The sequence below is a fragment of the Musca autumnalis genome, unplaced genomic scaffold, assembly GCF_047663935.1.
Source record: "Musca autumnalis isolate F117 unplaced genomic scaffold, ASM4766393v1 scaffold_3, whole genome shotgun sequence".
In the NCBI taxonomy this organism is placed as follows: Eukaryota; Metazoa; Arthropoda; class Insecta; order Diptera; family Muscidae; genus Musca; species Musca autumnalis.
This window is the reverse complement of record NW_027411866.1, coordinates 207,425,250-207,497,338: the sequence shown is the minus strand read 5'-3', so window position 1 is coordinate 207,497,338 and position 72,089 is coordinate 207,425,250. Positions and strand designations below refer to the sequence as shown.

The following is a 72,089-nucleotide window of genomic DNA, read 5'->3' as shown; positions in this document are numbered from 1 at the left end:
TTCACGTCGTGCGCGCACGCCACAGCTATCTGCGACAAACTGAAAAGTAGTAACAAGGTCCTCAAGTTTCTAGCCGGCAGCACTTGGGGTACATATAAAGAAACCATGTTGACCACATATAAAGCGATAGGTCGGTCTGTGGTAAGCTATGCGACGCCAGTCTGGTCACCGAGATTATATGATACAAATTGGAAAAAGATTCAAACCTGCGAGAATGCCGTCCTGAGAACAGCAACAGCGTGCCCCCTCAAATCTTCAGTGGACCATCTACATGAGGAGGCAAAGATTCTTCCAGTAAAGCAACACAATGAGATGCTTTCGTTGCAGTACCTGCTTGGACGTTACCGTGTGAGCCATCCCAATCACCATCTTGTGGGTAGGCCCGACACATACAGGCAGATCAGGAAGGATATCCATGTTCTAGAGGGAGAGGTCCAACGATACAGGAGAGAACCCCTAGATCAACCAGCGTATCAAGCAGGTTTAAATAGTATTCACACGGATGCAGTTGCCAAGGCCTTAAACAATTATAGTGTGAATAAAGTCCTCGAAATACATCCCCCATCTATTGCAGCTGAGCAGCGTCAGCTGCCACGACAAACTAGAGTAGTTTTGGCTCAACTATGCTCGGGATATTACAGTCACCTTAATTCATATTGGGTGGAAATCGACCGCTCCGTGCAAGACATCTGCCTAGTATGTGGCATGGGCCCGCACGACACAACTGGATATAGACCCAGAGCCAGATTGAACAGAAGAACGAACATACAAACATAATAACAAACACTGTTACACCAACAACAACAAATTGGGGTTTTGGCCAGGAAAATCAATTCCTGAACCAAGAGAACCTCTGCAGCCGCTTGTTTCCTAAAACGCTGCTTTCAATTGAACATAATTGCTTATCAAATCCTTCTCGACTCATGCGGCTCATCTTTCCTGACAACGCAAAGAACACGAGCCAACACTTGGCGCTGGCAGCTTGGACGTGGTGTGATGTTTCTCTTCGAACATTTATCACAGTCGAACTAAAATCTTCAAAGGCTTCTGCGATTGCTAGAGCTTTGTCATATTTCAATTTGAGCTCAGTCAACTTTACTTCATTCTAGAGAACCACGGAGAACCTGTTGGATTATGCTTCCTTTAGCTAGTTGATGCTGCAGTTGTTATCCTTTCAAGGCTTATTCAACATCACATTTATACTAAATTTCGACTTTTATGTGGTCCGATCGAATACGTTAGTATTTACCAAAAATACTTATTTGGGATTTTCTGGAATTTGTTTAAACTTGTTTGGACCTTCCGGAGAAAAGAAGACCTTTGTCAATTAATTTAATGGGGATATTTCCAGCCCATAGAAGAACTCAAAATGTCAAATTAAACGTAAATTTATGGTTAAAGCTGTGGTTAGCGTTATATGGGGGCCTTACCAAACCACTTCCATTTATTGAAATTCTTTATCTCTTCGATTTTAACTGTTATTAATATATTTCCTTTCATTTTAGGTTCAGTCTACACTTCAATCGGTCATGTCAATTCCTTTGTCCACTTTTTAATGTACACCTATTATTTGCTGTCTGCGATGGAAACAAAAATTCAATTGGACATTTGGAAGCCACGCCTTACCGAAATTCAGATAATACAATTCCTTTACTATTCCATCAAGTTCGGTCTAGCACTGTGCTATAATACCTGCGGTATGTCCTATGGATGGTTAAGTGCACTTTTTGTGCAAAATCTATTTATGACTATGATGTTTTGTAATTTTTATTATAAGGAGTACATTACTAAGTCGAGAAAAATAAAAAAGAATTGAATGGAACTGAAATTGAAACTGTCTTTTACAAACGAGCTTAAAGTGTTGTTGTTGTAATCTAGATTAAAACGACACGGCATGTGTCGGTAACTATTTGGTCGTTATCAACAAAAATGGAAAATGGAAATTGAAAGAAGAAAAGTTCGAGGACAGCGAAGCCGCTCCACATCCGATATGTCTGAAGAGCCTTTACCGAAGGCGAAACATGCATGTCACATAGTGGTGGGTGTGTGGGTTCGAATCGTCGGCTTTCCTTTTCACTTGCATTATAGATCATGAAGCTCGATTAAAAAATTAAAAAATTGATAGAATTTGAAATGCAAATTTTAGTACAAATGGAAATACTAATACTTGCCAGTTGGATACATGCTATTGATGTAGTTTAGCGACCGTTTTTTGATCGCTAACTTATCGAAAATGGGTAACGTAGCAGACGATTCAAGAGATATCGTGCATACCATTTTAGTGATCATTTTTAAATATTGGGGGGAAGTACCGGTATTAGTGGACCTGTATTGCCCATCTTCGAACTGAATCTAAGTTTGGACAAAATATGACCAATGCATATTTTGGCCCAAATCGGTTGACAGATTCGAGAGTTATCGTGCTGTCCAGCCCCTACATATGGTGCCATAGGAGTTTTTACGCTTTTCAGGCTGTTTTCTCAAGAAGTATGGATTTGCTTATGAACAAATTTTACTGACGTTATTGAGACAGCTAATACAAGTTGCTTCAATAAAAATCAAAGTGATTGGAGAGTAGATCTTAAAATTAATTTATCCGAAATTTTGTGTGGGAGGTACCAGAAGGAGTGGAGAAATATATTGTCCATATTCGATCTTGATGTATATTTGGTAGATATATTAGGTTGTGTAAAGTATGGACCAAATCGGTCACTCTCTTCAAGAGTTATCGTGAGCACAATTTTTCCGAACATTTTTGAACCTTTGTGGTGGAGGTATCGGAAGGAGTTGACAGATATAACCCATCTTCGAACATAAACTACGTTTGGACAAAATATTACGAAGGCCTAATTTTGGACCGAATCGGCAGATCCGTTCCAACCACTACACACGATCATAGGGTTTTTTTTGCAACTTTCAGACTATTTGCTCAGGAAGTATGGACTTGCCCCTGATGAAACTTGTACCGTCGTATGGGGGGAAGTGAATACAAGTTGTTACAATAAAAATCAAGGCGATTCGAGAGCTGGTTCTAAACTGAACTTTTTCGAAATTTTGTGTGGGAGGTACCCGAAGGAGTGGACCGATTGAGTCCATATCGGAACCTCATCTAAGTCTAGTAGAAATTTCTGGATGTGCAAAGTGTGGACTAAATCGATTACTCCCTTCATAAGTTATCGTGCGCACAATTTTCCGAACATTTTTGAACTTTAGTGGGGGAGGTACCCGAAAGAGTTTAGGCAACCCACCTGATCGAGTTATTCTGGCAACCCCCCTGATCGAGTTATTCTGTGGGCAATATTTATTGTTATTGATGGCAGTCCATCCTGGTGATCTAAAAACTCATAAAACGTCTTAGTTTTCAGATATTCCCGTTTGAGACCTATAGGACATTGTTTACATGTAATACGATTTGGACCATATGGTAACCCTCTTAGTAGGGATATAATATAAATAATATTGTTGATACTTGTTAGTAGTTAATCCTTATTAAGAATAAAAGTCATAAAATTTCATGATTTTTAAGTATTTACCAAAAATAGAGTATTTTGAAACCATCATTACATTTTGAAAACATTTGTTTGCCACCTTGTATAAAATGCTAATTATTAGTTTTGGTTATTATTGTTGAACTACGTGGGCAAATTTTTTATTTATCCATTTAATATGGTCTTAAACAATTCGACCAACTATTTTTTGCAACAAATCCGACGTTTGTTCACTAATTAATGCATGACAAATGTTCATTTTCTTAGTTTGAAAAGAATTACTTGCCAAACTGTATGTTTGAAAGAAATCCGTTTCAGACAATTTGGAGTCGATTTAGCAATGTCCGTCCATCTGTCTGTCTGGCTAGCTGATGCGCACGATAACTCTCGAACGGATGAACCGATTCGAACCAAATTTTGGGTATCGTAATATTTTTTCTAAACTCCTTCGGCTACCTCCCCAAAAAAGTTCAAAAATGTTCGGAAAATTTGTGCGCACGATATGCTTCTTCCTCTCTAAACTGCGACCTGTACCGTGATTACAAAAATTGAAATATGGGATGCATTACAGACTTTTGCGATATCTTCGTGGTTTGATACCTACCCTAACCTTTGCATAATTGAAAACATAGGATTTTCTACTTTCATAGCCAGGCTTTGCTTTTAGAAAACTCCGAATTAAAGCTGTGATATTCGTCATTATAATTAAAATCAAAAACATTAAAAGTTGGGTTTTATTTCCGATATCTTCGTAGTTTGACCACCTATGAAAGGTGATATTTTCTACTTTCAGTGTCAAGTTTTGCTTTTGGTATACCCCTTATAGAAGCTGAGATACTTGGTTTGTAAAAAACGTTGTCTTTTTCTCCAAATAATTTTTTTGGCCATTGCCCTCCGGCACCCCCTTCAACACCAAAATTTGGTGAGGATCCGATCAAAATTTGCGACGTGTAGCGTGATTACAAAGTTTAGATGGATAGGCAGACGTATCGACTCAGCTCGTCGAGACATTCATTTTGGTATGTATATATATGTAAGTATGGGACTACGACCATTATTTCGATGCGTTACAAACAGTCTGGCCAAATCCAACTTATAATACCCTCCCCACATGGTGGTGTGGGTATAATGAGAAATATTTTTTATTTCGGCAACATTTTTTCTAATTTTTTCATGATATGTGATGTTAACAAAGACTTAAATTCTTTGGTGTTCTGTAGTGTGTTTTGACTAAGAATATTTCAGTCTTTGACGTCATCCCTCTAAAATTATGATTTCTGGGACAAATTTGAATAAACTGTAACCCTAAAACTTGCTTTACGTTTTTAGAGATTCCTGGCGTTTAGATTTTGAACGATTTTCCAAAATATAACCAAAAAGACCCGGTGAGATATTGAGAACACAGAGTTCAAAATACCGAAAATCGGCAGTTACCGTTCTATGGAGACTACATGAAGACATGAATCTATACCGGCAAGTTTCAGGTGCAAAGTTTTGCACCCCAGCTAACACTAAATACTAAATTTTAGCCATATACATACATATGTACATATCGGTGGGATATAAAGAAACAATCAATCTTCTATTTTTTTTTTTTTTTTTTTTTTTTTTTGGATTTCAAAATTTAATATAGCCTATGCTATATTCAGACGATTCTCCAATGTGTTTGAGTCAAGAAAGCACTAACAAGGAAACGAACAAAAAACCATTTTTCTATTTCTTCTTTCGGTGCAGATTTCTTTCTAGGTGATTGTCAACAATGGTTTATGGTAACATTTTTTTATGGGTAGCGTTTTGTTTTTTGCAAAATTGAAATTGAAAATTCCACATTAAAGAAAAAAAATAGAATTAATTATCAGATACATAAGGTCAAAATTAGAATGTATTAATCTAATTAAATAATCAAATATATTAATGAAGGGTCATTAACGTATGTAAATAACTTCTATAACAATTGAATGAAAATAAAACATTTGTCACAAAGGGAAGTAATAACAATAATCATAATATGCCTGGCAGTGTTCTCAATAATTTGTAATAATTATGCCTGTCTGCGTACTCGATAATTTGTACTAATTATTACAAATATTTTTAAAACTGATAGTTGTATAAAGAAAAAGTTGGTGAATAATGTGTTTCAGCAACATTTAGTAAGTACGAGGAAAAAACCTAATATCAATATATAGGTGAATATGCTGTCTTCCTAACAAAATATATTTGTGGCACTCATCGTATTCTATTTAAAGTTAACAAAGCAGAATATTTATATTTAATTAAGAATCGAGCTATAATTTATCTTAACTCATGAACGGTTTATAAATCGGGGAATCACGCTGAACTTTTTATACCCTCCACTATGAGTTGTATTGATGTAAAGTGAAAAGTTCTAAGCTCTTCTCTCAAGTCTAGACTTATACCTAGAAGAAGTGAAATATGCATATGAAAGAATATCACCTTTTTAATGAAGGTTTAATTCACATGCGACATGGATGTTTTCTACCCATTAAAAATCCGAAAGCCTCTGGAAACACAAAATACCAAATTACAACCAATTCTGCTGTCAAATGGGACTAACACATTTAAAATATCTTAAAGTGACGCGTACTATATATGGGGCGTTATATTGGGGCTATACCAAAACGTAGACCTATATAGGCATGTTTTTTAGCCTCTGGAGACACAAAATACCAAATTACAGCCAAGTCGGTTGTCAAATGGGACAAATATCTTAAAAATTTCTTAAAACGATGACGCGTCACTTGTGTGGGGGCTATACGAAAACGTGAACCTAAACAGCCCGTTTTCATAACAAAAGTACAATAGATTTTACCAAAATTGCATCCACCTACTTCAAACCATTCGGACGCTTGAGTGATAGTTTAATACAAGAAGCGCAAAATGAGTTGATTTTTAGTTTGCCGACATTTTTATCGATTGAGAAAAATTTGTATGCTTATTTTGCCAATGTGCAGTCGAATTTATACCACATAAATACGTTGTCAATTGGCGATAAAACCTCTGTAAAAAGCTATACATAAATTTATCCAAGAGAGATGTTTAGACTATCAAAACAATACCAATGAATGCAGAAATTTTCTTAAAAGTGTGTAATTTTCATGAATGCTACAAGTTCTGAGCGGAACATGAACTTATATTGCGAAAAAGTCCCACAAATCGCTTCTAGTCTAATACACGAATAATAGGGGGCTGAGAGGGTGTGGGGCTTATCTTTCAGATTTTTTTAAGTCATTGCGAATCGGACTATGAGATTTTACAGTTCTTACTGACTGAATTTTGATGGAGATCTAGGGTTTGCCATTAGAAGCAACGTCCTAAAAGTCCCCATAGGTATTATGTGTGCAAAAAAGTTATTCGGGGACAAAGGTCAAATTTAAAGGTTTTCTAGGTTTTCGGATTTATTTTTTGAAAACGGTTAATCTAATCGAAAAGTGACTACAGTAAATATTGTAGACAGAAAAATATCTACAAGCTTGATCTTTTCTCCTAGAAGAAACCATTCTTGAGATATAGTTGTTCTAAAAAACACATAATTTTTATGCACATATAAGGGAAATATGCACATATTCAGACGAACCGGCTAAAATAACCGAAGTAACCGGGTCTGTCCCCCCCAAAAATATATGTTTCCTCGAAGAGCGAATTTATACATATCTTTAAAAAAATTCAACAGAATCAGATCGGGTTTAGTAGAGTTATTCCACGTTAGAATCATTTTATGCATTTAACCCACATGTGTAATTGAAAGCCCAATAGGAACGACCACACCAAAAACTCTCCGATTTTTTTTTTAATTTTTGCTCGAAGGTAGGACTTGTTGCGCTGATCACGGAAAAATATAATTTTCATCTGCGGCGGATCCGGTTCGCCGGTTATTCGACCCGAAAGGGTAGATATAAGAATCTGGTTAGACCCGGTACTACTAAGCCGATTACTGCAAAGTGGATATCGTTTGAAAGCTTATGGAAATACCTAACACATAGTGTGGTTATTTTAACCGTTTCGCCTCATAATGTACTTACGCGGCTAATTTTAATTTGACCTTTAGATCGCGTTATCTCGAAAATGGTAATTCTTTTTTAAAAATAAGTAAGAACGGCGTTAAGTTCCGCCGGGCCGAGCTTGTTATACCCTCCACCATGAGTTGTATGGAAGTAAAATGGAACAATTAGTTTCCTTTTGTTTATGAAGAAGTCTAAATACGAAATTTCAGCAATTTCAAAATACCGAATTTCGGGAGGTACCGTTCTATGGGGACTATATCAAAACTTCGATCTATACCGACAAATTTCTGGGGGAATGTTTTTAGACTTAAAGAAGACTAAATACCAATCTTCCGATATTTCGGTAAGATAAAGTGGCTAAAACCTTCAAAATATCGAAAATCAAGAGGAACGCTTCTATGGGGGTTATACAAAGACGTAGACATGTACTGATAACAAATTTCAGTCATTTCGGGGGTATATTGACGTCACAACCCTCAGAATTACGAAAATCGGAAGGTACAGTTATATGGGGGCTATATCGAAACGTGGACCTATACCGACGAATTGCAGTTGGATGGGTTTTTAACTCCAACGTAGACTAAATACCAAATTGCAGCCATTTCGGTGACTGTTATTTAAGGGCAATATAAAGGCGTGGACCTCTACCTAAAAATGTCAGGTGGAAAGTTTTGTACCCCCAACGAAGACTAAATACCAAATTTCAGTCATTTCCTTAGAATATTGAGGCCACAACCTTCAAAATATCGAAAATTGGAATGGGGATATATGAAGGCGTGGACCTATACCGACAAATTTCATATGGAAAGTTTTGTTTGATTAAATAACAAATTTTAACAATTTCAAAATACCGGAAATACGGAGGTACCGTTCTATGGGGGTTATAATAAAGCGTGGACCTATTCTGACAAATTTCAGCTACAAAGTTTCATACCCCCAACGAAGACTAAATTTCAACAATTTCGGTGGAATATTCATTCCACAAAGTTCAAAATAGCGAAAATCGGGAGGTATTGTTCTATAGGGCTATATGAAAGCGTGGACCTATACCGAAAAAATTTTGCGGGAATATTTTATACCTCCGACCAAGACTAAGTACAAAATTTCAGCCATTTCGGTGTGATAATGAAGCTAAAATCTTCAAAATACCCAAAATCGGGTGGTACCGTTCTATGGGGCTATATGAAGGCGTGGACCTATACCAACAAAGTTTTGGTGGAATATTTTATACCCCAACGAAGACTAAGTACCAAATTTCAGCCGTTTCGGTGTGATAGTAAACCTAAAACCTTCAAAATACCGAAAATCCGGTGGTACGGTTCTAGGGGGCTATATCAAAACGTGGACCGATATAGCCCATTTGCAATACCAACCATCCTAAGAGTAATCGAAACTTCTGTACCAAATTACAAAGCTCTATCTTAAAAAATGCGAGCTGTATCTTAATTTCAACAGATGGACGGACAAACGGACAGGGTTATATCGACTTAGAATTTTACCCTGATCAAGAATATGCATACTTTATAGGATCTCCGATGAATATTTCGATGTGTTACAAGCGGAATGACAAATTTAAATTAAGGAAGGGGTTCCATGCGATGACGTGATTTCATGTCATCTTTTGAGTTGGTTCAAACGAAGTCGTGAATGATCCGATCTTTTCATCAGCATTTGAACACATGCAAAGGAAGCTGTGAAAGATCCGATCTTTTCATCAGCATTTGAACCCATTCTGTTGATCCAAAAGAGATGATTTTTGTGTTTTTATTTAAACACAGTTTTCTAAATATATAAGATTAATTATTTACAATAGGCTTGATGTTGTCAGAGACTCGAAATCACAACCAACGTTGTTAAAACTCTCGTCGTAATGATAATGTCATTGCAAAGGGTTGGTGAAAATGACATGCCAAAACATTGGTGGAAATGACATGCCAAAGCATTGGTGAAAATGACAAGTGAAATCATTTGTGTATATGACATGCTTTGCATCCAAAAATGAATAGCATCCCAGCAAAATGTTCGATGCCAAAGATGCCATTCAATCATTGGTGCAAGTGATCTGGCATGTGATCTTTTTAGCATCTTCATAGATGAATTTTATACGAGCGTGGACCCCATAAGATTCTATTCATTTTTGGATCCAAAGCATGTCATTTACACCAATGCTTTGACATGTCATGTTCACCAATGCTTTGGCATGTCATTTCTACCAATGCTTTGGCATGTCATTTTCGCCAACCCTTTGCAATGACATTATCATTACGACGAGAGTTTAAACAATGTTGGTTGTGATTTCGAGTCTCCGAATTGTAAATAATTAATCTTATATATTTAGAAAAATATGTACAAATAAAAACACAAAATTCATCTCTATTGGATCGATGGAATGGGTTCAAATGCTGATGAAAAGATCGAATCTTTCACGACTTCCTTTGCATGGGTTCAAATGCTGATAAAAAAATCCGATCTTTCACGACTTCCTTTGCATTGGTACAAATGCTAATGAAAAGATCGGATCTTTCACGACTTCGTTTGAACCAATGCAAAAGATGCCATGAAATCACGTCATCGCATGGAACCCCTTCCTTCAAATTTTGCTGGGATCTTTTGGGGTTCACGCTCATATAAAATTCATCGATGAAGATGCAAAAAAATTGCATGCCAGATCACTTTCACCCATGATTGAATGATATCTTTGGCATCGAACATTTTGCTAGGGTACTTAAAAACAATTTTTGTAGACAATTGTTAAATCTACAACTTTTACTTTAGCCGGCTTTTGCTAAGTCTTACCGTTTTTGTGAAAAATCAAATAAACTTAATAATGCCTCCTAAAATGACCTTTGACTCCGAATAACTTTTTTGCACACATGTATCTATGGTGACTTCTAGGACGATGCTTCTAATAGCAAACTCTAGCTCTCCACCAAAATTCAGCTTTGTGGGAATTTTTGCTATTTCCCCCTGTCTATTTTGACTGGGCTTTATTTTATACTACCGCTGTACAAAACTAGTCAAAAATATTCTAAATCGATTGCAGAGTTCAATTGAAACCAGGAAGGAGGGATTAATTATATTAATAAATATTTTGTCTATGTAATTGCTGTACGACATTCGCTTGGCGCTAAAATTCTTAGTATTTTAGCTAAATTAGTTTTCTAACAATGAAAACGGGTTGATTATTTTCTTATTTCGTGTTTTTAATTTGTCGACCGAATGTACTAAACGGCTGCGTAAATACATTCTTCATATCCCTTTTTGTGTCGGAGATATAAATCAATTAAATAAATTTCATTAGCTGTACGACTTTGGCTTGGATCCACTGTACCAATGTAAATGCACAGGGGAGAATTATGTATTAATATTTAAGTATGTAGTACATTTTAAGAATACTTCTTTTAAAGTGTTTATGATTTATTCGCTTTGTTCAAAAGTGGAGTTCACTTTTCGAACTTTAGATTTTTTTTTGCCCATATTCGATTGTCTTCACTTTATGTTAATTACACTGTGCGACAAGAAAAAATGAGAAAGAAAACTGAGTAGATTATGAAAGTAGAGCTAAAAATATGAGGCACGTGTATCGGCCTTTTTAAAGTTTAGATCGGAAAGTAACCCAAGTAGGCTGGGCAAGATTTAAGATATCTTGGAATTCTTGCATTTTAGGTATATAGTGTCTTCGGCAACTTTACAGAGGAGGAATAGTGTCCAATCACAACGACAATCTGCATACAAATTGTAAAATATGGCCCTAAATCCTATATCAAACACAAGGGCTGCTAAGAATGTTATATGTAATGGTAACAGATTTCTTTTATTCAGAGACTCATAGTGAAATTCGATTTGGAACATTTCTTTTTTTTAACAATATCCCCAAAAAATGAGGGATTTTGATCCAGTGTTGAATTATGTAAAATTAACTGTCCAAAATTAATGGTATACCTAGATATATGGTTTATTCTGAAACTCATAGTGAAATTTTGTGTAGAATTTTTCTTCTTTTGACACTTTTCAACTGGAACCAAGTTTCATATTACTTTCATGTGTCAACTCGAAAAAAGAATGAAAACAATTTCATCAAAAAATTGGGAAATATTTAAAGTTTTTTCAGCATAATTAATACTAATATTTTCATGATATATGAAGTCCGACTTTAACCCTAAGATTTGTTTTTCATTTTTAGATCTCCAATGACGATTTTCAAACTATCATAGTTCTCCACTGATCCTTTTAGTGTTTGAAAGTCTTGAAGCCAGTTTGTTCCCCGCAAATAAACAGGCAGTATTTCAAATATAACGCAATTTAATTCACATTTCAGAACATCTTGGTTCTCTCTTTGGAAGAAGCTATGCTTGAAGCCTTTATTTTCCAGATCATTTCTAATGCCATATAATTTTCCTCCAATACCTCTTCCTCTGGTGTTATTTCTAGTTGCAGCTATACAATATATCTTAAAATTTTTAATTTACCTGAGAAATACTCTTCTTTATGTTCTTCAACGTGTGTCTCCGATAGAATAAAAATGTCAAAACTCTGTATATACTCGAAAAATCGGTGGTGAAGATTTTTGCTGTACAAGCCGTGTATATTGTAAGCTATAATGTTTACTGTTTCATTTTCCTTATTTTCAGTTAATTCTATTTCGATGTATTTCTGAGTTGTAATATTATTAGGGTATACTTTGTTATTAGAGTTTTTTTCTTATTTTGAATAGTTTTTTGAATCTAATTGAGAAGTTAGGATATTAAAATCTATATTTAAGTTACGAATACCTTCTCCGAAAATATTGGTTAGGACCTCTATTCCGCAACTGTGGCCGCACATTAACTTGGGAGGAGTCCTTAATGAAAAATTCTTCCATCTACGACAAGTTGTTCTCCTCTTACTCCAATTTTTATATCTTTATTGACCTTCAGCATTTCCCTTTTCAACAGCAACATTACTTTCTTCTTTTGCAAACGTATTCCACTTAAGTCTCGTTCGACGAAGATTGATGTTCCAGGCAGGAGTTTTGTAGATTTAAGAATCTCATTCACAGTTTTGGTATCTCTAAGTTCCACTAGAAGCGTCATTTTATCCTTCATTTCTTTGATTTTTTAACATATTCAATCTCTGGAACATTAGTCATCCTGAGGTCGCACCGAAAGAAGTTATTGACTGCTCCATATATTGACGATGGTAAGCCTCTAATAACTAGTTTTTTGTGTCCTAGTTGATCTTCCAATCTCATCAACCTTTTACGTTCATCTTCCTTCGCCTCCCTTAAAGTTTTCATCTCTGCTTTTAACTCTGCATTTTCATTGGTTAGCCGTTCAACATCGTTTTTAACCGTCTCTATGTTACTTTTGATGTCCATTATGTCAGCCTTTGTTTGTAGATTCTCCAACTTTTCGTCCAGCAACTTCGACATTGACTCATGCATCATCTTCATAAGGTCCAATGTGCTCATACTAACCACCATGTGAACATTATCCGGAGAGGTTTCAACTAATTTGCGTTTTAAATTTTGTTCACTGTGACCCACTGTGCCACTAGTACTCAGTGGCGTATTTGTAGACTGGGATTGCATACTTTTAGGTGTTACTTTAACTCTGGGAAGTTCTTCTTCTTCTTTGAAGGTAATACTGGCTGATAACAAAAATTGGTTTTGTGGCAACTTTATTAAAAACCAATATTTCTGCGACAGAGTAAACACAGCTGATCTGATTCAGCCAAATGGCACAACTCTTTTAACAATTGAGTCAAAAGCTCTGTTCCAGAACTAAAAAGTTTTTACAATTTTTACCACTTTTACACATTTTGCGTTCCCGTACACAAAATTTATATGAAAGTCGTTTACGACTTTTACAACTTTTACGACTTTTACCACTTTATAAAGTACGCGAACAGGCCAAAAACAAACGAAAATCGATTTCCAATGAAATATTATGAAAATTGTTTTAAAGAACGTGATTTTTAGATATTCCTGGCTATTAGATACGATTCACAGATTTGGTGTATTCTGAGACCTATAGTAAAATTGTATGGCAAACAATTTTGTTTGATATTTGAAGGATTTTCGAAAAAAGAACCAAAAGGAGAAAAAAAAACTAGAAATGGGCGGAACTTACCCCGCATACTTTGGTTTCTTCCGATATTTAAAAACGCCGATACACGTGTTACATATTTTTCGCTCTATTTTCATAATCAATTCGGGTTTCCCGTCGTTTTGAAAAAATTTTGTTCCACAGTGTTATATATTTTATTAGATGTGTTTATTATAATTTCATTCATATATAAATGACAGTATGAATACGCGTTGATATGCCCCCATTCATCAACTGCAAATAAATTGTCATTGCAAATATACACGCTAAACTACCACAATTATATTGACTCTCGTTATTAGTGTAGCGAACGTTGTTCGTGCTGTGTCACACTGTACACATAATCCGTGCAAAGGACAGAAGGAGGCTTATTAAACAATTAAAATGCTCTTGCTTAAACTTGTATATCGCGGAACTTTATTCGGTTTGAAAAACTTTAGAATAGGCAAGTACAATTACAATGATTACTCGAATGAAATTAAAAAAAAATATATATATATATGAAAACCTGCTATAACATGGTGTAATCGAATAGTGGAATCATGTGATAAATTGCATTAAAGACTGTTATTAAAATGATGCTTGTCGGAATAAGCTTTATATAATGGTGAAGTAAGAAATACTTTTCGGTTTCACACAACTTTTATGATAACCTGGAAGGCCTGAGTTATGGCGTGATTGAATTTTTGTTAGGTTTTTTGTCATGTATGAAAAGTTCGTCAAGAAAAATTCAATCACGACATAACTCAGAAGTTTGACCTATGTCCTTCTGGGTTTGTAATATTAAATTCATCGACTTTCATCGCCAAGAGAAATTTTTCGCCAGCCTCCTCCTTATTTACGCCTTCTGATATACCCTTAGCATTTATGCTAACAAGGGTATATGTGGTAAAATGGGGCGCCTTCGCCACTGGGGCGGCTAAGCCAGCGCCGATTTTCTCGCCAAATACAAGTGCTAGAAAAAATTCGTTAAAGGCAAAAGTGTGAGTTTAACGAAGATCTATCATCTCCCAAAAGTTTGCAGTTGTGCCATAGGTATGATAGCGGACGCACGCGGTTTTGAGTTTTCAGGGTATTGGGGAAAATAATTATGGTATGTATTTTTTGTGATATCTTCTTTACCTAAAGGTAAATATTAAAAACACATTTTATACCGTTAGAAGACAACTACTGAAGAATATAAACCCCAATAATTCGCATGAAAAAAGCAATAGCAATTGTCAATATATTAATATTATGAAATATGTAAGGGGTGGGGCGCCTACGCCATGGTAGTGGTGTGGTGGGTTGATGTAAGAAATTTGTCATGCTTAATTTAAATTATTTATGCCACAGATACACCACACTATTATATAAAGTTAAAATCAAATATTATCTTAAACGTATCCTGTTTTAGTTATATTATGATTTTTGTACCTAAATTCAAGGAACCGCTAGAATCGGTTACGTTTTGTGCATTTTAAAATTAGTTTTGATTATTCAATAGAAAACATGTTCCTTTTTTGCATAGTGTTGATATTAAAAGGAAGAAGTATGGTAAATTACAGTTTTAGAGTCCGTTGGAGAATGTTCTAAATCGATGGCGAAGCTGCCCCTTGGGTGGGAAGGCTTCGCCACTTTTTAGACATTTTGTAAATTCTCAAAAATAATATTTTAAAAACAAAATTATAACCATTTATATATCAAAACTTAAGGTCAAGATACGCTAATATTTGTACCAAAATAATATTTGAAAAAAAAAACTTTAACGGTGTCGGTCTAAGAATATTTTGAACAAAAACGTGGCGAAGGCGCCCCATGTTACCATACACTTTCATACGGGCAAAATCTGCCTCATCGAAATATTGGTTTTAGATGTATGTTTGGACGAAATTAGTTTCAGACAATTTTGAGTCGATTTAGCCATGTCCGTCCGTCTGCCTGACTGGTGCGCACGATAACTCTCGAACGGATCAACCGATTCGAACCAAATTTTGCACTTCGTAATATTTTGCCCAAACTTAGTTTAAGTTCGAAGATGGCCGTATCAGTCCACCTTCCCTACAAAAATTCGACGTTTTTCTGTAAAATGCTGTGAACGATAACTCTCGAAGGGAGCAATAGATTTGGACCAAACTTTGCAAATGTATTATTCCTTCCATATATATTTCGGGTTCGAATATTGACTATATCGGTCCACTCTTTCGAGTACCTCCCACACATAATTCGGAATAAGTAGCGTTTAAGAGCAGCTCTCGAATCGTCTTGAAATTTTTTTCAGCATGTTGTCCTTGCAGCCCCCTTTACGACAGTAAAATTTATTGCGGCGGCAAGTCCATACTCCTGAAATAACGGCCTAAAAGCTCCAAGAAACCCTGACTGCACCAACTAAAATGACTAGAGTGCAAAATTACTCTCAAACTTGTTCAAATATTCCTTCCAATCTCTGTTTAACGTAAATTAATATTTCGAGTTCTATGAATCAGAAACTTTCTCACTAAAAATTTTGGTATATGTCAATTATTTGGTATAGCCCCACATTGCGGTACCTACAGATTCCACGTCCCCCATACTACTGTGTTTAGTTTTCTTTATATAATAGGTTCACGTCTTCACAACTATATTTCCCGATTTTCGGTATTCTTAACCCACAGCGCCGAGAATTTTTTTGCGAGAAATATTAAAATGTTGTATGAAAATAATATTTTTGAGACCTTTTAAGCATTAAAAAAAAACTTTTTTTCTGTAAAATGTATAGTTTTCCTGCAATCGGGCCTTCTTTTTAAAGACCCGAAAACTTTGGAGGGTAATATAGGTGTATTCTTACATGGCAATCCCTAGGTTTTTGATTGAGAAAATGTTCTTACAACATTCCTAATAAATCCCAGGCTTTATATGAATGTAACATTTACGATTACATTTTTATCGCATATTTAAATTTTTCATCAAAAGTCGGGTGTTAGGTCAATTGCTGGGAAATGCATAGGCCAAGTGAAGCTTTATGAGCATGGAGTGACAGATAACAGACAGTACTATAACAAAATACAAAAAAACCGACAAAAATGTGCGAAAATATCCAAGTTTTACATAAATTTTTGAATTTTAACTGTACCTCCCGATTTTCGATATTTTGTAGGTTGTGGCCTCAATCTCCCATCGAAGTGCCTAAATTTTGGTATTTATTCTTTGTTGGAGGTATGAAAATTTCCGCTTGAAATTTCTCGGTACAGGTTCATGCCTTCACATAGCCCCCATATAACGGTACCTGCCGATTTTCTGTATCATGAAGGTTGTGGCCTCAATCTCCAATCGAAATGGCTGAAATTTTTTTAGTCTTCGTTGGCAGTATAAAATCTTCCTCATAAATTGTTCCGTATAGGTCAGCGTTTTTATTTAACTCCCATAGAAGGGTATCTCCCGATTTTCGGTATTTTTGAGATTGTGACCTCAGTATACCATCTAAATGGCTCAAATTTGGTACTTAGCATACGTTGGTAGTATAAATATTTGTCCCAGAAATTTGTCGGTGCAGAGAAAAAATATTGTTGGAACAATCACATTCTAAGAACAACATAGTGTATTTTAAAATTCTTAAAATATGTATTGTTGGCGCAACAATATATTTTGTGTCATCATGTTCCCTAATAAAAAATATATGGTTGAAACAACAATATATATTTTCAGATTTTTAAAATACACTATTTTGTTCTTAGAATATGATTGTTCCAACAATATCTCTTCTATGTGTATACTTCCCAATTATAGGTATTTTGGAGGTTGTGATCTCAATATCCCATTGAAATGGCTGAAATATGGTATTTATTCTTCGTTGGGGATATACAACTTTCCACTTGAAATTTTTCGGCATAGGTCCATGTACTCTCATATACCCCATAGAACGGTACATCCCGATTTTCCGTATTTTGGAGATTGGGGCCTCAACAGAATACCGAACTTGCTGAAATTTGGTATTTAGTTTTCGTTGGTGGTACACAACTTTCCACGTGATATTTGTCGTATTTATATAGCCCCCATAGAACGTTACCTCCTGATTTTAGATATTTTTAAGGTTGTGGCCTCAATCTCCCATCGAAATGCCTAAAATTTGGTATTTAGGCTTCATTTGTAGTATAAATTTTTGCCCAAGAAATTTATCGGAATATATCCATGTTTTCATTTAGCGCCCATAGAACGGTACCGTCCGATTTTCGACATACTCAAGGTTTTACCCTCATTATTACACCGCAATGGATGAAGTTTATTTTGCCCCTGAAATTTGTCAGTAAAGATCCACGCTTTGATATAGCCCCCATATAATTGCACCGCACGATTTTCGGTATTGTCAATGTTTTAACCTCATCATCACGCGAAAAGGATAAACAAATTGTATTTAGTATTTGTATACCCTATTAGTTTGTAGCGCATCGAAATAATGGTCGTAGACCGATACTTACATATACCAAAATAGAGCTGGCAAACTATCGATATCGGCCCCATTCGATTTTTTCGATATTTCCGTTCCAAACTATCGATAAAATCGATACTATCGTAGATTTGTCACTCATATTAATTTAGAATCCAAACTGCCAACAAACGTGTTTTGTTTACATTTCGTATGTCTTAAAATACCGTTGTAAAATTCAATTTTAAATCGTCGGTACGTTTTTTTAGTTTAATTAAATTTTATTTAAGTTCACGTTAAGTTTTCCGGCCCTCGAAGTGGACTTTGAAGAGATTTGTTCCAGCCCAATTTCAAGAAATCATTTTGAAGAATAATATATTTAACTTTGTATTGTTTCCTGCTAGCAGTGAAAATATCAATTGTCGCAATTTAATTAGTCCAGAACTATTTCTAAGCGATACTAGTACACAATTGACCCCTAAGTCCATATTTACATTAGGCAATTTTCCTTGCAGCAATTGTCAGATTGATGGAGAAAGAGGTGACGTATATGGTAACCCTTTGCCTCTCAACACCATCTCTCACCGACAAACTGAAAATTGCCGCAAGGAAAATTGCCGAATGTAAATATGGACTAAAATGCGAAGGGAACTAATTGAAACCTTTAAAATTAATGGTATGTTCCAGTAATGCAAGAATCTACTAATTTTTACTATTTTTTCGATAACATAAATAAAAATATATTATCGTAGTAGCTTCTTGCATGTTCTGGAACAGAGCATAAATTAAATCCACAATTTTTTAAACAACAGAAGGGAATGGTGGTAAATTAACTGGTATATGACTGAAAACATGGAACTAGTGCAGTACCACCTACGGGTAATGCATAGAGAGTCAATTGGTTTCTTTCCCAGACATCCCCTTGTAAATGTTTACATTTGATTGCACTGTGATGGGTCTAAAGTGTAACTAGTTACTGTAACTCAGAGAATCGACGAGTTTCTGATTTTAATACAAAACAAAAGTTATTGATGCGAATTAAATTCCTCGAAGTCATAAAGTCATTTTGCAGTATACTGCCAGAAATAGCCAAACTCTAACGCAGTAAGTACTATAAAGTTCGAGCTTTGCATGAACCCATCTTCAGGCAAAATGCGGCCAACTCGATGAACTTGTTGGTCACCGTTGCCGTTGTCATCTACTTCCTAGGTTTCCGAGTTTGATCTGCCCGTTATCAAGTTGGCCTACACCTCGAACATTCCTATCATACTGCAGAAATGATGGCCGTTAAATTCCAAGCTAACTTCTTCATCAACCTCCTTGGTGTCTGGGCTGATGTTGGTGGTGGCGGCCATTCTCCTTAAACTTCTAAAAATCTTATGAAATCGTTTTATTCGTTTACACAAAAAGCTTATAGAATCAATCGCATATGTTTTATGAAATTAGGCGTTCATAGACCGAATTCCTCACTGCAGCAATTTCATGATTTTACTCTACTATGGAACTCGATCTAGAAACGCATAATTTCATGAGTTTTTTTCAATGAAATCACTCTAGTGTGGACCGGGACTATGGAAGTTGATCTAAGGAGGCATAATTAGATGAATTATTTTCTATGAAACCTAACAATTTGCTTAAAAATTGTGGCTATTGCTTCTACGGTTCCTATTTAGTGATGCCAAAATTTTCGATAGTATCGATATAAAAAACTATTCATCGATATTAACGTACAAAATTAAGTATCGATATTTCCATCGATGGTTTGCCAGCTCTATACCAAAATGAATGTCTCGACGAGATGAGTCGATCTGGCTATATGTGTACGTCCGTCACCTCTGCCCGTCTGTCCATCTAAACCTTGTAACAAGTGAGCAAAGGCTATAGTCGGGACGGAGCCGACCATGTGATACCCTACACCACTACTCCTGTGCATAAGCTTTTCATTTCTTTTAGGGAATATAAACCGACTACCACCAAAAATAATAGGCCTCTTTGTCTCTGGGACCCCCATAAGCAACCAAAATTTCGTGTTAATTGCAAAAAATTGAAGAATTGGATACATTACCTACTATTGTGGTATCTCCCTTGTTTGGCCACTTTCGCCAACCTGCTTTACACCAATGTAAAGGTAATATTTTCTTCTTCCATTGACAGGCTTTGCCGTTGGAATACCCCTACTAGAAGCCAATATATTCACAAAGAATAAAACTTTGAATTTGTCTCCAAATGAGTTTTTCCCCATTCCGACCACTAAATATTATCCGACTATCACCAAAATCAATAGGCTTCTTCCTATGTGGGACTCGCATCAACTCCCAAAAACTTCGTGACGATCCGATCAAAATTGCGACCTGTAGCGTGATTACAAACAAATCGGGAAATGAGATGCAGTACCGACTATTGCGATATCTCTGTTGTTTGAGTAGCTACGACAACCTCCTTTACATCGTTGTACAGGTGATATTTTCTACTTTCCTTGCCAGGTTTTGCTTTTGATATACCTCTTAAAGAAACAGAGATATTGGCTTTGAAATAAAACGTAGACCTTTTCTCCAAATAAGTTTTTGCCCATTCCGACCCCTGAATACTATCCGACCATCATTAAAATCAGTAGGCTTCTTCCTCTGTGGGACCCCCATTAACCCCTAAAATTTCGTGACGATCCGATCAAAATAGCGACCTGTGGCGTGATTACAAAAAAATCGGAAAATGGGATGGGATGCCATATCTCTGCTATTTGACCACCTATGACAACCTACTTTACATCGTTGTAAAGGTGATATTTTCTACTTTCTTTTCCTGGTTTTGCTTTTGATATACCTCTTAAAAAAAACAGAAATATTGGCTTTGAAATAAAATGTTGACTTTTCTCCAAATAAGTGTTTGCCCGTTCCGACCCCTAAATATTATCCGACCATCACCAAAATTCATCTGTGAGACCCCCATTAACCCTCAAATTTTCGTGACGATCCGATCAAAATTGCGACCTGTAGCGTGATTTCCAAAAAAATAGAAAAATGGGATGTATTACCGACTATTGCGATATCTCTGTTATTTGGTTTACTACGCCGACCTAGTTTGCAACTTTGTAAAGACGGGATCTTCTACTTTCATACTCATCCTACGCTTTTGGAAAATCCCCAACCAAAGTTGTGATATTCGTCAATATAATTAAAATCGCAAAAATGAAAATTGGGGTTTTATTTGCTACTATTGCGATATCTTCGTTGTTTGATCACCTACGAGCACCTACTTTACATCATTAGAAAGGTGATATTTTCTGCTTTCATTGTCAGGTTTTGCTTTTGGTATACCCCATATTAAAGCTGAGATATTGGCTTTGGAAAAAACGTTGTCTTTGCGGGTCCCAGAGGTGAAGAAGTGTATTAAGTTTGGTGCACTTAGGCAAAACTGGTGAACTTTTGTCAGGGAGGTATACGAAAATGTTTTCCAATATAGAACTTCATGTAAGTCAATTTTGGATATTACCTCAGAAAATATGGATTTGCCCCCGACGTGAAAGGTACCGCGAGAACATTATCGGCCTACGTAGGAGCTCATATAACGGTTCCCACCGACCGATGATGCTGTAATTTCGCATAGCGCGTTCTCATATAGAAAATTTAATGTCCCATGTGAAGTATTATACAACGTTTTTATAACCTCCACCATAGTATGCTTCAAACACAAACAGACGGGCATGGTTGTATCAACTTAGAATTGTATGCTGATCAAGCATTTATTTACTTTATGGGGTTACAGATTAATATTTCGATGTGTTACAAACAGAATGACAAATATAATTAATATCCCACCTAAAAAGCTGAAATTAGGTGTTGAGTCTTTGTAGGGGGTATAAAACTTTTCACCTGAAATTTGTTATAACAGGTAAATTCCTTCATATAGCCCCCATATAACGGTACCTCCCGATTTTCGGTATTTTGAAGGTTGTGGCCTCAATCTCCCATCGAAATGCCTGAAATTTGGTATTTATTCTTCGTTGAGGATATAATACTCTCCACCTGAAATTTATCGGTACAGGTCCACGAAATGGCTCAAATTTGGTACATAGTTGTCGTTAAGGGTATACAATTTTCCACCTGAAATTCGTAGTTATAGGCCCACATATTTATAGCGCCAATCGAACTGTACCTGCCGATTTTCACTATTCTAAACTTGACCTTAATATCCCACCGAAATGACTGAAATTTGGTACTTATTCTTCGTTGGGTGTATAAAACTTCCCTCCAGAAAAATCTCGGTACAGGTCAACGTTTTATACAGACTCCATAGAACGGTACTCTCTATGTTCTTTATTTTAACAGTTTTAGCCACGTTATTCAACCGGAATTACTGAAATATGTTAATAAGTCTTCGCTAGGGGTTCAAAACATTATTACAAGTGCAAAACTTCCCTTGCAAAAAGGCAGACAGTATACGAAGACCTTATAGCCCGATAAGACGAAGTCGTAAAACATAATAAATTAAAACTTGAAAGGTCGAGAAAATTTAAATAAAATAAAGTATACGTCTACGTTTTGGTATAGAGGTAAAGGTCCACGCCTTCACATAGCCCCCAGAGAGCGGTACCTCAGATTTTTGCTATTTTGAAGGTTGTGGCCTCAATATCCCACCGAAATGGCTGAAATTTGAAATTATGTCTTCATTGAGGGTACAAAACACTCCACCTGAGATTTTTCGGTAAAGGTCCACGTCTTCATATACCCCTCATAGAACGGCACCTCCCAATTTTCGGTATTTTGAAGGTTGTGACCTCAATATCCTACCGACATGGTGGTAATTTGGTAGTTAGTTTTACATGGGGTATACAATATTTCATAAGAGAATTATCAGTTTAGATTCTCCATATAGCCCTCATAGAAGCGTTTTTAGTACTCTTTGGGATCAAAAAAACTTTCCCCTGGAAGTTTATCAGTATTGGGCCACGTTTTGAAAGAAATGGGTAGAAAATCTCCACGCAGAAAATAATATAGGTTAATATTTTGGTATGTACGCAAGTACCTCCTGATTGACATATTTACAATTTGTGCACGCTTCGCCGAAATATCATGTCAATTTCGACGCTGATTCATTGGTGTCTCACTGGAATTAAATCTTGTTTAAAAGAAAGTGACATACACCAGTTAACATATCCCACTTCTACTAGGAATACGCCTTGACGTGGCGCAGAATTTAGTACTATCATAAACGATAGGAAACTAATCGAATTGCGTTAATGATTGGTTCCGACGCAAACCAAAAAACGCAAATCCAATCACATGCTTCCACTCGTTTTGAATAATCTCTTCACAAAATTCAAAGCAAAAAATATTAGTTTTTAATAACGCAAATCCATTCAGCAGCGCAAATCGAAAAAAAATATTATTTTTGCTTTTAATGGGTAGAAAACATCGATGTCGCATGTGAATTAAACCTTGATTAAAATTGTGATATTCTTTCATATGTATATTTCAATTCTCTTAGGTATAAGTCTAGGTATAAGTACTTTTCACTTTACGTCAATACAACTCGTAGTGGAGGGTATAAAAAGTTCAGCCCGACCGTTCTTAGTTGCTTTTATTCTACACTTTTTCCCCGATTTGTAAACCGTTCCTGAGTTAACATAAATTATAACTCGATTCTTAATTAAATATAGATATTCTGCTTTGTCAACTTTAAATAGAATTCGATGAGTGCCACAAATATATTATGTTAGGGAACAGTACTTCACCTATATATTGATATTTTGATTATTGTTAATACTTTCCTCAGTGACAAATGCTTTATTTTCATTCAATTTTTATAGAAGATATTTACATACGTTAATGAACCTTCATTAATATATTTGATTATTTAATTAGATTAACACATTCTAATTTTTCCTTTACGTATCTGATAATTAATTCTATTGTTTCTTTAATGTGGAATTCTCAAGTTCAATTTTGCATAAATCAAAACGCTACCCATAAAAAATGTTTCCATAAACAATTGTTGACAATCACCTCGAAAGAAATCTGCACTGAAAGAAGAAATAGAAAAATGTTTTTTTAAGCTTGTTCGTTTCCTTGTTAGTGCTTTATTGACTGAAATACCGTTAAACAGATATTTCAGCAAAATCGGATTATATTACAGCACCGTCTGAATGTAGCATAGGCTATAATAAATTTTGAACTCCAAAACAAAAAAAAAACAAGTAAGAGAAGTCTATAGTCGGACGAAGCCGACCATGGGATACCCTATACCACTATCCCTGGACAATCGCTCTCCACGGAACTTCTTTTCAATGATTGTGAAAATTTAATTATCAAATATAAGAGATGTAATGTATAATACTTATGACCAAAACCAAAAAGTTATCTAGCATGACAAAGACATTTTTGTAGCAGGAAATGAAAATGTAGTTCACACAAACTAAAATGTAATGAAACCCACTTATGAAATTTGAAATTTTTACCAATTTCACACAAAAGTTTCAGTCCATTTAACCCGCTAAGTATTATCTGATCTTCACGTTTGTTTGTACGCTTCTTCTTCATCATCAACTCAAAATTTGTTTAAAATTTTGCGGGTTATTATTTTGACCTACAGAGCCGCTACAAAATTGGTTAAAATTTTGTTTTTGGTCCATTTCATCCCCTGAACATTTCACGATCATCACCAAAAACTAATCATTTCTATTACAATTCGCTAAATCGCTTTATCTCGTCGAGATATTAATTTCGACATACCAAATAAGGGGTCTAGAACGAATATTTCGTGGTGTTACATAAACTTTTGGAGAGACAATAAGTAGCATGTGATAAAAATGTGGTTCTCTACACAGAACCCATTATATATTAGGCAGTAGGCCCGTTATCGAACAAACACTTTATTGCAATTTACATCAGAGGAAAGGTCAATTGTTTTTTTTTTCCATATGTAGGCTACTTTGCGAAAAATATATGTCCTCAAGGAACTACAATATCGACAAAAAATAAAATTGTTGTATTTTTCATACAAAAGTAATGGTCCATTTCACCCGCTAAAGAATATCAGATCATCATTCAAAATTGTAGGCATCTTTTTCGACCTATACTCTTACCCGGTGCAAAATTTCGTGACTATTGATGTATAATTGTGACTTCTAGCGAGTTCATTATTACACTACAAACAAATAACGGAATATATTAGGCTGTAACTCTGTTATCTGATCATGCACACCAACATAATTGGCATCAATTGAAAGGTCAAGCGTTCCACTTTCAAGTATATCTCACTTGTCCGGAATATCACTTCCAGGAATTAAGATATAAGCTGTATATTAAAAATTTTCACAATTTTCACACAAAAGTTTTGGTCCATTTAACCCTCTAAATATTATACGATCGCCATCTCAAATTGCAAGCTTCTCCTTTGTGATATACTCTTACCTTATTTAAAATTACGCGTTGATCGGACTATTATTGAGACCTACAGAGCCGCTAGAAAATTGGATAAATATACAATACAAAATTTCGTGACGATCGGTTCATAATTGCGGCCTGGAGCGTGTTTACAATTTATAATGGACAGACGGACGGACGGACGGACTGACGGACGGACACACATCTCAAAATCGCTTTATCTCGTCGAGATATGAAGATTGGTATACCACATTGGGGGTCTCCGACGAATATTTCGCGGTGTTACATGAATTTTTACCAAAACAAACTTATAATACCCTTTTCCACATTGTGGTATAGGGTATAAAAACAGATAATGTCATTGCCGTCACACAATTCACTTAAAATCTTTCGATATGAAAGACATACTACAATACGATGGAAAAACTGTCGATTGTAATATGATGCAATATTGAAAAATTGATTTCCAGTAAAGAAGGGGGGCAAATGAGTCGTCTTTGGTAAAAAAAGCTTCAATTTAAAATTCACAAATGCAAATTTGCAATGGTGTACGTATAAATAGGGGCTCCAAATGACGAAGATTGTCTAGCAACAACAACAGCTATATGCCTGATAATGTTAACCTCACCAGTTAACGAAACGATCGTCGCATAGTGGTTGATGTGTAGGACACCGCTAGATATCATTTTTTTAATATAATCTTCTTAGCTTGATTAATTAAATTAACTTAAAAAACTCACAAATAATGGCATTCGCCCTAAAAACGTATAACGTGTGGTTTTACCAAAGGCTGATGTTAGCTCAGCCGCTGCCAGGGTCGACTCAGGGACCCACAAACCTTCATTCTGGCTCCTGCACATCTCGATTTTTTCACACTCCCGCTTTTCCATCTCTCTCTTTTTCCTGCGGAAAAGACGTTTCTCCTCTCTCCTTTTCTCCCTGTATCTCTCTCGTGCGCTACGCGCTACTACGGATTGTAAAGTAGCCCTATATGCCGCATTTTTCTCTTCGGTGGCAGCACGACACTCCTGATCATACCATGGATCCCTTGGTGGAGATCTCTGGTATCCAAGTATGGATTTTGCGGCTGTTTGCATGGAGTGGACAATGCTTCGCCATTGCGCTGATATGTTATCGGAATGAGGAGTGCTTTGATTAAGCAATTGGGCTAGTTGAGTGGAATATGCTGTGGCTATCTGTTGTGATTGCAGCTTACCGATGTCTAACTTTCGTGTTGTGTCTGTTCGTACTCTGTTTGCTACGTTTAAGCGGGTGCGTACCTTTGCTGCAACAAGGTAGTGGTCCGAATCAATGTTTGCGCCTCGGAACGATCGTACATCCAACACGCTCGATGAATGTCTTCCATCAATCAAAACATGATCAATTTGATTTCTTGTTTTCTGATCTGGAGACAGCCAGGTGCCCTTATGAATATCGAGATGATTAAATCTGGCACTGCTAACTACCATGTTTTTTGCAGCTGCAAAGTCTATAAGCCTCATACCATTGTCAGATGTTTCGCTGTGGAGACTGAATTTCCCGACTGTTGGGCAAAAGATATTCTCCTTTCCAATTTTGGCATTAAAATCGCCTAGAATGATTTTAATGTCATGGACAGGGCAGCGGTCATATGTTTCTTCTAAGCACTCGTAAAATATATTGTTACGAATGTAACTGATAGGTTTAAGTTAATTTAGTTTAATTTCCGTTAATTTAAAAATTTGAATTGTAACGTAAAGTTTTTATTACGCAGTTACTTTATTTAAGCAACAACAACTACCATGTAGAACTCTCTTCATTATTCTGGATGTTACTTTACCTTTCATTAATGTGCTTTTATTTTGTTTTGCCATAGTCATGTAATTATTGTTTAGTTTGTTACTTCTTTTCTTGCATTTATTTGTTGTTGTAATTACGTCATTGATCATCCCCCATGTATGTGAGTCTGGTTGTTCGCTTAGTGCGAATGTGCGTCTGTGTGTTCGTTGTACATATTCGAGGAGTTGCCAGACATTTTCTAGAGGACTCTCGAACAGGGAGACTTTGGGATATAAATACAGGGGAACTGGCAATGACGAGAGGAGTTGTGTTTTAAGCGTTGAACTGAACAGATCGGTTAAAGAATAGCTGCGTGCTAACTAGAGACTTGCTGTGTGCTTAGTAATTAAAGTCGGTTCCGAATAAGTGTAATAAAGTAAATAAAGTATTGTAGAAACGTAATCTAAAACGAACCCTGTTTTATTTGGTACAAATCGTACTGGGAAATAAAACAACGTCTACACGGAGATTAGTTAAATCTAATTCCGTAACAATATCTTTGGGCTGTTCGTCATTTTCTTCAGTGGGAGCATGAGCGCAAATAAAACTGATGTTGAAGAATTTAGCTTTTATTCAAATTGCAGCAAGTCTTTCATTCAGTGGAGTGAAGCTTGATACCAGATGTTTTAGCCTCCGACTAACTACGAATCCGCAACCATACTCATGCTTTACGTCATGGCAGCTATAATACAGTGCGTCACCTTTAGGTGTTGTTGTGACGCCTTTCCCAATCCATCGTATTTCCTGTATGGCAGTAATATCGGCCTTGTACTTTTCAAGTACGTCTGCCAATGCGAAGACTGCACCTTCTCTATAAAGAGTGCGAACATTCCAGGTGCAGATTCACAGATCATGGTCCTTAAAACGTTTGCGGGGTTCGTCAACTTTAGAGGGGTTTGTTTTTCTTTTCTTTCGTTTTTTCATAGTAGGATGTTTTTTTCTAGGGGAGGGTTACTAACCCGACGCCCAAATCCAATTTTTTAATGTTCTTATGGGTGAACGCGCGGCACATGTTAGCTCACTACCTTTAACGGGTGTTGAAGGCAGTTCCCAGGGGACACCACGGGGAGGTCAGTGTCCACTTGAGATGAAAGAGGGACAAATATAAATCCTGGGCTTTGCCATGTTAAAACCGGTCACGACTGTTCCTTGGTATCTTCCATCCCCTACTTCACCATAGTATTGAAGGTATATGCTTGTTTTACCGTTTGCAACGCATTGAAAACGGACATGCCCAGTTCGAATTCGAATTTTACCCCGATCAACAACATACACATGTACTTTATAGGCATAGTCCGTCTATTGTACTCACAATAATTGAGCTAGAACGCTATATTTTCGCACACGAGTGTCTTTTTCATAGACATAAAACTGTACATCCGGATTTTAGGTATTTTGATTTTCAGTAGTTCGTGGATTTAAACTACATTTGTTGACCGAACTATCAGTAATTTAACAGCTGAGGTTGCTAGCGGCACAAGACTTCTCCACCAAAAATAATCAACATAGATCCATGTTTTGGTATAGCCCCTATAAACGGTTCCTCCCCATTTGACCGAACTGCCTTTAAACTTCTCCAGCAAAAATAGCCAACAGAGGTCCATGTTTTTTAAGGCACCCTCATAACTGTACCTAACGATTTTCAGTATTTGTGTTTCCCAGGGGACAACAGGATCACGGTTTGGTATAAAGGTAAAAGGTCCATGGTTTGGTATAAACTTCCGATTTTCTGTCGTTTTTATACCCTCCACCATAGTATGGAGGGTATATTAAGTTTGTCATTCCGTTTGTAACACATCGAACTAATCATTTGCGACCCTATAAAGTATATATATTCTTGATCACGATAAAATTCTAAGACGATCTAGTCATGTCCGTCTGTCCGTCTGTTGTAATCACTCTAGCGTCAGCAATAATTAAGATAGAGTGCTGAAATTTTGTCTTTTTTCCATAGGCAGGTCAAGTTCGAAGATGGGCTATATCGGTCCACTCTTTGGTATAGCCCCCATATAACGGTACCTCCGGATTTGAGGTATTTTGACGTTCTTCGCCACATGTGCAGACCGAATTAGCTATAATTTGGCACTTAGGGTTCCTAGTGATCAACAAACATATATCTCAAAGGATATGGGTATAGGTCCATGTTTTGGTATAGCTCCCATATAACGGTACCTCCCGATTTTCGGTATTTTGAGAATTTTAGCCACAATTTGTAACCGAACTATCTGCAATTTGACACTTGAGGTTCTCAGTGGCCATGAAACATCTCCACCAAACATCGTCAACATAGGTCCATGTTTTGGTATGGCCCCCTTATAACCGTACCTCCCGATTTTCGGTATTTTGAGCATTTTAGTTACAATTTTTAACCGAACTAGCTGTAATTTGACATTTTAGGTTCTCAGTGGTTATGAAACATCTCCACGAAACATCGTCAACATAGGTCCATGTTTTGGTATAGCCCCTATATAACGGTACCTCCCGATTTTCGGTATTTTGAGCATTTTAGCTACAGTTTTTAACCGAAATAGCTGTAATTTGACATTTGAAGTTCTCAGTGGTCGTAAAACATCTTCAACGAAACATAGTCAACATAGGTTCATGTTTTGGTATAGCCCCAATATAACGGTGTCTCCCGATTTTCGGTATTTTGAGATTTTTAGCTGCAATTTTTAACCGAACTGGATGTAATGATCGGTATTTTGAGAATTTTAGCTACAATTTTGTCTCATCAAAAATAATCGTCAGTATAGGTCCATTTTTTGGTATATCCCCCCATATAACTGTACCTCCCGATTTTCGGGAATTTTCAGTGGTCACGAAATTTCTTCACTAAAATTCATCAATATGGGCCCATTTTTGAGGGTCTACATTGTTTTGATGAAACTACCCTCAATTTGACGCTTGCAGTTCCCAGCAGCTATAAAACTTTTTATCGCCAAAAAAATGTAAAAATAGGTTGACTCTTTGATATAGCCCCGTTGGTGGTACCTTTCCATAGTACGGAGGGTATATTAAGTTTGTTTTTTCGTTTGTAACGCATTGAAATACTCATTTGCGACCCTATAAAGTATATATATTCTTGATCAGGGTAAAATTCTGAGTCGATCTGTGCACGTCCGTCCGTCCGTATGTGGTAATCACTCTAGCATCCACAAAAATGGAAATAGAACGCTGAAATTTTGGGAAAGTGCGTCTTTTGTTTGCAGGCAGGTCAAGTTCGATGATGGGCTATATCGGTCCACGTTTTGGTATAGCCCCCATATAACGGTACCCCCCGATTTACGATATTTTGCCGTTTTTAGCTACATTTTCAGACCGATTTAGCTATAATTTGACATTTAGGGTTCTTAAGTGTCAATAAACTTATATCACAAAAGTTGTGGACATTGGTCCACGTTTTGGTATAGCCCCCTTATAACGGTAGCCCCCGATTTACCGTATTTTGCCGTTTTTAGCTACATTTTTAGACCGATTAAGCTATAATTTGACATTTAGGGTTCTTATGTGTCAATAAATTTATATAACAAAAGTTGTGGACATAGGTCCACGTTTTGGTATAGCCCCCATATAACGGTACCCCCCGATTTACGGTATTTTGCAGTTTTAGCTACATTTTCAGACCGATTTAGCTATAATTTGACAATTAGGGTTCTAAAGTGTCAATAAACTTATATAACAAAAGTTGTGGACATAGGTCTACGTTTTGGTATAGCCCCCATTTCACCCGCTAAATATTTCTCGATCATCACCAATAAGAATAGGGATCTATTCTGGCCTGAACCCGACCTTCATACATTTCGTGACGATCGGTCCATAACTGTGGCCTGGAGCGTGTTTACAATTTATAATGGACAGACGGACGGACGGACAGACACACATCTCAAAATCGCTTTATCTCGTCGAGATATGATGATTGGTATACCACATTGGGGGTCTCCGAGGAATATTTCGCGGTGTTACATGAATTTTTACCAAAACAAACTTATAATACCCTTTCTACATTGTGGTGTAGGGTATAATGAATCCCTTTCCAAATTAAATGAAACCTTAATTTTTATTGAAAGAAATAATCCAGACCTCCCGATTTTCGTAATTCTGAAGATTGTGACGTCAATATCCCACCGAAGAAAACTGAAATTTGTTATTTAGTCTTCCATGGAGTTATAAAATATTCCAGAAGAGAAATATCAGTATAGGTCCGCGTGTTCCTACATCCCCCATAGAAGCGTACCTCTTGGAATTCGGCATTTTGAAGGTTTTATCGAAATATTGGAAATTTGATATTTAATCATCTTTGAGTGTAAAAACTTTTTGCCAGAAATTTGTAGGTATTGATCGACGTCCCCATTGAACGGTCCCACAAGCAGCAAATCTTGAACCACTTAATTAGGTAACACAGTTTACCTCTGTTATTATCAGCATGTTTTTATATCCTCCACCATAGTATGGAGGGTATATTAGGTTTGTTTTTCCGTTTGCAACGCATTGAAATACTCATTTGCGACCCTATAAAGTATATATATTCTTAATCAGGGTAAAATTCTGAGTCGATCTGTGCACGTCCGTCCGTCCGTCTGTGGTAATCACTCTAGCATCCACAAAAATGGAGATAGAACGCTGAAATTTTGGGAAAGTGCGTTTTGTTTGCAGGCAGGTCAAGTTTGATGATGGGCTATATCGGTCCACGTTTTGGTATAGCCCCCATATAACGGTACCCCCCGATTTACGATATTTTGCCGTTTTTAGCTACATTTTCAGACCGATTTAGCTATAATTTGACATTTAAGGTTCTTGAGTGTCAATAAACTTATATAACAAAAGTTGTGGACATAGGTCCACGTTTTGGTATAGCCCCCATATAACGGTACCCCCCGATTTACCGTATTTTGCCGTTTTTAGCTACATTTTCAGACCGATTAAGCTATAATTTGACATTTAGGGTTCTTATGTGTCAATAAATTTATATAACGAAAGTTGTGGACATAGGTCCACGTTTTGGTATAGCCCCCATATAACGGTACCCCCCGATTTACGGTATTTTGCCGTTTTTAGCTACATTTTCAGACCGATTTAGCTATAATTTGACAATTAGGGTTCTAAAGTGTCAATAAACTTATATAACAAAAGTTGTGGACATAGGTCCACGTTTTGGTATAGCCCCCATATAACGGTACCCCCCGATTTACGGTATTTTGACGTTTTTAGCTACATTTTCAGAATGATGTAGCTATAATTTGACATTTAAGGTTCTTAAGTGTCAATAAACTTATATAACAAAAGTTGTGGACATAGGTCCACGTTTTGGTATAGCCACAATATAGCGGTACCCACCCTTTTACGGTATTTTGACGTTTTTAGCTATATTTTCAGACCGATTTATCTATAATTTGACATTTAGGTTTCTTATGTGTCAATAAACTTATATAACAAAAGTTGTGGACATAGGCCCACGTTTTGGTATAGCCCTCATAAAACGGTACCCCCGATTTCAGGTATTTTGACGATTTAAGTCACATTTCTAGACCGAATTAGCTATAACTTCATATTTAGGGTTCTTAGTGACGAAAAAACTTATATTCGTAAAAATTATGAACATAGGTACATGTTTTGGTATAGCCCCATATAACGGTACCTCCCGATTTTCGTTATTTTGAGATTTTTACCTACAAGTTTTAACCGAATTAGCTGTAATTTGAACATTTGACATTTGAAGTTCTTAGTGGTCACCACACCTCTCCACCAAAATTGTCTGAAATTTTGGGAAAATGCGTCTTTTGGTTGCAGGCAGGTCAAATTCGATGATGGGCTATGTCGGTCCACATTTTGGTATAGCCCTCAATATAACGGTACCCCCGATTTACGGCATTTTGACGTTTTTAGGTACATTTTCGGTCCGATTTAGATATAAATTGACATTTAGGGTTCTTAAAAACTTATATAACAAAACTAGTGGACATAGGTCCATGTTTTGGAATAGCCCCCATTTAACGGTACCGCCCGATTTCAGATATTTTGACGTTTTATGTCACATTTCTAGACCGAATTAGCTATAATTTGATATTTAGGGTTCTTAGTGACCAAAAAAGTTATATTCGAAAAAATTATGAACATAGATCCATGTTTTGGTATAGCCCCATATAACGGTACCTCCCGATTTTCGGTATTTTGAGAATTTTACCTACAAGTTTTAACCGCATTTCTGTTATTTGAACATTTGAAATTCTTAGTGGTCACCACACCTCTCATCCAAAAGTTATCAGGAAAGGTCGATGTATTGATAAAGCCCCCATATAAAAGTACCTCCCGATTTTCAGTAATTTGATGATTTTAGCTACAATATTAAACCGTCAACATAGGTTCGGATATAGCTCCCATATAACGGTACCTCCCAATTTTTAGTAATTTGGCCATTTAAGCTACAATTTTTAACCGAACTAACTGTAATTTGACATTTGAAAGTTGTAGTGGTCACCACACATCTGCATCAACAATTTTCAACATAGCCCCAATATAACGATACTTCCCGATTTTCGGTACTTTGAGGATTTTACTTAAAATGTTTAACAAACGTAGGTCCATGTTTTGGTATAGCCCCAAAACAAACATCCCGATTTTCCGTACCTTAGCTTTATTTTTTGGACGAACTTTCTGTAATTTTAAATTTAAAAGCCAACAAAAATTCTGCAACAAAAATTGTTCATTTAAGTTAATATTTTCGTATAGCCCACATACCTCCGAACAAGCTGTTAATGACATTTGAAGTTCCCATGTTATGTACCGATTTTCGGTATTTTGAGGATTCTACCCACAATTTTTAACCGAATTGGGAGTTATTTGACATTAAAGGCTCCCATCAAAAACTGTCAACATAGGTCCATGTTTTATTATAACCCCTATATAACGGTACCTCCCAATTTCTAGCCCACCAAAAATTGTCAACATACATAGTTAGATATAGGCACCATAAAAAGGGCCTCCCGAAGGAAGCATTTTATGTACATTATCTGACATTTTAACGTACCCACTAAAAGTTGGGGACAGGATGAAAACTAATTATTCCATTTTAGTTCAGAATATTTTATGGTGGAGGGTATGAAAAGTTCGGCCCGGCCGAACTTAACGCTTTTTTACTTGTTTTCAATTCTAAACATCCAAGGACTAATATATTATAATCAGTTCCAAATTTCAATCTTGTATCTAAAATATTGTGATCTCTCTCTATTCAAAGTATATACTTTGTGGCAATATTGAAACCTTTAAAATAGCTTTACGTAACGATACACAACATTTTTAATTTTCATGATTTTTGGTCAAGTTGCCTAACTATTTTCAGTATTTGTGTTTCCCAGGGTACAACAAAGGACCACGGTTTGGTATAAAGGTAAAAGGTCCCTCCCGATTTTCTGTCGTTTTTAGATTTAAGCTATCTGTAATTTAAGGTTCCCAGTGGTCACAAAGCTTCTTCTCCAAAATTTTTTCAACATGCCAATACAGCTTCGACGTAAATTAATTTTAGTGGTCAGCATTATGGGATCCTTCTGAAACAGTTCGTTTTAAAGAATTTCAGATTTCTAAATGGGTGAAACTAGGATTCTTCGATTGTAAAACATTTTTGGTTTCTTACCATATGTATATATTTTTGGGAATTTAAAATACTTATTTCGAGTAGTTACAAACTGAATGACACTTAAGTTTAATATACCCTACTATAATATCGATTTCGATTAATTTGACATTGGTTCACCGATTTTTTTTGAAAGTTTTAAAAGTTCTGCAGTTTTTTCCACATTTCAATGAAATTTGACCCCCTTCCACAAAAAAATAAGTTTAATCAATTTTTATTTTTCTTTCAGATGAACGCATAACAACACATGCAATACTGGGTAGTCCATGGCTTATGTTCACCTTGATAATATTCTATTTAGTGTTAATTTTGGTAATTGGAAAAAACTTCATGAAAAACAGGCCACCTTATAAAGTTGAATCTTTTATGCAATTTTACAATGTTGTACAAATTTTATTAAACGCTTTTATATTTTATGAACTTTTCCGCTACACCGTTCTGAGTCCGGATTTCAGTTTAAAATGTCAACCACATAATCCGCGGGATACACGACCGAGCACAATGGGATTAATTCGGCCAACAGTATTGTATTATATATCAAAATATTTGGATTTCTTTGATACGGTAAATATTTGGGGGTGGGGGGGTTAAATAAAATTTTCACAGCTCATTTTTATTAATTGAAAATATTACTCTTGCAGGTATTTTTCGTTTTGCGTAAGAAATATAATCAAATTACTTTCTTGCATATATATCATCATTCGATAATGGCTTTGGCTGTTTACGTGTATTTATCGCAAGCATTTGGTAAGTTTTGTTTGAATTTTGAATATTTATTTAATGAGAAATGTGAAAGACTTTAATTAGCCATTAAAATTAATTGACGGAAGAGATTTTTAATCTCTTCCGTATATATTTCTCTAGTGCAATTATACATAATATACAGTAGTAGACACCACAGCCGTCCCCTCTTTAAGTTAGAAGTTCACTCATTACAGTGGCTATAATAAAATCCCACAGTAATCTTCATCCTTTACTTACCGAGTAAGAAAAAGGAAATCTTTCTTTTTTTATTGGGAAATAGCAGATCAGAATGTTTACGATATCCTGTTTTTAGGTTCCATAAGTCATCTGCGGTGCGCCTCCTCAAGGTAAACCTCACCAAGTTTATCGATGTAATAGCACATCGGTGGCATATCGATCGACTTAGAGCCACCCCGAGGTGATTTATCTGCTAGCAGAGACTTTCTGCAATGAAAGATGGCTCATGACTTTTTTTCAATCGCCTGTTGATGTTTTCCTGACAGCAGTTGCTACAGCCATTGTTAAGCTTATATTAATGTTCGACTAATATAGTTTTAGAATAGACATTATCAGATCGTCCAGAGGATAATCAGCTTCAGCCCAAATATATCCGCTAGGAATAATTATTAAGGGTTAGTCAAACCTGAAAGAGGTGGAGATATAATCACTTGCGCAATTACTGTCGTCAGATTCAAACTGACTATCAATTAAATTTATGTCAATAAATGTCAAGGACAATTCAGCAAATTATCTCTAAACATATCAGATTTTGTAATTTATAATTGTATTTAACAAAGAAGAACCGAAGAAGTTCACATTTCCATATAATATCTTAAGAACTTCAAAAAGGTCAGTAAAGACCGTGACAGAATCAATCGTTGCTTGCTTCCAAAATGTCAAATTATGAAGGAATGCGAGAGCCTCTTTGCAATTCCGCCGGCGTTCCCCCATACAAATTGACATTTGAAAGCAAGCAACGAGCAGATTCTGTCACGGCCTTAACCCGGCATTTACAAATGCCAGTATTGGCAAGACAATATCAAAAAATACAAAATACATTTATAAATTTTTAAATATGTATAGAGAAAAGTATGAATTGCTATTGACTTGCTATTGTTTTAGTTAAAGGTAGTTTTAATACTTTTACATAAAAATCTGTACCCATTATTTGCCTAAAATGTGCTGGAAATAATTTTTTTTTCTTTTGCAAGACCTCCAAATTGAAGTTGATTTTTACTAACTAGGCCATCCTAGGCCACTCTCAATATTTTTTGGAGAATCTTCAAAATAGTGTCAAGATTTCAAAAAAGTGGTTCCAGCTGCATATATTTACATTTCCCTGTGTGACATCAAAAATATTAATGATGCCTCGGTCGTTTCAGTGAATATGCCTCACTATTGTGTTCTTTATTCCTTTTTTTTTTTGTGTTTTAGTTGTTTAAATTGTTTGTTTTTTTTTCGTTAAAGATTTAAAAAAATTTTGTTTTGGGATATACTTATGAGTACATATTTTCACATTTGTATATTTTTAGTATATGTATGATGCTACATACGTAGGGGATGAAAGATATCAAGGAACGGTCCTGACCGGCTTTGACATGGCAAAGTCCAGGATTTATCTTGGTCCCTCTTTCATCTCAAGTGGACGCTGACCTCCCCGTGGTGTCACCTAGGGTAGCTGCCTTTAACACCCGTTAAAGGTAGTGAGCTAAAATGTGCCGCGCGTGCACCCATAAGAACGTTAAAAACTTGGGTTTGGGCGCAGGGTTAGTAACCTTCCCCTAGAAAAAGCAGCCTACTATGAAAAAACAAAACAAAAGAAAAACAAATCCCTCTAAAGTTGACGACCCCCGCAAACGTTTTAAGGACCATGGTCTGCGAATCTGCACATGGAATGTTCGCACTCTTTATAGAGAAGGTGTTTAAGTTAGAATTGATTATTTGATTTAAATTAGCCCTATGAATTGCATAGGCATATTCGTTGAAATCTCCTCATTCCCATTTATTACATCCCTGTAATAGTATGAGAGATTTCAACGAATATTCACTTGACAACCGCCCTTTTGAAGCATCTATGCAGATGTCAACATAAACATAATAATAAACAAAAACAAGAGATCGATCGACAGCTGGAATCGCAAACAACTCCCGCGCTTTATTGTAAGCTCTTGCATGTACATATCGTTGTACGAAAGGTAATATTGTTTACCATTGAATAAACACCGGCAGTTGAGCCAAACCTTTTATTAAAACTATCGTGTTTTTATTCTATTCTCTTTTTATATTGACGGCCAAACGTACGCATTGGGCGTACTGGCTCCACTGGGGAGTCTTTGCAACACTTGTTCCCCCCAAGTCCCTATAGTGCGGACTAAACATTTGGTCGCTTCGGGCCGAATAAACATTTGGTCCAATCGAACCGGATCCTCCAGTGAATTGGTTTACTTCTGGAATCCCACTAAAATACAGTCCACAATCCCATTGCTGCTTACTATTATCGGTACGTATAGTGCATAGTGAGCATCAAAATAAATAAAAAAACAAGTGTTCGTTTGTTTGTTTGGTCGTTTTGCAACGTCACATATTCCCTTTTTTTGTTAATCGGTCAAAGTCCAAATCGTGGACAGACATACGGGGATAAAAAATCAAAACAAAATAATAAATATTTTCTTCTAATATTTGGGTTATTTTTCGTTTCTCTTCTTCTAAATTTTCGCTGTAAATTTCATTTACCTGCTTCTACTTATTGTTGTTGCAAAATTGGTTAAAAAAATATTCCCTAAAAATATCATTGATTTGCATTGATCTGTTTTCGCTAGCTTTAGCAGTGTAAATATTCAAACATACTTTCATAAATACATCGGTTACATATTTACACTGCACGGCCTATTCGTGGTCCCTTCTGTGCTGGTACACACACGTTTGTATTGATACATACTCCAGCATCGTCGTTCTGTTGTTCTGTCCAGTCGGTCAGCCAGTCAGTTGCATGCGAATGTATACACACACGCATGTACGCATAAATATTGCATTTTGGTAATTCCTCTTTCTGTCGTGTCCGTTTTTATTGCACACTCTCCCGCCGGTGTATTATTACACAGTACCCGGTCAGTAAATTAGTACTGTGACACATATTATTATATTTTATAGTAAATATAATAAATCGGTGTCAAGGAACTTTTTAATAATATTTGTGGACATTTTGGAATTGCGTGCACCCTACAATCGGTCAATTGGACCTTTTCTTGTGTAGGGCGTTATTTAAAAGTATTTATTGCGATTGGTATATATTTTGGAATTTCAATATAGTTTGAAATTTTTGTTGCATTATTGGACACAAATACACTACATTCGGTGGTTATTTGTATAAATTTAATATTGCATGCACCCTATAACCGGTCAATTGGACTTTTTCTTGTGTAGAGTGTATTTTAGGAATTATTTGTGCTAATTTTGTAATTATTTTTCTGGAATTTTGATATTGTTCGAATTTCCTGTTGAATTTGTTGCCACCAATACACTGCAATCGGTAGTTATTTCGTGCATTTCGCCGATAATAGATATTTGTTTTTGCTTTTTACTGCACTATCGTATAGTGCCGTTTGGCTAATAAATTTGTAAATTAAATGGTATTATTGCTATTATTATTTGCTTTTGGAATTTGAATATAGTTTCAAATTGTGGGTAAATTAAATGGTAATTTACATATTTTTGGAATTTAAATATTGTTTCAATTTCCTATTGTGGATTCTTAGGTTGTTCCTAGACCCTTAGAATTGTCAATTGCATTTTTTGTTGATTTTCTTTGGAATAGTTTAGTGCAATTTTTGAAATTTTGAAAATCGTTTCGAATTTAAGCACGCTACAATTGGTAGCTTGAGAATTTCTCCTTTTGTGGCAAATATTTTAGTGTGCATTTTAGCGATATTAAATATAGTTTAAAATTTTCAATCTGAAAATTTCCGCTACAATTGCCAAAGATAATCCTGTTGGATGTTTCATTGATTTTCGTTGAGAAATCAGTTTATTTGGTTAAATATTTCATTTAGTAAAATTTATCTTTTCTTCAGTGTTTTGATATTTTATTTCTGGATAAAATTGAGTTTGTCGCACATTATTTTCTAGTCATTTCGTTGACATTATTATTAGTTGAACTCTCTCTACGATTTTGTTGATTTTGATTTGTCTGCAATCTGTGCACTAAAAATGGCTATCACTCCTATGACTTTATTTATTCTTGCTTCTAAGTCTATCGTGACTTTCGCCGCAAACCTCAGCGCATTAAAAGAAGAGGACATTGACTTTTTTGACCTTGAAGTTAGGAGTGAAGAAATTGGAAAATTGTGGAAGAACTTACAGGAAGCTTTTAATAAATGCCTCTCTTCTATAGAAAATCCCGAAAAAATAAATATCATTCAAGAAAAGTATAAGGAGACGCATCAAAAATGTATAAATTGTTCGTCAATAATAAATAGATTGTTGTTAAAGTTTTGTAGTTCTGCTAAAATGTCCCCGTACTTATTGGAAAATAGTTCGGTAGATTCCTTAACGGAGCATCCCGGTGATATTTCTTTGAAAAGCCTGTCGTGTGATGCAAATGTTAAAGACCTGAGTTTGTCGTCCCACACTTCTCGTGATGTGGGTACCCAGGTATCTAATTCTACAATATCGAATATTGAGAATCCTAGAGCAGACCCAAACTTCATGGTTGAACTTCCAAATTTTAATAGCAATCATAATCTTGCGTTACCTCCTTTGGATATTGAGGTTTTTGATGGAAATTTTCTTAATTGGCCCACTTTTAGAGACTTGTTTAGTGCGGTTTATATAAATAACTCCCAGTTGACAGATATTGAACGCATGTGTCATCTGGTTAGTAAAACTAGTGGTGAGGCTCGAGAAATCGTCTCGAAGTTTCCTCTGACTCATAGGAGTTTCCACCTGGCGTGGAATGCATTGAATTCCACTTATAATAATCCACGATTGCTTGTCCACAATCAATTGAAATCGTTGTTTTCACTTCCTGTTTTGGATCAGGAAACCAGTTCGGGACTAAAATCAATACAGCGTGGAATAAATAGTTGTCTTTCGGCCATGGCAATTTATGAAATACCTACGGATAGTTGGGATCCGATTGTGGTTTTCATTTGTTTGCAAAAATTGCCTCAGATCACTCATGCTTTGTGGGAGCAGAGTGTGAAAAATAAGTCTCGTCTTTCAACTTGGAAAGAATTAGATGCATTCTTGACAGAGAGAATTCGTACTCTTCTGTGTTTGCACGAGATGAGAAATGTTGGCACGTGCTATCTATCGGATTGTAAAGTGTCTTCTAAATCTTGTACTTCTTCTCCTCACTCTTCTCCCAGTCCCAAACTATTCTCGACACCTCTTCCATCGTCGCCCAAGACTTGTTGCGTTCTTTGTGCAGAGCAACAACACAAATTAAATGTTTGCCAGTGGTTCGTAAATTGTACGCCGTTGGAAAGATTTAAATTGGTCAAAAGGCATCGTTTGTGTGTGAATTGCCTTCAGAAGGGACACGAGGTCAAAAATTGTAAAAGTCGTTCTTGTCGCAAGTGCAATCAGAGGCATAACACTCTATTGCACAGAGATCGCTCTATGGTGAGCAGTCCGAGTCAAATTGTGACTCCCAGAAGTTCGAAGTTGTCAGCTTCAGCTTCCACCTTTCGGCCTAGTACCTTAAATAGTAGCACAAGTTCGTCTACATCTAGCGCTCCGTCGACATCGGTCGATAATTTAGTTCGACAATCCTTCCACGTAACTCAGAATGGAAAAGTTCTATTGGGAACAGCGCTGGTGAATATCGTTCATCAGGGTGCTTCTTTTCCTGCTAGGGCGTTGATCGACCCCGCTTCTGAGTCGTCTCTCGTTTCGGAACGACTTCAGAAGGATCTGGGACTCCAGGTCCACTCCAATAAGTCGTCCATATCTAAAGTAAATAATTCTGTCACAGCTACATGTCGTAAAAGTTGTACATTGAAACTTCGTAGTTGTGGTGACAGGTCGTCTATTTATGAAATTTCGGCGTTAGTTGTAGATTCGATATCGGGAAATCTTCCCACATTTTCGGTCACTTCGGACCTTAAGTCGGATTTGTCGAATATAGTTTTGGCAGATCCTCAATTCGGCGAATCGCGCCCAATGGATATTTTGATAGGAGCAGATTTGTACCCGAAGATAATTAAAAATCATACTCTTCGACTTTCGTCCGGTTCGCTGCTCGCTCAAAATACATCATTTGGATGGATTGTTACGGGTCCTGTCACTTAAATTTGGTTTTTCGTAAATCGTACGGAAAAATAGTTGTAAAGCGGCCTCAAACAAACATAACGAACGTTAGCTCACGTTGCACTATCGTTCGCAGGGTCCCTAATGGCCCTTTCGTTAGCCAGGTCTATAGTGATCTGCACAACAGCTGGGTCCCTAATGGCCCAGTCGCTTGAATGGTCCCTCATGACCATATTTACCGCGGGGTCCCTAATGGCCCGGGGTCCCTAATGGCCCAATCGTTTAGTTTGTAAGGCTATCACATGGTCCCTAATGGCCATATTTACCGCGGGGTCCCTAATGGCCCGGGTCCCTAATGGCCCATCGTTTAGTATGTAAGATTGTTTTTGAAAAAATGAAAAAAAAACAAACAAAAATTGGAAAAAAGTAAAAGGTTATGCTCACGCCTGCACTATACCAATAATGAATACTTACATATATACATTGCACTTATTTTGTTAAAACATTTGGATGTTTCAAGGGAGGCGGCAAATGTTTAAGTTAGAATTGATTATTTGATTTAAATTAGCCCTATGAATTGCATAGGCATATTCGTTGAAATCTCCTCATTCCCATTTATTACATCCCTGTAATAGTATGAGAGATTTCAACGAATATTCACTTGACAACCGCCCTTTTGAAGCATCTATGCAGATGTCAACATAAACATAATAATAAACAAAAACAAGAGATCGATCGACAGCTGGAATCGCAAACAACTCCCGCGCTTTATTGTAAGCTCTTGCATGTACATATCGTTGTACGAAAGGTAATATTGTTTACCATTGAATAAACACCGGCAGTTGAGCCAAACCATTTACTAAAACTATTGTGTTTTATTTTCTTATTCTATTTTCATTGTTACCGACGGCCAAACGCACGCATTGGGCGTACTGGCTCCATTGGGGAGTCTTGCTGCACTTGTTTTCCCCCAAGTCCCTATAGTGCGGACTAAACAGAAGGTGCAGTTTACGCATTGGCAGATGTACTGGAAAAGTACAAGGCCGGTATTACTGCTATACAGGAAATACGATGGAATGGGAAAGGCGTCACAACAACACATAAAGGTGACGCACTGTATTATAGCTGCCATGACATAAAGCATAAGTTTGGTTGCGGATTTGTAGTTGGTCGGAGGTTAAAACATCTGGTCTCCAGCTTCACACCAGTGAATGAAAGACTTGCTACAATTCGAATAAAAGCAAACTTCTCCAACATCAGCTTTATATGCGCTCATGCACCCACTGAAGACAAGGACGAACTGACCAAAGATATACTTTATGGGCGCTTAGAAGTAACATATGACAGTTGTCCGGCCCATAACATTAAAATTATTCTAGGCGATTTTAATGCCAAAATTAGAAAGGAAAATATCTTTGGCCCAACAGTCGGAAAATTCAGTCTCCACAGTGAAACATCGACAAAGGTATGAGACTGATAGACTTCGAAGCGGCAAAAAACATGGTAGTTAGCAGCGCCATATTTCAACATCTCGACATCCATAAGGGCACCTGGCTGTCTCCAGATCAGAAAACAAGAAATCAAAATGATCACGTTGTGATAGATGGAAGACATTCATCAAGCGTGTTGGATGTGCCCTCGTTCCGAAGAGCAAACATAGACTCGGACCACTACCTAGTTGCAGCAAAGGTACGCACCCGGTTAAACGTAGCAAACAAAGTACGAACAGATACAACACGAAAGTTAAACATCGGTAAGCTGCAAGCACAACAGATAGCCACAGCATATTCCACTCAACTAGCCCAATTGCCTAATCAATGCACTCCCCATCCCGATAACATATCAGCGCAATGGCAAAGCATTGCCCACTCCATGCAAACAGCCGGAAAATCCATACTTGGATACCAAAGACCTCAACCAAGGAATCCATGGCATGATCAGGAGTGTCGTGCTGCTACCGAAGAGAAAATTGCGACATATAGGGCTACATTACAATCCGTTGCAATGCGTAGCGCACGAGAAAGGTATCGGGAGAAAAGGAGAGAGGAGAAACGTCTTTTCCGCAGGAAAGAGAGAGAAATGTAAAAGCGGGAGTGTGAAAAAATCGAGATGTACAGGAGCCAGAATGAAGTCCGAAAATTCTACCAAAGAGTGAAGCATCAAACTGATGGCTTTGGTACAGGCACCTTCTCCTGTAGAGACCAGCAAGGTAATTTGGTAACTGATACAGATAGTGTGCTCAGATCCAATCCCAGAAGATGGTATTGAATGTATACCGCCCAGCCAAGATGAGGTAAAGACAGCAATAAACCGGCTGAAGAATAATAAGGCAGCAGGAGCCGATGGCTTACCAGCCGAACTATTCAAAACCGAAGGCGACACGCTGATAAGGTGTATTCATCAGCTAGTTAGCACCATCTGGCAGGAAGAACGAGTACCCGACGATTGGAACCTGAGTATCCTGTGCCCCGTCCATTAGAAAGGGGATAAGACTGTATGCTCTAACTATAGGGTCTCCTCCAGGGCAAATCTTGGAGAAGACCCAAATGATGCAGATCGACACCTACCACCTTTTTGTCGATTATAAAGCAGCCTTCGACAGCCCACTACGTTCAAAAGTATTCCAGGCCATGTCTGAATTTGGTATCCCCGCAAAGCTCATTCGGCTTTGTACAATGACTTAAACTGACACGAAATTCTCAGTTAAAATAGCAAAGAACCTCTCCGAAGAATTTTGTAGAGGTTTCAGGCAAGGAGACAGCCTCTCGTGTGATCTTTTCAACATCCTGCTGGAAAAGGTTATTCGAGAGGCAAACGTCAAAAAAAGTGGCACAATCTAAACCAATAGCCACATGTTACTTGCTTATGCTGATGATATGGACATCATTGGACTATCAGTAAAAGAAGTAACAGATACCTTTAGGAAGGTCGATTAAGTCTGCTAAAGTGGGTCTGGCGGTAAACGGCGGGAAGACTAAGTTGATGGTGTCGACGCGCAATGCGTCCAAAGAGATCGGAACAACTGTTGACGTTGGATCCTATAATTTTGAGGTAGTAAAAGACTTCGTCTACCTCGGCACCGCCGTAAACACAACTAACGACATCAGTTGTGAAATAAAAAGAAGAATTGTATTGTCTAACAGATGCAACTTTGGCTTACGTAAGCAGTTTAAAAACAAAGCCACATCTCGTCAAACAAAACTAACGCTTTACAAAGCATTGATACTACCCGTGCTGATGTATGGTTCCGAAGCCTGGGTATTTGCGCAAGCAGATAAGGCATTGCTTGGCGTGTTTGAGAGAAAAATTCTTCGAAAGATCTACGGACCAATCTGCGTTGACGGTGAATATCGACGTTGCATGAACCACGAGCTGTATCTGCTATACAACAGTGTTCACCAGCAACAACAAATTCAACCGCTGCGTGCACACACACGAGATTATCTATCCCTCTCTAGATAAACATCGTGTGCGTTAATTCATTGCTAAAACAAAGAAGATGATCGGTGGTGAGGGTAACGTTCAAACACACCACAGTTGAGATTGTGTGTGTTCACACAGACACGGCTCGCGAGCCCAGTGGTGATTAACACTGCTGTACAACGACATCAATATAGTTGAACGTATTGAGATGCAGCGATTGCGTTGGCTAGGCCATATCATAAGAATGAGCGATGATGAACCCGCTAAAAAGGCGTATAAATATAAGCCGCTTGGCGGTGCACGCAGAATTGGCAGGCCAAAGAATAGATGGCGCAAACAAGTGGATGAAGAGATGGCAAGGCAAAACTTTTGAGATTTTGTCCTTTATCTTTGTCGGCAAATACATACGTTTTTTGTGAAAAGGTGTTTCAATTCACACAGGTTTCTTAATTGAAAAAGAAACTATCCACAAAAAAATGAATCCGCGATATCTTCAAAAATATTTTTCGCAATTTTTTTAATTTTTGCAGTACATAGCTATTTCCGCCGTTCTAGTGGATTTTTACGATCTATGATTTATATGATCCGAAACTAAAATATCGCAATGCACCAGCACACTCAAGAGAATATTGTTTTGGAAAAAATATTGCACTAAATGTTGGCTTTGGCAGTAAATTGCAGTAATGCTGTTTGGACTATATATTCAATATACATATCAAATTATGCGTAATCGCAAGTACCTTAATCCTATTATTGGCTTTTCGAAATACCCGAATGCGAGTCCCAGTTAAATAAAAATTAAAAAAAAACAAAACAAGGGAGAAAAGGCTATAGTCGGGGCCGACAATGTGATACCCTACACCACTACCCCTGTACATAAGCTTTTCACTCGTAAACATTTTCTAGGGAGATACTAAATTTTTCACCTGGCTATTGTACCAATTGACTTTGGCAAACTGAAACAAAATAATTAATATTTAATTTTATATTTGACTTCTGCCGACATCTACTTGGTACTGATTGAACGCTTTGCTGGTCTTCTTGATTAATCGTTAATACACCAATAGAAGCACAAGTATTTGTAATTAGAGTAAAAACTTCCAATGCGGGTCTCCGTCCGACTATAGCCTTTGCTTACTTGTTTCAAATGTCCGAAATCCAAATTGTAACAAATTTAGTACCATTTAGCACTTCTCGTACACATATGTACGGACTTCCAAAAGCATTTCCTTTCCAGCCTTGATTCCTATACCAAATTACAAAATTCTAGCTATAACAGTTCAAAATATACAATTGGTATCAAATTTAGTAACTTTTAGTACTTTACGTGCACTTGTATGTCAAATTTCCAAAAACCCTTCGGTACATCTTTCAAACTCTCTATCAGTAACCCTCATTCCGAATTTCAAAATTCAAGTTCTTCCCGTTTGTCTAATACAAAGGGTACCATATTTAGTAGCTTTTAGAACTTCTAGTTCGAACTTCTAGTTCGAAATACTAAAACCCAGTCTTATCTCATGCCTACTCAACAGGAAAAAACCCGCACTCAAAATTTCAAACTTCTACCTTTACCTGTTTCGTCTGGGCGATAATCTGTCAGTCACTCACTCACTCACTTATCACTAAGCTCTTTTATATATTAAGATAATAATGTTATTTCCTTTTGTTTTTTAGCTTCACATGCAACATCTGCCGGTTTAGTGAATTCGTTTATACACGTTGTTATGTACACGTATTATATGGTTGCTGCCGCGAAACCGAACATCGATTTAACACCATGGAAAAAAACATTGACCAGCATGCAGTTGATACAGTTCGTTCTAATGGGCATACATTATTCACTTCCTATATTGTTCTATAGTTGTGATGCTAAATTATTCTGGATACAGGTAGCATTTATACAGAATTTGTTTATGATTGCAATGTTTTCAAATTTTTATTATCGTACATATATAAGAAAAAGTGAAAAAGTTAAAACATAAGTACAATTTTTGTGTAATTTTTTTGTTGCTATATTATATTATAATTAATATAAACAAATGGAAAATATTGTTACGAAAGTTAATTTAGTTAAGTTAATTTCGATGAATTTCCGTTCATACTACAAGTCTGAATTGTAACGTAAATTTTTATTAAGCCTTTACTTTATTTAAATCAAATTTACAACAACAACTACTGTATAGAATACCACTAACTATTTACAACAACAACTACTGTATAGAATACCACACACTATTTTCCATGTTTATTTTGTTATTGTTGAACTCTCTTTTTCATATGTATTTGTTTTTCTAATAATCTAGTAGGCCGGGGGAAGCAATGGTGAACGAATGGGTAATGCAGAACTAGTATGATTTATTGATTACATAACACATAATTGTTAACCGCGTGTCCTAGGATTGTTATATAGCATTTCCAAATTAAATGAAACCTTTTCCAAATTGAATGAAACCTTGTAACAGACCGTTTGTGAAGGTTGTATGAGGACATACAATAAAACACCAAATGTTTAGGTTTTAAAAGAATACTTTATTCACTCTCTATATTGCGGTTGATGCTCTGCTATCAGTTTCAACTACTTAAGGAGGTGCCGAGGTAGACGAAGTCTTTTACTACCTCAATATTATGGGAACCAACTTCCACAGTCGGTCCGAGCTCAATGGACGCATTGCGCGTCGACACACTCAACTTGGTCTTCTCACCGTTTACAGCCAGACCCACTTTAGCAGATTCTCCTTCGACCTTTATAAAGGTATCAGTTACTTCTTTTACTGATCGGCCTATGATGTCTATATCATCAGCATAAGCAAGTAACATGTGACTATTGGTGTAGATTGTGCCACTTCTTTTGACGTTTGCCTCTCGTATAACCTTTTCCAGCAGGATGTTGAAGAGGTCACACGAAAGGCTGTCTCCTTGTCTGAAACCTCTTTTGGTACCAAACTCTTCGGAGAGGTTCTTTCCTATTTTAACTGAGGACCTCGTGTCAGTTAAAGTCATTTTACAAAGCCGGATGAGCTTTGCGGGGATACCAAATTCAGACATGGCTTGGAATACCTTTGAACGCAGCGGGCTGTCGAAGGCTGCTTTATAATCGACAAAAATGTGGTAGGTGTCGATCTGCATCTCTTGGGTCTTCTCCAGGATTTGCCGCAGGGTAAATATCTGGTCAATGGTGGACTTGCCAGGTCTAAAGCCGCATTGGTATGGTCCAATTATCTCGTTGACCATTGGCTTTAGTCGTTCGCACAATATACCTGACACGATCTTGTAGGCAATAGGAGTAGACTTATGCCCCTATAGTTAGAGCATACAGTCTTATCTCCCTTCTTGTGGACGGGGCACAGGATACTCAGGTTCCAATCGTCGGGTACTCGTTCTTCCTGCCAGATGGTGCTAACTAGCTGATGAATACACCTTATCAGCGTGTCGTTTCCGGTTTTGAACAGCTCGGCTGGTAAGCCATCGGCCCCTGCTGCTTTATTATTCTTCAGCCGATTTATTGCTGTCTTTACCTCATCTTGGCTGGGGGGTATACATTCAATACCATCTTCTGGGATTGAGACTGTGGTATCTTCGTCGTCTTCGCTGCTATTGGATACCAACAGTTTTGAAAAATGTTCTTTCCATATCCTGAGTACACTATCTGTATCAGTTACCAAATTACCTTGCTGGTCTCTACAGGAGAATGTGCCTGTACCAAAGCCATCAGTTTGATGCTTGACTCTTTGGTAGAATTTTCGGACTTCATTCTGGCTCCTGTACATCGCGATTTTTTCACCCTCCCGCTTTTCCATCTCTCTCTTTTTCCTGCGGAAAAGACTTTTCTCCTCTCCCCTTTTCTCCCTGTATCTCCCTCGTGCGCTACGCGTTGCTACGGATTGTAAATTAGCCCTATATGCCGCATTTTTCTCTTCGGTGGCAGCACGACACTCCTGATCATACCATGGATTCCTTGGTGGAGGCCTCTGGTATCCAAGTATGGATTTTGCGGCTGTTTGCATGGAGTGGGCAATGCATTGCCATTGCGCTGATATGTTATCGGGATGAGGAGTACTTTGATTAAGCAATTGGGCTAGTTGAGTGGAATATGCTGTGGCTATCTGTTGTGATTGCAGCTTACCGATGTCTAACTTTCGTGTTGTGTCTGTTCGTACTTTGTTTGCTACGTTTAAGCGGGTGCGTACTTTTGCTGCAACAAGGTAGTGGTCCGAATCAATGTTTGCGCCTCGGAACGATCGTACATCCAACACGCTCGATGCATGTCTTCCATCTATCACAACATAATCAATTTGGTTTCTTGTTTTCTGATCTGGAGACAGCCAGGTACCCTTATGAATATCGAGATGATTAAATCTGGTACTGCTAACTACCATGTTTTTTGCAGCTGCAAAGTCTATCAGCCTCATACCATTGTCAGATGTTTCACTGTGGAGGCTGAATTTCCCGACTGTTTGGCCAAAGATATTCTCCTTTACAATTTTGGCATTAAAATCAACTAGAATGATTTTAATGTCATGGGCAGGGCAACTGTCACATGTTTCTTCTAAGCGCTCGTAAAATATATCTTTGGTCTGTTTGTCCTTTTCTTCAGTGGGAGCATGAGCGCAAATAAAGCTGATGTTGAAGAATTTAGCTTTTATTCGAATTGCAGCAAGTCTTTCATTCACTGGAGTGAAGCTGGATACCAGATGTTTTAGTCTCCGACTAACTACAAATCCGCAACCAAACTCATGCTTTACGTCATGGCAGCTATAATACAGTGCGTCACCTTTAGGTGTTGTTGTGACGCCTTTTCCAATCCATCGTATTTCCTGTATGGCAGTAATATCGGCCTTGTACTTTTCAAGTACGTCTGCCAATGCGAAGACTGCACCTTCTCTATAAAGAGTGCGAACATTCCAGGTGCAGATTCGCAGATCATGGTCCTTAAAACGTTTGCGGGGTTCGTCAACTTTAGAGGGGGTTGTTTTTCTTTTCTTTCGTTTTTTCATAGTATGCTGTTTTTTCTAGGGGAGGGTTACTAGCCCGACGCCCAAACCCAAGTTTTTAACGTTCTTATGGGAGAACGCCCGGCACATGTTAGCTCACTACCTTTAACGGGTGTTAAAGACAGTTCCCCAGGTGACACCACGGGGAGGTCAGTGTCCACTTGAGATGAAAGAGGGACCAAGATAAATCCTGGGCTTTGCCATGTTAAAACCGGTCAGGACCGTTGCTTGGTATCTTCCATCCCCTGCAAATATCTGAAAGCCAGTCATTAAAATATTTGGGCATACATCTACAAAGTAATTTAGCATGGTATACTGCATAAGTTCAGAAATAAATTTGACGTAGAAACCAAATTTCTACTATATAATTCTTTAATTCAGAGTCACTTAAACTATTTGGCGTTGATATATGCCTATAAGAAAACTAATCATTTAAAATCATTACGAAGATGCCAAAACAAAGCACTTAAGATCGTATTTAATTTGCCGCAACTATATTCTACGTATGAATTATACAATAATGTTGCAGGAAGGATATTGCCCTTAAATGGAATTTACAAGTTACAACTTCTAACATATATGTATAGACCTGTAAACACCATTGGTCACCGATCAATCCAATTCACTACTAATCAGACTTTGGTAAATACAAGGAACTCATCTAATTTACAAGTGAAAAGATGCCGGCTACAAATGCCAAAACAACGAATTGAACATAATGGTTGTTTAGAATTTAACCACATTCCAAATCACATTAAATGTAATCATCGTTTAAAAGGGAACTTAAATCCTTTTTGTCAAGTACTATTGAAATGCTTTTGATGTAATTTTTCATCTTTTAACTTTTATTTGTGTTTTAATCAATAAATATACTTTATACTTTATATATTTTAATATTTATATATTTTAAAATGTTACACGTCACAAATTAGTATTTTATTAACCGATTAGCCCCTGTAAAGTCTATAAGGCGGTGGGGCAGCATTAATGAACTGTAATGTAATTTTGATGAATAAAGAATTAATAAAAAAAAATCAAAGTGATTGAAAAGCAGATCTTAAAATTAATTTATCCGAAATTTTGTGTGGGAGGTACCAGAAGGAGTGAACAAATATAGTCCATATTCGATCTTGATCTATATTTGGTGGATATATTGGATGTGTAAAGTACGGACCAAATCGGTCACTCCCTTAAAGAGTTATTGTGAGAACAATTTTTCCGAACATTTTTGAACCTTTGTGGTGGAGGTATCGGAAGGAGTTGACCCATATAACCCATCTTCGAACATGATCTAAGTTTGGACAAAATATTATGAATGCCAAATTTTGGGCCGAATCGGCAGATCCGTTCGAGAGTTATCTTGCGCTCCAACCACTACACACGGTCATAGGGGTTTTTTGCAACATTCAGACTATTTGCTCAGGAAGTATGGACTTGCCCCTGATGAAACTTGTACCGTCGTGTAGGGGCCAGCGAATACAAGTTGCTACAACAAAAAAAAAGAGCGATTCGAGAGCAGATATTAAACTGAACTTTTCCGAAATTTTGCGTGAGAGGTACCCGAAGGAGTGGACCGATTTAGGAACCTCATCTAAGTCTGGTAGAAATTTCACGATGTGCAATGTATGGACCAAATCTGTTACTCTCTTCAAGAGATATCGTGTGCAATATTTTCGAACTTTTGTGGGGGAGGTACCAGAAGAAGTGGACCGGTATAACCCATCTTCGAACTTATACTAAGTTTGGACAAAATATTTCGGTATTATCGTGCGCACCAGCCAGCCAGACACACAGACGGACGGACATTGCTAAATCGACTACAAATTGTCTGAAACGGATTTCGTCCAAACCCAACAAAATCTTTGATGCCAAGCATGCTATTGAATCACGGATGCAAGTGATCTGGCATGTCATCTTTTTAGCATTTTCACTCATGAATTTTAAATGACCACCATAAGATGACATTCATTTTCGGATCATAAGCATGTCATTTTGATCAATGCTTTGACATGTCATTTTCACCTACCCTTTGACATGACATTTTCATGTCTTGTTTGGAAAATGGAAAATTCTGTATTGAAATATGATTTTCATGACAAACCGAACTCTTTATTAATTCAAACTAATTCATGAAATAACTAGAACTAATTTATCAGCATAAAGTTTACACCCAAAATTTCAATTTTATCACCGCCGCACAGAGGGCGAAATCATTGATCTAGCGGCGTGAAAGTCAAAAAATCAAAGTATAAAATTGCGAAATGTTTTCCATTATATCGATTACAGACACTCTGCTGACTAAGATTTTGTTTTTTGTTGTTGTAAATATTCGCTCAGTTATTCAGTGTCAAGTGCAAGAAATTTTGACGGATCAGATTTTAATAAAATTGTTGCTAAAAACCTGATCTCATATTTGTTTAATTGTTAAATAAATTCGTAATAAAACTAAAGAAAGTTTATTTTTATTGATAGGGGAGGGTTTAAGTTAAATTAAAATAAAATGTTTGGGGCCTGAAGTTACATAGTTATAAAGCAATAAATTTTCAAAAATTATTATTTTTTGTATGTTTTTAGTGCAATATACTTTTGTTGGATGGAGCGTAACTACAAAGGTCCACCGAGGTTCGGTCCAGTTATTTTTTTAATAATTAAATTGGACTCCCTAGATTCCGAATAACCAAAATTTAGCTGCAAATATCTGCAAATCTTGCTGATAAATGGTCTTGAAAAATAGCTTAAATCCTCAAAATACCCAAAATCTGTCGGTACGGTTATATGGGGACTATATCAAAATGTAGACCTATGTTCGCAATTTTTGATGGAGAATTTTTATGTCCACTGGGAACCCCAAATACCAAATTACACCTAATTTAGTCGGAAAATGTAGCTTTAAATCCCCAAACTACTGAAAGTCGGGAGGTACCTTAAAAGGGGCCTATACCCAAACGTGGATCTATGTCCACAATTTTTTGTGGAAAGGTTTAGTGATCACTAGGAACCCTAAGTACCAAATTACAACTAATTTGGAAGAAAAAGGTGACTTAAATCCTCAAAATATCGAATATCAGGAGGTACCGTTATATGGGGGCTATACCAAAATATTTGCCTATGTTGTCCATACTTAGTCCATAATTACCCACAGACACAGATTGAGTTTGTGCAAAATTTCAGAAAGATATCTTCATTCGTTTCCATGTTATTAATTTCGCGCCGCTAGATCAGTGGTTTCGACCACTGTGCGCCGCTGCAATGCAACAGAGTTTACTTCGTCCACTCTCAGCCACTGATTTTGTTTCATCTTACAAAAGCTTTTCTATTATCTTCTCATCACCAGTTCAGATTTCGACATGGACTCCAACAGCACTCCTTTAAGAATTTCTAGTTCGTGAACCTACATTTAATTTGTAGTTTTATAACAAAAATTTTGGAAATGTATACTCTTTTGTTTTGATGCCGCTACATGTAGGGTTGTACATCCCTCGACTTTTTTGTTTCTAGTGAACTGTACAAATGATTCAAATGCTGATGAAAAAATCGGATCTTTCACGACTTCCTTGCATGGGTTTAAATGCTAATGAAAAGATCGGATCTTTCACGACTTGCTTTGAAGCAATGCAAAATATGCCATGAAATCACGTCATCGCATAGAACCCCTTCCTTCAAATTTTTCTGGGAACATACTTAGGGTCTAAAACTATTATTTCGATGGGGCACAGTTTGCCCGTATGAAAGTGTATATGCCCTCGTTAGCATAAGTGCTGAGGGTATAATTAACGTACATAGAACTAATGAAATTCTTGTCGATGTTATAATTAGAGATGGACAGTGGGTAAATACCCAATGGGTAAATACCCGGTAAATTGGGTAAATACCGGGTAAATACCCATTTGTGGGTATTTATTTGGGTATTTACTATATTGAATCGCTAATACAACATCTTAGACCCTATTTCTGGGTTTAGGCTATGAAATCGATTCAAAATGGATAGTTTTACAATACTTTAAACAAGTGGGTAAATACTTGGGTAAATACCCGAGTATTTACCCAAGTGTTGGGTAAAAACTTATTAACTGCCGAACCACTTGACGTAGGCTGACAAAATTTGGCTCAAATCTTACTTATGTCAAAAGAATATCTAGCATTAAAATGGGGTATCGGGGTCCATGTTTTGATATAGCCCCCATATAACCGTACCTCCCGATTTAAGGTATTTTTTGTCTATTTGCCTCATTGTACAATCATAGTGGCTGAAATTTGGCATAGTGAGTTCTCAATATGTAGAAAATACCCTTGCAAAAACTTGTCAACATAGGTCCACGTTTTCTAATAGCCCCCATATAAGTGTACCCCGATTTCGAGTATTTACCCAAATTTTGGGTAAAAACTCTTTAACTGCCGAACCACTTGACGTAGGCTTCCAAAACTTGGCATAAATCTTTTTTATGTCAAAAGAACTTCTGGTACTGAACATGGGCTCCCTAGGTCCATGTTTTAATATAGCCCCCATATAGCCGTACCTCCCGATTTAAGGTATTTTTAATCTTTTAGCCACATTTTACAACCAAATTGGCTGTAAATTAGCACAGTGAGTCCTCAAGGAGTAGAAAATATCCTTGCAAAAATTTGTCAATATAGGTCCACGTTTTCTAATAGCCCCCATATATGTGTACCCAGATTTCGAGTATTTACCCAAATTATGGGTAAAAACTCTTTAACTGCCGAACCACTTGACGAACGCTGACGAAATTTGGCTCAAATCTTACTTATATCAAGAGAATATTTAGTACTGAAAATGGGGTCTCTATGTCCATGTTTTTATATAGCCCCCATATAGCCGTACCTCCCGATTTAAAGTATTTTTTACCTATTAGCCTCATTGTACAATCATAGTGGCTGAAATTTGGCATAGTGAGTTCTCAATATGTAGAAAATACCCTTGCAAAAACTTGTCAACATAGGTCCACGTTTTCTAATAGCCCCCATATAAGGGTACCCCGATTTCGAGTATTTACCCAGTTTTTGGGTAAAAACTCATTAACTGCCGAACCACTTGACGTAGGCTGACAAAATTTGGCTCAAATCTTACTTATGTCAAAAGAACTTCTGGTACTGAACATGGGGTCTCTGGGTCCATGTTTTAATATAGCCCCCATATAGCTGTACCTCCCGATTTAAGGTATTTTTAATCTTTTAGCCACATTTTACAACCAAATTGGCTGTAATTTGGCACAGTGAGTCCTCAATGAGCATTAAATATCCTTGCTAATATTTGTCAACGTAGGTCCACGCTTTCTTATAGCCCCCATATATGGGTAACCCGATTTCAAGTATTTACCCAAATATTGGGTAAAAACTCTTTATCTGCCGAACCATTGGCGTAGGCTTATTAAATTTTGGCTAGAAACATTCTTATATCAATAGTATTAAAAGTATTGAAAATGGAGTCCCTGGGTCCACTTTTTGATATAGCCGTACCTCCCGATTTCAGAAACCCATATTGGGGCCACAAAAAACGTGGACCTACGTCGACAATTTTTTGCAAGGATATTTTATACATATTGGGAACCCACTGTACCAAATTACAGTCAGTATGATTGTAAAATGTGGCTAATAGTTAAAAATACCTTAAATCGGGAGGTACGGCTATATGGGGCCTATATCAAAACATGGACCCAGGGACACCATTTTCAATACCCTTATTACTATTGATATAAGAAAGTTTTGAGCCAAATTTTGTCAGCCAACGTCAACTGGTTCGACAGTTAATGAGTTTTTACCCAATTTTGGGTAAATACTCGAAATCGGGGTACCCTTATATGGGGGCTATTAGAAAACGTGGACCTATATTGACAAATTTGTGCAAGGATATTTTCTACTCCTTGAGGATTCACTGTGCCAAATTACAGCCAATTTGGTTGTAAAATGTATCTAATAGATGAAAAATACCTTAAATCGGGAGGTACGGCTATATGGAGGCCATATTAAAACATGGACCTAGAGACCCCATTTTCAATGATAGATATTCTCTTGACATAAGTAAGATTTGAGCCAAATTTTGTAATCCTACGTCATGTGGTTCGGCAGTTAAAGAGTTTTTACCCAAAATTTCGGTAAATACTCGAAATCGGGGTACCCTTATATGGGGGCTATTAGAAAACGTGGACCTATGTTGACAAGTTTTTGCAAGGGTATTTTCTACATATTGAGAACTCACTATGCCAAATTTCAGCCACTATGATTGTACAATGAGGCAAATAGGTAAAAAATACTTTAAATCGGGAGGTACGGCTATATGGGGGCTATATCAAAACATGGACCCAGAGACCCCATTTTCAATGCTAGATATTCTCTTGACATAAGTAAGATTTAAGCTAAATTTCGTCAGCCTACGTCAAGTGGTTCGGCAGTTAAGGAGTTTTTACCCAAAATTTGGGTAAATACTCGAAATCGGGGTACCCTTATATGGGGGCTATTAGAAAACGTGGACCTATATTGACAAATGTTTGCAAGGATATTTGCTGCTCCTTGAGGACTTACTGTGCCAAATTACAGCCAATTTGGTTGTAAAATGTGGCTAATAGATGAAAAATACCTTAAATCGGGAGGTACGGTTATATGGGGGCTATATCAAAACATGGACCCAGAGACCCCATGTTCAGTACCAGAAGTTCTGTTGACATAAGAAAGATGTAAGCCAAATTTTGTCAGCCTACGTCAAGTGGTTCGGCAGTTAATGAGTTTTTACCCAACACTTGGGTAAATACTCGGGTATTTACCCAAGTATTTACCCACTAGTCTAAAGTATTGAAAAACTATCCATTTCAAACGAATTTACAACCTAAACCCAGGAATAGGGTGTAGAATGTTGTATTTGCATTCAATATAGTAAATACCCAAATAAATACCCACAAATGGGTATTTACCCGGTATTTACCCACCGTGTGGGTATTTACCGGGTAAATACCCGGTAAAAACCATCTCTAGTTATAATTCTTGACAATTTGTGTTAAAAATTCATGTAACACCGCGAATCGTCACGAAACTTGGTATGGATGTAGGTTTCACATCATCGTAGGTTTCACATCAATACATCGCTATTTTAACTGGTGATGATCGTAAAATATTTAGCGGATGAAATGGACCAAAAACATCATTTTTATCCGATTTTGTAGCTGCTCTGAAGATCGCAATAATAGTCCAATCGCATTGAAATTTTAAATGACATGGAAGAGGCTTACAATTTGAGATGGCGATCAGATAATATTTAGGTGGTTAAATGGACCACAACTTTTGGGTAAAAATTGTGAAAAATTTTAATATACAGCTTTATTCTGGAAGAGACATTCCGGGCAAGTTAGCTATACTTGGAAGAGAAACGCTTGACCTTTCTATTGATGTCAATTGTGTTGGTGTACATGATAAGATAACAAATTTAAAGCCTAATATACCCTGTTTTTTCTGGGTACACCCACTCATTGTTATCAGAGAAGTCTCCCGTGTCCCTTTTAGGATGTTTTTGAAGCAATTATTATATTATTATTAAAGCTTGGTGTGATAGGTACCAGAAGGCTCAAAGTTACTTCTTACAATAAGTTTTTTCTCTTTTTTTTCTTTTATAATATTTGGAGGTTTTTTTTAAAGTATTGTCGTGAGTTGCAGAATAATTCGCACATTTTCTGAGAGGTAGTATATTTTTCTTTGGGTAAACCAAAAAATAGCTGCTGGTTGAGGGATATGCGACTTTTTCAGGAAGTCATTGGAATATTCATATATCTATATATTTGAAAATTTAATAGAAGAGTCGGCATTAGAAGTCATTGTTGGTAGGTTCACCAATACTAAGACATATTGCTTTTATAGTTTGAAGACTATTTTTGCTAATTTCATTCACACTATATAGAAAACAAGTAAAAAAGTTTCAGTTGGCTTTGGCGACAGAGATATACCCTCAGCCTATGTGAATTGGAACTTTTATCTACGGACAGTTCATCATCGGTATAAATTTCCAAAGGATCTCCGAACAGACCCTAAACTGCACTTGCACACAAATTTTGAAGTTTTGTGGGGGAGGTATCCAAAGGAGAGGACCGATATGGGCCACTTTAGAAGTTAGACTATGTTAGGACAAAAGATGGCGAAGGCCAAATTTTGGACCAAATCGGTCTATCAGTTCTAGAGTTATTGTGCTCTCCAACTACTACATATGGTGCCATAGGGGTGTTTTACAAATTTCGGGCTGTTTTCCCAAGAAGTATGGACTTGCCACTGAAAAAACTTTTACAGTTGTAATTGAGACAGCGATTGCAAGTTGCTTCTACAGAAATCAAAGTTAGTCAAGACCAGGTCTTAAAGTGAACTTATCCGAAATGTTGTGTGGGAGGTACCCGAAGGAATAGGCAAATACAGTCCATAATCAAACCTTATCTATATCTGGTAGATATATTAGGATGCGTAAAGTATGGACCAAATCGGTCCGTCCCTTCAAGAGTTATCGTGCGCACAATTGTTCCGAACATTTTTGAACTTTTGTAGGGGGGAGGTACCTGAAGGAGTGAACCGATATGGCTTATCTTCGAACTAAAACTTAGTTTGGACAAAATATTATGAAGGTCAAATTTTGGATGGATTCAGTAGATCCGTTCGAGAGTTATCTTGCGCTCCAACCTCTACACACGGTCAAAACGATTCGAGAGCAGGCCCTAAACTGAACTTTTCGGAAATTTTGTGTGGGAGGTACCCGAAGGCGTGGACCGATTGAGTCCATATTGAAACCTCATCTAAGTTTGGTAGAAATTTCAAGATGTGCAAAGCATGAACTAAATCGATTACTCCCTTCAAAAGTTATCGTGAGCACAAATTTTCCGAACATTTTTGAACTTTTGTGAGGGAGGTACCCGAAGGAGTTTAGGCAAAATATTACGATACCCAAAATTTGGTTCGAATCCGTTGATCCGTTCGTGAGTTATCGTGCGCACCAGCCAGCAAGACATATGTTTGGAAGAAATCCGTTTCAGACAATTTGGAGTCGATTTAGCAATGTCCGTCCGTCTGTTCGTCTCTCTGTCTGGCTGGCTGGTGCGCACGATAACTCTCGAACGGATCAACCGATTCGTACCAAATTTTGGGTATCGTAATATTTTGCGTAAACTCCTTCGGGTACCTCCCTCACAAAAGTTCAAAAATTTTCGGAAAATGTTTGCGCACGATAATTTTGAAGGGAGTAATCGATTTAGTCCATGTTTTGCACATCCTGAAATTTCTACCAGACTTAGATTAGGTTCCGATATTGACTCAATCGATCCACTCCTTCGGATACCTCCCACACAAATTTTCGGAAAAGTTCAGTTTAGGATAATGTAAAGATGATACTTTCCTAATCCATTGACGGACATTCCTTATGGAATACGTCTACTAAAATCGGAAATATTCGCATAAGAATAAAACATTGAATTTTTGTCCACATACGTTTTTTCCCATTCCGACTCTTTTGTGCCTATTCCGACTCTTGAATATTATCCGGCCGTCACCAAAATCAATATGCTTATTCCTCTCTAAAATGCGACATGAACCGTGATTAAAAAATTGAAAAATGGGATGCATAACAGACTTTTGTGATATCTCCGCTGTTTGGACACCTACCCTTACCATTGCATCATTGAAAACATAGGATTTTCTACATTCATAGCCACGCTTTGCTTTTAGAAAGCTCCGAATTAAAGGTGTGATATTGGCCAAAAAGCTTGTAACGCATCGAAATAATGGTCGTAGACCCATACTTATATATACCAAAATGAATGTCTCGACGAGCTGAGTCGATCTGGCTATGTGTGTCCGTCCGTCTGTCCATCTAAACCTTGTAATCACGCTACAGGTCGCAATTTTGATCGGATCGTCACGAAATTTTGGATGTTGATGGGGGTCCAACCAAATAACGGAGATATAACAATAGTCGGTAATGCATCCCATTTTCCGATTTTTTTGTAATCACGCTACAGGTCGCAATTGTGATCGGATCGTCACGAAATTTTTGGGGTTATTTGTGGTCCCAAAGAGAAAGAAGCCTACTGATTTTAATGTGGTCGGATAATATTCAGGGGTCGGAATGGGCAAAAACTTATTTGGAGAAAAGGTCTACGTTTTATTTCAAAGCCAATATCTCTGTTTCTTTAAGAGGTATATCAAAAGCAAAACCAGGCAAGGAAAGTAGAAAATATCACCTTTACAACGATGTAAAGTAGGTTGTCGTAGCTGCTCAAACAACAGAGATATCGCAATAGTCGGTAATGCATCCCATTTTCCGAATTGTTTCTAATATCGATATCTTCGTAGTTTGACCACCTACGACAACCTACTTTACATCATTAGATAGGTGATATTCTCTACTTTCATTGTCAGGATTTGCTTTTGGTATACCCCTTACAGAAGATATTCGGTTTGGAAAAAGCGTTGTATTTTTCTCCAAATAAGTTTTTTGGCCATTCCGACCCCTAAATATTATCCGACCAAAATCAAATTTGGTGAAGATCCGATCAAAATTTGCGACGTGTAGCGTGATTACAAAGTTTAGTTGGAGAGACGGATCGACTCAGCTCGTCGCGACATTCATGTTGGTATGTATAAGTATGGGTCTACGACCATTATTTCGATGCGTTACAAACAGTCTGGCCAAATCCAACTTATAATACCCTCCCCACATAGTGGTGTGGGTATAATGAGAAATATTTTTTCGGCAACATTTATACTGATATTTTCATGATATGTGATGTTAACAAAGACTTAAATTCTTTAGTGTTCTATACTGAATTTAGACTAAGAATATTTCAGTCTTTGACGTCATCCCTCTAAAATTATGATTTCTGGGACAATTTTAAATAAACTCTAACCCTAAAACGTGTTTTAAGTTTTTAGAGATTCCTGGCGTTTAGATTTTGAACGATTTTCAAAAATATAACCAAAAAGACCCGCTGAAATATTGACAACACAGACTTCAAAATACCGAAAATCGGCAGTTATCGTTCTATGGAGACTACATGAAAACGTGAATCTATACCGGCAAAGTTTTGAACCCTTAGCTAACACTAAATACCAAATTTCAGCCATTTCGTTGGGATATTGAGAAACAATCAATTTTCTAACTTTTTTGTTTTGGATTTAAAAATTTAATATAGCCTATGCTATATTCAGACGATTCTGCAATGTAATCTGAACATTTCAGTATTAGAGCCAATAAAGAAAGCACTAACAAGGAAACGAACAAACTAAAAAAAAAAAACATTTTTCTATTTCTTCTTTTGGTGCAGGTTTCTTTCGAGGTGATTGTTAACAATTGTTTATGGAAACATTATTTTATTGGTAGCGTTTTGATTTATTCAAAATTGAACTTGAAAATTCCACATTAAAGAAAAAATAGAATTAATTATCAGATACATAAGGTCAAAATTAGAATGTATTAATCTAATTAAATAATCAAATATATTACTGAAGGGTCATTAACGTATGTAAATAACTTCTATAAAAATCGAATGAAAATAAAACATTTGTCACAAAGGGAAGTATTAACAATAATCATAATATGCCTGGCCGTGTTCTCAATTATTTGTAATAATTAATTAGTAATAATTATGCCTGTCTGCGTACTCGATAATTTGTACTAATTATTACAAATGTTTTTAAAACTGACAGTTGTATAAAGAAAAAGTTGCTGAATAATGTGTTTCAGCAACATTTAGTAAGTACGAGGACAAAACCTAGTATCAATATATAGGTGAAAATGCTGTCCCCCTTACAAAATATATTTGTGGCACTCATCGAATTGCATTTAAAGTTGACAAAGCAGAATATCTATATTTAATTAAGAATCGAATTATAATTTATCTTAACTCTGGAACGGTTTACAAATCGGGGAAAAAGTGTATAATAAAACCCAACTAAGAACGGTCGGGCTGAACTTTTTATACCCTCCGCTACGAGTTGTATTTACGTAAAGTGAAAAGTACTAAGCTCTTCCGCCACGTCTAGGCTTATACCTAGGGGAAGTGAAATATGAAAGAATATCACCTTTTTAATGAAGGTTTAATTCACATGCGGCATTGATGTTTTCTACCTATTAGAAATCCAAAATACATATGTACCATGTTAGAATCATTCCATTTGGGCGATGTGTGTACACTGTGCAACCTTTATAGTACGTAAAACTAGTAAGTGCGGCGCTTATAACCTCCACCATAAGTAGTCTTGAAGTAAAATGAAACAATTAGTTTCCTATCGTTTATGAAAGTACTAAATTCTGCGCCACGTCGCACAGTGTCACGACCGTGGCCAAAAATGGTAAAAACTAAATACTTCGTTGAACAAATTTATTGATGGGGAGTGATAGAAAACATATTAATTAAGAAGAATCTGAATTTTGGCACTGATACGTGAAGTAGTTTTAGTTAATACGTATTTTTGTGTTTTTTTCTAAAATGAATAAATTATATTATGTGTTAATATTTAAAATTTAAAAGTAACGGTCGCTGCAAATATGGTTTCTAAGTTCTCTTGGGATGTAATAAGCTTGGCTACACTTTTGTTTGCATTTAAATATTAATCATATGGTGTTTACATTTACCCAAACATGTATTACTAAGGGCCATTATTACATGTGTTCTTTTACTATCTGAAGGATTTAAAAATGCAACATAAACTAATTTGGAGACATCTAAAATAAAATTTTCACATTGAAAGTTAATGACAAGAAGCTCCTCCTTGAAATTCAATCATCACTTTTAACTTTAAGTTAACCGGAACGCTATAATTCTGTTCGGTAAATCCAAACTATAACAAAAGAAGACTTATAATAATGGGGGTAAGTTTATTAATTTTCTGAAGCAAATTTTAAATTAAGTGGAGTGGGAAAAAATGGTATAAAAGTGTATATCGATATTTTTTTCTGTATGAGTTGTAAAAAGTGAGTACTTCAAATATATAAAGGTCCCAGCTGCAGAGGTTTGCAGACGAATGTGTCATTTCTCTTTTTCAGCGACCACCTCACTGAGAGGATACCCCTCTTTTTTAACAAATCGTTTTGCGGTGTTGGCTATAGCGCGAAAACGAATGAACCGATCATCATATATTTTTGTGGGCTTATTAATATCAATTTTTAAAAAAAATTGTGAACATCGAAAATCAAAATTCGATATTTTACAAAAAATTTACCGTTTTTTGACCACTAATCGGTCAAAAAAATTTTAAAGGAAATTTCTCATATATAAAGACAAGAGTTTGATATATTCAATATACTCACAAACAGTATGAAGACTAAACACCAAATTTCAGTCATATCGGGTGGATATTGAGGCCACAACACTTAAAATACCGAAAATGAGGAGGCACGGTTCTATGGGGGCTATAGGAAGACGAGGATTTATACCTACATATTTCTGGTGGAAGGTTATAAGTCCCCCAACGGAGTCTTAGTACCAATTTTCAGCAATTTCGGTGTAATAATGAGGCTAAAATCTTCAAAATACCGATAATCGGGATGTACCGTTGTATGGGGGTATATCAAAACGTGGACCTAAGCCCTCTGGCGAAGACTAACAACAAAATTTGAATACTTTCGGTTGGTCATTGTGTCTAAAACATTCAAAATACCGAAAATCGGGAGGTACGGTTCTATCGGGGCTATATCAAAACGTGGACCGACCAACCCAATTTTTTGTCCTGAAGATTGTAAGTCAATAATAGGTACGTGAACCAAAATTGATGCACCTACGACAACTCCTTCTATTTTTGGCCACAGTTAATATGAACTCGCGACATTGTGCGTCGAGGCGTATTCCTAGTAGAAGTGGAATGCGCTAACTGGAATGAATGAATCAGAATCGAAAATGCCATGATACTCGATTCATTCCATGATTCAATCCATTTCGGCGATGTGTGCACAAATTGAAATTATGTTAATCAGGAGGTATTTGCGTACATACCAAAATATTAACCTATTTTTCTGCGTTGAGGTTTTCTACCCATTTCTTTGAACCCGCAATATTTCTTTACCTCTCTGTATTCATGCGTTTTATACATATATCCTCAGCATTTATGCTAACGAGGGTATATACACTTTCATACGGGCAAAATGTGCCTCATCGAAATTATGGTTTTAGACCCCTAGTATGTTTGGAGCAATGTGTATCCATCTGTCTGGCTGGCTGGAGCGCACGATAACTCTCAAAGGGATGAACCGATTCGGTTCAAATTTTGGCTTTCATAATATTTTGCCGAAACTTAGTTTAAGTTCAAAGATCGGTTCACTCCTTCCGGTACCTCCCACACAAAAGTTCGAAAATGTTCGGAAAATTTGTACGCACGCTAACACTTGAAAGGAGTAACCGATTTGGTCCATACTTTACACATTCTCATAATATCTACCAGATATAGATCAGGTTCGAATATGGACTATATCTGTCCACTCCATCCCGTACCTCCCACACAAAATTTTGGATAAGTTCACTTTAAGACCTGCTATCGAATCACTTTGATTTTTGTTGAAGCGACTTGCATTCGCTGCCTCAATTACGATGGTAAACGTTTTTTCAGGAGCAAGTCTGTACTTCTTGAGCAAACAGCCCGAAGGTTGTAAAAACCCCCTATGGCACCATATGTAGTGGCTGGAGATCCACTTCCATAATAGTCAATGTCGATCCATTACTTTTAGTATCTCCTCCGCAAAACTTTTGATTTTTAATCCTAATCAACATTTTTGTCGGTTCAAAGGCCCAAGATTTTTAAAACCCCCTAAATACATGCGTTTTCTGGAAAAAAAAATTTTCAATATACACAGGCTGAGGGTACATCTCTGTCGGCAAAGCCGACTGATACTTTTTTACTTGTTACCCATGTCGAATACTATATGCCAAATTTCAAAAAAATTCGATAGCGTAATGCGGTTAAATCATTAAAAATATCGCAAACCGGGAGGTACTTATTATAAGGTATACATCAAAATGTGGACCATTACCGATAATTCTTTGCAGGCATGCTGTATATCCCCAACCAAGACAACATACAAAATTTTGCATATTTCTGGAGTATAATGCGTATAATTATAATTTTTCCACAAACATCCCAGACGGGACAGGGGGGACTTCTTTCATATCAATGAGTGCACCCCGATTCATATTAGCTCAATGACATGGGACCTACTGTTTATGGCCGAGTCCGAACGGCGAGTCTTACGACACCACTTTTATAGAGAAGTTTTACATGGCTTAAATACTCAGGAAATGTCGCCAACATTACTGAGGGGTATTTTGCCACCGTTGAAAATTTTGATGTTGCCTGGCCGGGGAATCGAACCCACGACCTTTTGCGTGCAAGTGCATACCATTGCACCACGGTGGCAGCCGGTGCGGATAAAACCTTAAAAATACTGAAAATCGGGAGCTACCGTAGACCGTGTGAATATTCGGAAGAAAATTGATTTCCCCAATAAAAGACTAAAGAGCAAATTTGAGTAATTTCGATGAGATAATATGGTTAAACCCTTCAAAATACCGAGAATCGGGTGGTACCATTATATGTTGGCTATATCAAAATGAGAACCTATATTGATAAACTTCCAGGGGTTTTTTTGTCCCAAAGAGGACAAGTACTCTTCTACGGGGGATATATGAAAACGTGGATCTATACTGTTAAATTGTATACCCCCATGTAAAACTAAATACCAAATTACATCCATGTCGGAAGGATATTAAGGTCACAACCTTCAGAATACCAAAAATTGGGAGGTGCAGCTCTAAATTCCAAATTTCAGCCATTTCTCGATTCGTTCAACTATATTGATGTCGTTGTATAGTTGATAGAGCTCGTTGTTCATACGACTTCGATAATCGCCGTCAACGCAGATTTTCCCGCAGATCTTTTGAATAACTTTTTCTCTCGAACACACCAAGCATGCTTCGGAATCATACATTATCACGGGCAGTATCAGCGTTTGTTTGTTGTGTTTATGGCTGTGTCGAGGTAGAGAAGTCCTCTACTACCTCAAAATTGTAAGTACACAGATGGGGCGAGATTTGTGAACGTATTAGGCGTCGATACCATCAACTTGGTTTTATCGCCGTTTACGGTTAGACCGACTTTAGCCGATTCCCTTTTGACTTTTGCAAAGGTATCAGTTACTTTTGCAAAGGTATCAGTTACATTGTAATCGACAAAAAGATGGAAGGAGTCGATCTGCATTTCTTGGTTCTTTTCCAAGATTTGTCTGAAGGTAAATATCTGGTCAATGGTGGATTTGTCAGGTCTTATATCATCAACAAACTCTAAATACCAAATTTGAGCCATTTGGGTGACATATTGAGGCCACAACCTTCAAAATACTGAGAATCGGGGGTACCGTTCAATAGGGGCTATATAAAGACGTGGATCCAAACAGACGAATTTCAGGTGGAGAGTTTAATACCTCCAACGAAGACGAAATACCAAATTTGAGCCATTTCAGTGAGATATTGAGGCTACAACCTTCAAAATACCGAAATCGGGAGGTATTGTTGAGAGCTATATGAAGGCGTGGACCTATACGGACAAATTTCAGGTGGAAAGTTGTATACCACCAACGAAGACAATATACCAAATTTGAGCCATTTCGGTGAGAAATACCGAAAATCGGAGGTATTGTTGAGCGTTATATGAAGGCGTGGACCTATACGGACAAATTTCAGATGGAAAGTTTTATACCACCAACGAAGACAATATACCAAAATTTCAGACTGGACCTACAAAATAACAATAGGAATGTTCATACTCTATCAAAGACTTAATACCAAATATCAACCATTAAAGGGAATTAAAGCCACAAACTTCAAAATAACGGGAGGTACCGTTCTATGGCAGCTACATGACGGCGTGGACCTCTGCCGACAAATCTGTGGGATATTGGGCCCCAACCTTCAAAATATCGTATATCGGGAGGTACCGTTCTATGGGGGCTATATAAAGGAGTAGACCTATACCGACAAATTTCAGGTATAAAGTTTTATACTCAGACTCCGGGAACATTTTTTCTACATTATAGAAATATAATATTTAATTCGGTGCAACACTTTTTTTTCGAAAATCATTAGTTATTTTAAAAGAAAACTATATATTATACTAGTCTTTTCATTACCAAATTCATGTCGAGAATATTTTTTGATTCAGCTGTTCCCTTAATAAAGATCTATGACAATCAAATAATAATTGGACGTTTAACGTCATCTATATACGTCCTACAAGTCTTCCGCCGGAAGATCTATTGGTCTTCTCACAAAGACGTTCACTTCCATTTTGTGTCACAGTGTAATCAGTAGGATATCCCATAGAGTCCACAATGTCTTTCATAGAAGTCCAAAGGACCTATTGGACTCCTATGAAATACATTGTGGTCTCTATGCGAAATCCAACTGATTACACTGTGACACAAAATGGAAGTCTGCGTTTGGTGGTGTAAAATTCCCTTTGGGAACGAAAGCCCCTATTGAGTATATTAAGAACCGCAAAGGATCCCATAGCTGATGGTTCGGAGTTATGACGTAATGATTTTTAGATATTTTTGTTTGTCGATATTGTTTCATCATTTTAAGATAACATGTTTACAGTTAAATAGAATGAAAAATCTTTTTAAAGAAAAAGTAACACAAGATCAAATCAAAAATTCTACAAAAATGTTCCTCCGAAAATTTTATGTATGTTCCCCACATCCAAGATATCGATATTGTCACGTTTTTATTTTCCTTTCTTAGTTCATATTTTGATGAGCTTTTACATACGATTAGATTAAATATTAACCCACTTAGCGCCGAGAATTTTTTTTTGCGAGAAAACTTAAAATTTTTTATGAAAATTATATATATATATATTTTTTTTTTGATTGTTTGAGTGGAGTATTCCCCCATTGGCTCAACTTCATTTATTACCCTCTATTACAGAGAGTAATGTTTTTCAAAACGAACTGACAGTGTTGCAAAATTTTACTGATCGCTACCAATATCATGATTTCATCCCGGCGAAGGGAATTATCAATTGGCTTCTCAGTTTTTGAAATGATGCCTTTTTAGCGAAAAACCGAACTCTTTAAGTGTCTAGTATTCTCATATGAATGAGAATCACACTCACTTTTCGGCTTTTCCAAAGAAACACCAAAATCAAAATATTTTGCAACATGTCAGCACGTATCAACTAAGAATTCTTCGAATTCTATGAGTTGAAAAGAACACCAACACAGTTGCCTGTGAGGTTGTTTATTGGAATTTTGTTTTTTTGTTTTTAACAAAGCTCCAATCCGCCCGTGCCTTGGCTGTTTTTTGTTTGTTTTGTTTATTGTTGAAGTTCAATCTCATTTTCGATTGTTTGAGTGGAGTATTCCCCCATTGGCTCAACTTCATTTATTACCCTCTATTACAGAGAGTAATGTTTTTCAAAACGAACTGACAGTGTTGCAAAATTTTACTGATCGCTACCAATATCATGATTTCATCCCGGCGAAGGGAATTATCAATTGGCTTTTCAGTTTTTGAAAAGGTTAAAAATGTTTACACATTTTATTCATTTTTAGTGGTATAGGAATTTACACTCGGAGTCGACCCGGAGACGGAGCCGAAATGAAAAAAATGGTATGGGGTCGGAGTCGAGCCAAAAATAGAAGGGACATTCTTGAGATATAGCTGTTCTAAAAAACACATAATTTTTATTCACATATAAGGGAACTATGCACATATTCAGACGAACCGGCTAAAATAACCGAAGTAACCGGGTATGTCCCCCCAAAAAAATATATGTTTCCTTGAAGAGAGAAATTATATATTTTTTAAAAAACAATTCCAACAAAATCGGAGCATGTTTAGTAGAGTTAGTCCATGTTAGAGTCATTTTATCCAAAAATAGCCAACAGGAACGACCCCAAAAAACTCTCAGATTACCGATTACTGCAAAGTGGATACCGTTTGAAAGCTAATGGAAATACCTAACACATAGTGTAGTTATTTTAACCGTTTTGCCTCATAACGTACATACGCGGCTAATTTCTAATTTGACCTTTAGATCGCGTTATTTCGAAAATCATATAGACCATTCTTGTAGACAATTGTTAAATCTGCAACTTTTACTTTAGCCGTCTTTTGCTAAGTCTTACCGTTTTTTGAGAAAAATAAAAAAAAGAAGTAAAAAAGAATCAGTCGGCTTTGCCGACAGAGATATCAGGAAAAATGTGTAAAATTGCCTTTTCCATTTCAAAAAAATCAAAAAAAATTGTTGATACTACGTCAATGATTTTTGGTACATAGATTAAGAAAAAAATCAGCATTCCAAATCTGTTTTCGTTACTAACTTTGATCGTTGCGCGCAAAAGATATGACCGTTTTAATTATGATAATTAGAAAAATTCTAAAAAATCGCGGCTTAATATAGTTAGCTGTTATATCTTATTATTGTTAACTGAATTCGTAACCTTTGCGATGATGCAAAAAATAATCGCGAAGTCTCAATGGATTCGCGAAAAATCAAATTTGTTAAATAATTTCACGTATTTACAAACATATTTTTGAAACAATAGCGCTCATGGTTACGAAAAATATATAAAAAAATTATAACAGCATCCAGACATTTTGAGGAATAAAATGAAACCTAAGATGTGAAGGTTGGAGCTCTAGAATTCATGTTATTTGCAAAAATACGAAGAAAATATTAGGAAAAAATTAAATCATATTATTCTAATTTTATTTTTTTATGGTTTTATAAGAAAAGTTGGAGAAAAAATTCTTCTCTTCGGCATTTTCGTCAAAATTTCACGCAATAATGATGATATTCCGTTGTAACAAATTTTTCGCTTATAGTTTTCCTATTGGATAATATTATTAGAACCTTATATTAAATCACAAGGAATTCCAATTGTGGCATAACGTTAAAATAATGTTATATTAAATATTCCAACATTTGAGACGCATATAAATCGCGTATGACATGATGCGCATCCGATTTTCCATCACAGCGAATCAATCCCTTTTATTTGATGTACAGTTTGTCAAATTCTATTTGGCGGCCACGATGTAGCATCTGCTGCATTTAAGGGTGCAAAATACTGTAAAATGGTCATAATTTCCGCGAAGTTCTTTTTTATTTTATGCGCATCCGATTTCAATAATCACCATTAAAAAATACATCCTTCTATGCCGTTTCAATGCGATCCATCAAGAACCGTGGATGTAGCATCGCACTTAATTTTTAGAAAAAATCTATTATATCTCTGGATTAGCGATAGTTTTGAAATATCTGTTTTCGCGCAGTTTAAACACGCGTATTGATATATTTATTTAAGTAGAATTGACACATCCAAAACGCGTTTTAATATGCGATATTTTCAAAATAATTTTTTGCAAATTTTCGAAATTTTCGAAATTATATCTCTGGATTAGCGATAGTTTTGAAATATCTGTTTTCGCGCAGTTTAAACACGCGTATTGATATATTTATTTAAGTAGAATTGACACATCCAAAACGCGTTTTAATATGCGATATTTTCAAAATAATTTTTTGCAAATTTTCGAAATTTGAGGGGTATCATATCCGCCGATCTAGTGAGTGGATTTTTACGCGTCGTGGCTTGTTAGATTCAGAACGTAAAAAAACTAAATTTACGCGGGTTTCCACGGAAATCGAATGACGTTTGTAAATTTTAAACCAAAAAAAATAGGTTTTTGAGAAAAATTTACGCACACAAATTTCGAGTTTAGGCGCAGATTACTGTGATCCTGTGAGGGCTACACCCTCATGTTATACATTAAAAAATGCGAAATTGCGAGTACTACAATCCAATAATAACATTTAGGGAAATCCAGCTGCGCGTCCCGATTAGAGCAAAAATTCAAAAAACCCCATTTATCAGGTTTCAAAATGTCAGCATCCGTTAGAGGTAGATACAGTGGATATATTAAAAAATCATACATTAGAAACTTCAACTCTGAAGTGTGCTCTTTAACTTCTCCTTTGAGCATTAAGCTCTACATTGTGTTGTAAAACCACTAATTGGAAAATAACATAATGAAACTCGTTTATTTCAACGATTTTTTCCAATTTTTTTACATTAGTACGACCACAGCTTCCGCTCAAATTATTATTTTAAGAAACCCCTCGGTGAATCGGGCTAAAACAGTTTATTTTGCTGAAATGCGGTCAAAAGTTACGGTATAGTAAAACTGATCGCGAGTTACAATACCCCATACCTCAGTTTCAAAATAAGTTAATTTTCTACAAAAAGCTTGAGATACTCTAAGCCTATGTGAATTGAAACTTTGGTATACGGACAGATCGACACAATTGTTGAACTTTTGTGGAGGAGGTACCATAAGTAGAAGACCGATATTGACCATTTTAGAAATTAAACTAAAATTGCACCAATTTGGTTGCCCCGTTTAAGGGTTATCGTGCAACCATTTTAGTGACATCTTTAAATATTTAAAGTTGTTGCCAATCTTCGAACTGAAACTAAGTTTTGACACTTTTGGGCTGTTTTCTCAAGAAGTATGGACTTATCCCTGAAAAAGCATTCACCGTCGTAGTTGAGGCAGCGAATATTAGTTGCTTCAACAGAAATCAAAGTGAATCGAGAGCTGATCTTAAAGTAAATATATCCGAAATTTTTTGAGGGATATTCCCGAAAAAGTGGACAACTATTGTCCATATTCAACTTGATATACATATACATATGGTAGATATATAAGGATGTGCAAAGTATGGACCAAATCGGTCACTCCCATCAAGAGTTATCGGGCTCACAATTTTTCCAAACATTTTTGAACTTTTGTGGGGGAGGTACCCGAAGGAGTGAACCGATTGAGTCCATATTGAAACTTCATCTAAGTCTG

General features: G+C 36.6%; 1 protein-coding gene across 1 annotated transcript; it reads left to right on the top strand.

Annotated features, from left to right (window-relative positions):
* The first annotated feature begins 13,886 nt into the window (after window positions 1-13,886).
* Window positions 13,887-51,097, top strand: LOC141398770 (very long chain fatty acid elongase AAEL008004-like). The gene is made up of 4 exons (XM_073976421.1): window positions 13,887-14,041; window positions 35,034-35,368; window positions 35,446-35,551; window positions 46,895-51,097. The coding sequence occupies exons 1-4, from the start codon at window positions 13,981-13,983 to the stop codon at window positions 47,200-47,202; spliced, it is 810 nt and encodes a 269-aa protein (XP_073832522.1). The 5' UTR covers window positions 13,887-13,980; the 3' UTR covers window positions 47,203-51,097.
* The last annotated feature ends 20,992 nt before the right edge of the window (window positions 51,098-72,089 follow it).

Bases quoted from the DNA above. Each gene is read 5' to 3' on its own strand.
- LOC141398770 (XM_073976421.1), top strand. From the start codon at position 13,981: ATGCTCTTGCTTAAACTTGTATATCGCGGAACTTTATTCGGTTTGAAA. The intron at 14,042-35,033 runs GCAAGTACAATT...TTTTTCTTTCAG, and splicing joins TTTGAAAAACTTTAGAATAG to ATGAACGCATAACAACACAT. The intron at 35,369-35,445 runs GTAAATATTTGG...TTACTCTTGCAG, and splicing joins ATTTGGATTTCTTTGATACG to GTATTTTTCGTTTTGCGTAA.